The sequence below is a fragment of the Phocoena sinus genome, chromosome 21, assembly GCF_008692025.1.
Source record: "Phocoena sinus isolate mPhoSin1 chromosome 21, mPhoSin1.pri, whole genome shotgun sequence".
In the NCBI taxonomy this organism is placed as follows: Eukaryota; Metazoa; Chordata; class Mammalia; order Artiodactyla; family Phocoenidae; genus Phocoena; species Phocoena sinus.
In genome coordinates, this window is record NC_045783.1 from 22,514,253 (window position 1) to 22,586,341 (window position 72,089).

Consider the following 72,089-nt stretch of genomic DNA (forward strand, 5'->3'; position numbering starts at 1 on the left):
AACTTGGCATCGGTGGGATGTGAGTCAGCGGGTAGCAGGGAATGTGGCTATGGAGGTAGGCAGAAGCTAGATGCTGGAGAACCTACATCAAGAAGCAAAGTGCTTTTTAAGTTTGGAAATGAAATGGTACCTCAGATAGAGCTCCATTCCTAGGGCTCTCACTGCTCCGGCAGCCACCACTTTTGCAGCAACATGATCTGGTTTTCAGGGTTTCTGATGATCCCTGAAAACCCTCTCTACCCGCTCCGGGGCGCTGTTCACATACGTGCTGCTCATATTTTCAGACTCAACAGTGCTGATGAGATTGTTTCTGGAGATCCAGGACAAGCAGTGCTAACCAGGAGGGAATAACCAGCCTGGGGCAGACAGCCCCATGTTTGATGTCACCTCCAAGTGCTACAGTGGAACTGGAGCAGGAAGGACCATTGATTCACTGGGTCAAGGCAATGGTGTTTGTGTTCTTCCTGAATGTGCCACAGTCGCAGACAGTGCTGGGCTGGCACTGAGGATCCTGCTGGTTCTTCCATGGTTCCTCCAGTTGGTGGACTTGGATGGCCCCAAAGGCCACATGACCCAGCACGGTGCACCACCCCCAAGCTGCTGGAACCTGGAGTCCCTCCCACTCTGAACTGCAGTGTACCAGTCAGGTGATCATATTTACCCTGGCAACACACCTTCTCAGCAGCAGAAGTGAGCAGTATGGTTTGGTGCATAAACACAGGAAGTTTAAAAAAAAAAAAAAAAGCTCACACCAGTTTGGACTGAGCCGGTAGAATCCACCAAAAAGGCGAAATGTAAAACTAGCAGGAAGAACTGTCTCCAATCATGTGAGAGAGACGCGCCAACAGAAATTTTGTTCAAATAATAGAATTATTAACAGCTAGACGACCAAGAACTTCTAAAATTGAACGCAGATGCTTGTTTTCCAGTTCGCTAGACACAAACACTAAGCATGCTATTTGTAAGAAACCTCCCTTTTAGGTACAGGGGAGGTTTTCCTTAAAGTTTTATGAAACTTTTTCCCTTCGTTATTTCACTTAGACATGTTTCCTTAATTAGTATTTTTTCTTCTCCATTGCAAGAATCTAACCAGTGTTCATTTGGTGAAGAATTAATGATGAACTATGGGAGTATGGAGAGGTGTTCCCTTCCTTTGAGGGCCATATAGATGCCAAGATGGAAACCATCTTGAACAGAGAAAGTCCATGGGGTTGTTGGTACTTGCAGCTTGTGCTGGGTCCCGTGGGTGCTGATCACTTTCATCCAAAATGTTTTGAGGAGTATGTTCTGAGCTGGACACTTGAGAATTATATGCTTATGACTATTTTTAACTGTGACTCACAGGAGAGAACTGCATGGTAACAGCCTGCTTTATGAAGTTTTAATCCATGTTTCACTGTCACTATGACAGTCTCTGGTGACATGAGGGGCTTGGTCCAGAATGTAAATCAATGTACTACTTCCTTCAAGGAGGAAGTCAGGCTTTGAAAAACCCATCAGCTGAACCACAGTGTGCTTCACGAGGTGGTTGATGTGCGTTGTGGCGCAAGCCCCTTCTGATGTGGGAGACTGCACTTTGACACGTGCTGACATACACATTACTGTCACTTAGGTCACCATTTTAAAAAAAATAAATTTATTTATTTATTTTTGGCTACGTTGGGTCTTCATTGCTGCGTGCGGGCTTTCTCTAGTCGCATCGAGCGGGGGCTACTCTTTGTTGCCATGCACAGGCTTATCTTTGTGGTGGCTTCTCTTGTTGCAGAGCAGGGGCTCTAGGTGCGCGGGCTTCAGTAGTTGTGGCGCGTGGGCTCAGTAGTTGTGGCCACGGGCTTAGTTGCTCCACGGCATGTGGGATCTTCCCAGACCAGGGCTCGAACCCGTCTCCTCTGCATTGGCAGGCAGATTCTTAACCACTGTGCCACCAGGGAAGTCCCAGGTCATCTTTCTAATCTATAACTCTTAATCTGTCTTGATAGATTTTTTTGAAGTAGAGTTGATTTACAGTGTTGTGCCACTCTCTGCTGTACAGCAAAGTGACTCAGTTATACACGTATATACATTCTTTTTTTAAATATTCTTTTCCATTATGGTTTATCCCAGAAGACTGGATATAGTTCCCTGTGCTGTACAGTGGGACCTTGTAGTTTATCCATTCTAAATGTAATAGTTTGCATCTGCTAATCCCAAACTCCCAGTCCATTCTTCTCACTCCCTATAACTATTAATCTGTCTTAATTAAAAAAAAAATACATCTTGTAACAATTTCAAACTTCAAAAAAGTTGCAAGAATAGAACAAAGAACTGTGTGTCTTTCACACAGACCCTTCCAAGTTTCACTCATGGTGTGCTTGGTAGCAAACATACCAGTTCTCCACCACATGATCTAGTCTGTTTAGATCTTGAGTTTCATGCCCTTGACCTGTATGAAGATTACATTTCCTAGAATGACCCTCGGCTTAGGTTTATCCCGTGCTTCTTCATGATTAGCCCCAGGTTATGCACTGAGAGCAGGATTGTCATGAAAGTGACATTGTGTTCTTATTGTACCCTGTCAAATGGCCTGTGATGTCACTTTGTCCCGTTAACTTTGTGTCCCAGTGGTATCTCTGATCATTTGATTAAGAGAGTGTCTGTCCCATTTCTCCACTGGAAAGTTACTTTTTTCTTTTGTAATTAATACATATCATGTAAATATCCCATTACTCATTCCACTTTCACATTCCACTTTCACTTTTTTTCACTTTTCACATTCACACATTCACTTTCACTTCCACTTTTATTTTAGCACCCATTGATGTTTCTGTGCCTGGATTTATTACCGTGATGTTTGCCAAATGGTAATTTTCTAATTGTATCCTTCTTACACATTTACTAGTTGGCATTCTATTGCAAGGAAGAATTCTCATCTCCCATTTGTAAATGTATCTGTTTATAAACAAATGAGTTATTGTTCATTATAATCTAGTATTCAATGGGTTATTATCTGTTATTTTCATTAATTACTTTCATGCTCAAATTGACCCAGATTTTGATAGTAGGAGCTCTGCAAAACAGGCTTCTGTGTCATTTTGACATGTGCCCATCACTCTTGAGCACTGCCTTCACAACAAGCTGTTCCTGGCTTCTCTTGTACTTTCCCTGCCCCAGCTCTGGATCAGCCAGTTCTCTAAGGAACCTTGGTTCCTTTTCATGCAGAATGATATTTAGAAGCCAAGATCTGGGTGCTAAGTGTGCACAATGCTACTGGAGTGTTGCTTCTCCCAGGCCCTCCCAGTGGACAGAGCTAGGGAATATATGTATTTTTATACACACACTCAGGCATACACACATATGTATGTATGCATGCATACCTTTCCTTCTTTACTTCTGTCTGTTTCTCTGGGTCCCATTATCCTTAATATGCTTATTTGCTCAATCCACTGTATGTAGCCATCCTCCCTAACTACATGAGGCTGCCTTTCCACGCTGCTCTGATGCTATCCTTGTAAAGGTCATCATTCCTAGCTGTTGCAAGCCACCCTGTCACCTTGCTTTAATACCATCCTTGCCCAGGCCCTGTTAACCTCCTGTTTGTGCCTGCCCAATGATTGTTGGACTGAATTAGGAAGGAAGGGAAGAAAAGAAAATTTTTGTTTGTTTCTTTTTTTTTTTTAATTAAAAAAAATTTATTTATTTATTTGGCTGCACTGGGTTTTAGTTGCAGCACACAGGATCTTCGTTGCCACGTGTGGGATCTTTAGTTGCAGCATGTGGGATCTTCAGTTGCGGCCTGTGGGTTCTTAGTTGTGGCACACAGGATCTAATTCCCTGACCAGAGATCGAACCCGTGCCCCCTGCATTGGGAGCATGGAGTCTGAACCACTGGACCACCAGGGAAGTCCCAAATTTTTGGTTCTTAATTAGAAGAAAAAGTAAGCAAAGGCTAAATGGAAATTATCTGCAATGATTACTTTTTTGTTCACTAGTACACTCCAGGATTTAAGCTATAAGACAGCCCATCTACCTTTATGGTACGACTATTGACATAAAAGGGTCTTAAGTGCCTCTGAGTCTGCTTCAGGACTGTAATTATGAGCAGGCGGTAGGGAAGAGGCAGATGCTTCTGCCTTCTGTGCTCTATTTTGGCCTTGGCTGTAACAGCAGGGATAGGGCTGTCAGCATAGAATGCTTGTCAGCTGGTCTAGGCATGCATCATGCCTAATGAAAGAAGAAAAAAAAAAACGATTGATTTTTCAGTGGTTCTCACCAAGAGGTTATACTTTTCAGCTTCAAGGTGGCCTTGACCTCTGCTGAAATAAGCACCAGAAAAATGAATGTGTTCCCATAGTTGGTAATGACTGTTACCTAATTATGAGTTCACATTTCCTGTCACTTGGGCAATAAGTAATTGCCATTCCTTCCAAGTTGATTGCAAGCTCCTTGAGGGCAAAGTGCAGGATGGTTACTTATGAAATCTCCCACAGAGACTTGCAGTTAGTGGCCGATTAGTAGCTGATGACTCAAGGTTTGATTCTCCCCACCGTTCACCCAGCCAGACCATTAACCGTAATACTGGGCAAAGACTCACACCTATTTTTCTGTAGTGGTTTCGTCACCTCCATTGTTCACATGTTAGAAATTATTCAAATCTGTAAACTTCTGAACTGATGAGGGAGGCAAAAGCGGAAGTCAGCCCTTTTGAATTTCATCTTCTCATCCTCCCTTCGTCCTCGCCTCCCTCCCTGCCCCCCATTCAGAGGCTGGCAGAAGTTGATGCAAGAATGACCTTGATCTAGATAAGAAAAATGGCTCTGCTGCTGAATTGTGCTTCTTCAAGTTCAGAGCCGGCCGAGTGGCAGGACATCCAGGCTTGGGACCGCAGTCGGAGCCCTGGTTGTAGGCTGGCTTCTGCTGGGCACTCTCTTGTTCAGCTTTCATCAGGTCTCCTAACCTCCCTGGGCCTCATTGTCTGCATCTGTAAAACTGGAGGTTGGATCTCATGATCTCTTTACAGCCTCTGGTTCTACAGTTGTCTTACTCGGGCCTTGTGAAATACTGTGATTCATGGCCACATCCTGAATGATAGCACAAAGGTAGCAAAGTGACAAGGAAAACTGAGAGTCAAAGTGTAGTTTATGATAACACTAGAAAGACCATTCTCCGAAAACTCAAACCTAAACCTCTTTTTCTCAGTGTGTGTGTGTGTATATTTGCTTGCAATTACAGGAAGAACTATAGAAAGCCGCTTACAGCTGTTGCTGGAGATTATTTTTAAATTTATATGGAAAACCAATCCCTAGAATAGCTAAAACAATTGTGAAAAAGAAGAATAACGTAGGAAGACTCACTACCTGACTCACTACCTATTAGGTCTGACCATACAGCTAGAGCGATCAAGGCTGTATGGTATTGGTGGACGGATAGACAAATCCATCAGTGGAACAGAATAAAGAACCCAGAAATAAACCACACAAATATGCCCAACTGCTTTTCAATGAAGATGCAAATTAATTCAATGGAGGGAAGAAAGCCTCTTCAGCCACTGGTGCTGAAACAAGTGGATGTCTATAAGCAAAAAGAATGAACTCTGAGCTAAGCCTCTCATCTTATATAACAGTTAACTCAAAATGAATCATGTATTTAAATTTAAAATGTGAAACTATACAAATTTTAAAGGAAAACATAGGGGGAAATCTTTGGGATCTTGGGCTAGTCAGAGAATTCTTAGACTTGACACCAAAAGCGTGATTCCATAAAAGGGAAAACTGATAAACTGATAAAAAGTAAAAAATTTTGCTCTGGGAGAGTCCATGTGAAGAGGGTGAAAAGGCAACCTATAGATTAAGAGGAGATATTTTCAAACTACACATCTGACAAATAGTAACACCACCAAAATCTGATAGGTTGTGGAGAAACTGGATACATCACCAGTGGCATTGTAAAATGGGGCAGCCACTCTGGGAGACACCTTGGCAGCTTCTCATAAAACTAAACACGGGACTGCCATCTGACCCTGTAGTTTCACTGGGCATTTACCCCAGATCAATGAAAATTTATGTTTGCAGAAAAACCTGTACATGAATATTCATGACTGCTTTATTCCTAATAGCCCCAAATTAGAAACAACGGAAGTGCTCTTCAGTGTATTAATGGTTAACCAAACTGTGGGACATCTATACCATGGGATAACACTCAGCAATAAAAAGGAACACATTTGATCCGTGGGACAAGTTGGCTGAATCTCCAGGGAAGTAGGCTGAGTGGAAAAAGACAGTCCCCAAAGATTACATACTATATGATTCCATTTATACAACATTCTCGAAATGACAAAATTATAGAGAGGGAGAACCGAAGAGTGGTTGCCAGGGCCGAGGACCTGGGTGCGGTGAGAGGACGGAGAGGGAAGAGGCGGCATGCCTATAAAAGGACATGAGAGATCCTTGTGGTGGTGGAAAGGTTCTGTTTTGACTGCACCAATGTCAGCATCCTGAGTGGGACATTGTATTATAGTTTTGCCAGATGTTCCTACTGGGGGAAACTCAGTAAGAAGTACATGGGCTCTCTCTATTATTTTTTAAAATTTCATGCGAATCTACAATTATCTCAAAATAACAAAGTTTAATTTAAAATAAAGAAACATTGGCTTCTCTGTCTGGGCTCAGTTTGATACAAGTAAATGGAGTTAAAAAATGTAGAATTTGGGAAAAGAAAAGACTAAAATAACCCTTGGAGGGATTATAAATCGCTTGGTGACAGTGATATGTCTTTTTCTTTCTATATTCCCCAGAGTACTTGGCCCCAATCGTAAGCTTACCCATAGAAGCACTCAGTAATGTTGTTTTATGTATCACTGTTAGTATGGAGTAGAAGTTGCCTTGTCAAGCAGTTTAATTTTTGTATGTAAATGTAAGACACGCACGTACCGTAATAAGCAACTCAGATGTGGTTGTGTGTTAATAAGCCGATGATTTTTTGTGAAAGGTGATAATTAACCTTGATAACATAAACAAAACATAACTAAAGTCCTTTTGCATAATATTAAATCGTTGTGTTTTCCTCCCATAGAGGGTGTTTGCTTGTTAGCTTGCTTTTGTTTTATTTTACAAGATATCCTTGACCTACGTTCACTAGCATAGGAAGCAGGGGTAGTGAACTGTGCTCTAAGGCACAGGTTCTCGCCTCTATTTCTGGAGCCCAGGGCTCTTAGGAAGTGTGTCTCAGGAGTCTGGGGTGGGGGGAGATGGCTGTGGTTCCCTGCTTCCAGCAGTATCCACCTCAGGCAGCTCTCTCTCTTGTCTATTTTGCAAATTGGGTTCTTGTAAGATTTGGTTTAAGAACAGATTCCAGTGCTTCGTAAAACCCCGTCGTTCGCCGTTTTGCAGGGCTGAGGTTGCAGCTGGAACCCAGTGTCTCCAAATCCCCCTTCTGGGGAGATTGTGGAGAGGCTGAGCAGATAAGGGTGAGAGTGCTGTGAAGGGGTGAAAGCACCAGTGGCATCTGGCATTACTCTTTCTCTCCTGCTGCAGTCACTGCCAGCAGTGTTGTGCATTTAGTGTTGCCTTTGCCCTGGCTGGGACAGAACACACCACCTGCAGAAGCTCTGAGGCAGAAGCTCCCCATTTCAAAGCAGAAAAATGAACCAGTGTGAGAGGGAAGTTTGCAGAGAAAATACTTTTTGATTTTTCTTTTCAGTCTGTGTGTTGTGTATGTGTGTGTGTGTGTGTGTGTGTGTGTGTGTGTGTAGTAGAAGAAGTAACACACAAGTAACGTAAGTCATGAAGGACCCAAGGTGTGAGGTCGTCGATCAGTTGATGAGAAAAGCAGCTGGGGACTGGAGAAGTCAAACCAACAAATGCTTCTTGCATGCAGAATGTGCAAAGCAGTGTGCAAAAAAGAATTTATGAAAATATTTGGGGGATATTTCAGCGTTTGTTTTAATAGGTAATTGATTAATGGTGAATAATGAATATTAAAATAAACTTTAATAAAATGGTGTGATAAGAAGATCAGCAAAATGTCACTTGGCTAATTCCACATTCAAATGGGACCAATATGTCCACCAGAGGGCAACCAACTAGGTGGCCCTGGGAGTGAGCCCAGCAGGTGGGGAGTCATTTTCTGTTTTCAGTGCAGGTTGTGATGTGTGGTGTAGCTATGTTCTCTGAAGAGGGATGAACCCGGGGAAGCTTAACCCACATCTGGTGGTGGAGAGCTCCCCTTGGATGTATCGGGGCTTCGTAAAACTTTTTCAAGTCCCTGCGGCACTAACATTGGGGTCCTCTCCACACTGCCGCCCCTCCTCCAGCACTGGGTGATGGTAAATGCCAGCCATAGGAGGTGACAAAACTTAAAACAAAGAGCATGTGTGTCCACATCACAGAGGTGGCCATCGGGGAGGAAGAGGGGATCTTCAGGGCTGAGGCCTGGAGCATTTTGGAGATGAATTTCTACTTCTTTGGTCTCCTGTGGTGCTTAAGGCCTCTTGAACTTGCTGGGCCGGAGAGAGAGGAGCTGAGACCCTGTAGTTTGCAGAATTCCTGGGAGCACTTAAGTGGTACTTTCTGGGGACTGGGGCTTGGAATACTGCGAGATTCAGCCTGTGTCTCAGTCCACAATGAACAACTTTCTCCGGGAGCTTGGTGATGCCCTATTTTTGGGCACAAGGGTTGGGGTGGAGAGGTAGTAGGACATAAGCCCAAACCATTAATAACCCCTTTCCTTTTAAATTCTCTACTCTTAAGAGTGAATTGGCTGGAGTTTCCACAGGGCTTTTGGCCATCAGTACTACAATTAGGAAACAAAACCTAACCAACAAAAACACATCTAAACCACAGACAAAATCACCACTCTGTTATAACCCATCCACCCAAAAGCACTATCCAGCCAGAACTGATTCTGGCCCATGACTGGCCAGGGCTTTCTGAGCTCCCTGAGGGTCTGAGAAGATCCCAAAGGCCCAGGATAGGTAAGCCCGACAGGCCTGGTACAGTAGGGTTGGCCCAGCTGCTGGTTTACACGAGTGCTCCCGGGTCATTCAGAGCGCCCCTATTCATTCTCAGAAGCATCCCAGTTTGGACGATAAAATTATATGGTCTTTAAACAAACAAACTAAAAAGCTGACTCCAGGCCTCAGCTGAGGGTCTACAAGTCACCTCTGAAGTCTCACTCTTTCTATGTGACCCTTCAATCGGGGTCAGCAACCTACGGCCAGCAGGTCAAGTCCAGCCCTTGGCCTGTTTGTGTATGACCCACAGCAGAGAACGGTTTTTACGTTAAACATTTTTTTTAAAAAGAAGAATATGTGACACAGATCAAATATGATCTTCAAAGCCTAAAATATTTACTATCTGGCCCTTTATAGAAAAAGGTTGCCGAGCCCTGATCTAGCCGCCTGATCTTGCGTTTGGCGTAGAGGGCCAGGGGCCTGGATTATCATTGTCTTTGGCTCCAAAGAAAAGAGTATTGTGTATCCCCATCCTACCTTGGCCAAACTCAAGTCTGGCAGAGGGCCTGGTGCAGGGGAAGTGCATCAGTGTCTGTGGAATGAGTGTCAGCTACCAGAGAACCCCACGTGGACAAGACCTCTGTTGAGATTCCCTGTCTCCTCTGCAAGGGTGGGTGATGGCAAAAGGGGAGGAACAAGGGTTGGGGCGTCCTGTGCTACGGGTGAAAGGCAGTGCTGGCCCCGAATCTAGCCCGTCTCCTTGAACACATGGGGAGCTACGGGGCCCTTTGGTGGTTTCCTTCCGTCAATCACATCCTGCTGTCCAGCTGGGCCCTAGGATGCCCAAATCATTTAATGTTGACCTTTATGCTTTCGTGTGGTCAGTGGTCCTTGCCATGTGCCTTTTGTGTATAAAGATGCGTGTGTTCACCCCTCCCCTGGGGATCCCATCTTTCTAGCCTGAGGAACTTCTTTTCAGAATCACCATTTTAGTCTCAGTTCTGTGAGAGAGACTCCAGTTTGGGGTGACACTTCTTGGAAAAAGAAAAAGAGACCCGCGTGCGCAGTCCTCTCAGCTGTCACCGACTGGCTCTGTGACTTTCGGGAAAACACTGAGGGCCTTCAACTCTTCACCCGTAAAAAGAGCTCCCTGACAGCGCTTACAGTGCGAACACTGATGGCTTTGTGAAGTCCAAGCTGTTGTTTGGAATGCTCTTCATTCCTGTGATCCTTACAAAGAATGCAAATAGTGTATGTGGCACGTCTTCCAAGTTTATATTTAGAACTGTTTTAAAAACAAACACCTTGGCCAACTCTGAGAAGTACTCAGGGCACCGCCAGAGCCCCTGGTTACCTTATTCCTGCCGAAAACACTCAGAGCCCCATCAGAGCAGTTGACAGGGGGCGGCAGGGTCAAGGCCAGAACCCAGGCTTTCTGACTGCTGATACCTCTGGTAGCACCACCCACCACTTTACACGGCTCCCAGAGGACTCACCTGAAACATGTCTCTTACAGGGTTGGGTAGAAACAGCACCTAGAAACAGCCTTGCACACAAGCAATAAATGTTCCACTGAATTATTTGGATATTTGCTATTCTGGGGACATTGCTCTAGAAAAGTGGTTTGGTGTTTTTTTTGTTTTGTTTCCTTTTTACTCCAGACATCTCTGGGATGTCTGTCTCACAAGTTAGAATTATGTAATGATTATGAAAACCACATTGAATCACAAGTAGACATTCATAAAACCAGTGTTATTTTTTTCCCCTTCCCATTTCAGTGGAGGCAAAAACGTGGGCAGTGTTTGCCAGGCTTGAGAAAGGCAGTCATGCATGTAGTTCACTTTGGGCGCTTACTGACTGGGTGCTAAGATTTTAAAAGCTCTGACGTTCCACGACAGAACCACCACTGCCTTTCCCGGCGTGGCCGAGACTGATTGGCAGGAAACACATGGCAGCAGTTCACCTCCCCTGCATCCCATCTTCTGAACTTGGATATAAAACATCTCTGAAATCTTACTTAGGGTGAATGTCCTGTACCCAGTGGAGACAGGGCCCCACCAGGAACTGCGTGGTTTTGCCGCTTGCCGAGTTTGTCTGATCAAGCAGTGCAAAGCTATGAGAGCTGCTTACAGTTTTCCCACTGCTGCGTATACACCAAGTCAAAAATATGCTTCAAGAGCAAGTGACAGGGTAGGAAGAGGCCTGCCCTTGGAGCATTAAAAATGATTCAGAACAACACGGGCCCCTGTACCACTTCCCTAGCAATCACTCTCTTAGGTGTACCCAGCCTTGGCTGCTGTACAACTTAGAAAGCAATTACCCCCCTCCCTCTGAACCTTACAGCTTTTCTACTTAGCCATTGATTGTGTCCTGTCCCTTTTGGAAACCGGCATTCCAGATGTGGAAATACACAGACTGAAAATGTTCCTCCCCAGCCTCTGACTCTAAGAAGAGAGTCAGTTTTAAAACAGGACACTTTCAGTTTTGTTTTCAACCTTTATTACATTTTTGCATTTGAGATTCAGACAAACCACTCTCTTACACCACACAAAAGGCATCCATTCTTGTGATTTTAAAGTGCATTTCCCCTTTAACTTTGTGTACAAAAATATGTATTTTTTTAAAACCTGTGGAACTTTCTCAACAAGGCACTTTTAGGCATGAAAATGAAGATGAGTCTCCGTTTCTACATTCACATACATAGAAGGAAGAGTGAACCACCACCATCACAGCTGCATTCTTGGAGTCTTCATGGGTCCAGCCGACTCGAGGAACTGATAAACAAGACTGTAAAAACATTCACAACCTTACAACCTAGGCTGCAACGCTTTACAACCATAACAAGGAAAAGCTGCCCGTCAGCACAGCTGTCCTTCCCCGTCCAGAGGTGTCCCGCTTCAGGAAGCGAAGATACGCTGGCAAGTCGTCTTTGATGACCCTGGGAGATCCCACTGTGTGTGTAACTTAGCCCCAATGTCAGTGATCATTTCGGGAGAGACAGGCCATCAGGACCTCCCAGAGCCGACAGCCATGTGCTTTCTCCAGCACACCACATCCATTCGAGGGATTTAACATGTGGAAAACAGGAAAGACACCAAGGTTTTCACTCACTGTCCATTGAGAGGGAAGACCTAGCCAACGGCACTTCTGAAAAGTAAGCAAACACTTTTTTGGTTTATAAACATATATATACAAGCCATTTAATGTCCCAGTGACTACAAGTAACGCTTCTTTTAAAAAAAGCAAATTATATGCAAAGATCAAAACCACAAAACATTCTTTTAGCAGTTCAAGATTTACATCTTTAAGAAACATTGAGAGAGTAATGTTTTGCCACCATTAAAATTAAATCTTAGAGAGAAATAAACTCTACCTTGACTCTGAAATTATTTTAATTTCTGGAGAACTACATAACTCCATTGTTTCTCACCAGCTCTCCTATAACAAGAATACTTTAAAAAAGCAAACAAACTCGCCCAAATGCTTCACATCTTCCAAGAAACACTGAAAGCTTATTGTTTAAAATCTGTCTTTAGATAGTCTAGCTTATTTATTGCACCTAATTTGCAAATGCTCCCCAGGACATAGCGGGGAATAAATATGAAACAGAAATGGAGCTGCCTCCCCATCCATGGACAGCTGCACCAGCGGCAGAAGGCTGGTCCTTTGGGGGCAAGTTGGGAAGGGGGCCACGTGTCATCATAACCAAGAGCTGTCTGAGGGTCAAACCTACAGGTCAGGCTGCATTCATATCTCCAACTAAGAAACCTGTCACTTTCCAAGGGGAGGGGGAAGGGTAAGCTGGGATGAAGTGAGAGAGTGGCATGGACATAGATACACTACCAAACGTAAGGTAGATAGCTAGTGGGAAGCAGCTGCATAGCACAGGGAGATCAGCTCGGTGCTTTGTGTCTACCTAGAGGGGTGGGATAGGGAGGGTGGGAGGGAGACACAAGAGGGAGGACATACGGGGATGTATGTACATGTATAGCTGATTCACTTTGTTATACAGCAAAAACTAACACATCATTGTAAAGCAATTATACTCCAATAAAGATGTTAAAAAAAAAAGGACAGCTGCAAAACTCATTGGTGAGCCTATTTTTGGCTAGGTAAATGAATCATGGACACAAACAATATTAAAGTAATTCAGTTGAAAGAAAGCATACAACACATAAACTTGGGGGTAGAAAATGATTGTGGCCTTGAATTATCCACGTGCACAATCTCCTTTGCATGGAAAATTCCCTTTCTCCCTGCTCTTTGTCTGCTGTTGACCTGCTGTTATCAGTTCTGATTGGGTTTTTTTCCCCACCTTTGTTTAGTACCGGTTGTAAGAATTATCAATTGAGTTTCAAGCTGTTTCCACTGGAAGAAAAAAAAAGCTGTTTTCCTTAATTAAAATGGTGACATTATGACCTTGCAAGTGAGAAAAAAAAAAGAAACCGGTCACTTTCTGCAGTGTGTCACCTGTCTACTGCCGGTGAGCTATGAACAAGGAGAAGGCCCAAAGAAGGAGCAGGTCCTGAGGCCATCTGTTGATTTCCTGGGACAGAACCGCCCCAAAAGGAGACAGACTGATTGGTAAAGAGGAGACTATTTTTCAGATGCTACAACCTCACTGCATGACCATGCTGACAGGGACCTCGGGCGGGCACTTGCTTTAGTCAGAGAAGCGTCTTTGCCAGCAGGTGAGGACTTGCCTGGTGGGGTGAGCAACCCAGGTGCACCAGCAGGGGGCTGGCAACCAGTGCCCCTGGCAGGAAAGCAGGGGTCAGCTGGGAGGAAAGCGGGGTGGGGGAGCGTTTGTGGTGTTTTAAAAGACATACTTATCACTGAATTACCATATTTCAAATCCTGACACGGGAATGCCTTAAGATCCTTATTACTGAAAACCATACAGAAGTCACTTGAGGCATTTTTCTTACGAACAGGGAACGATCTTGATACCTTCGGTCTGTTAATAGGGAAAGGACAGTACACCTTGTACCCTTCATAAACTGGAGGAGGAGGGTGGGACTTCCTAAAGCAAAATAAATTCATGACCTATATAAGATCAGTTTTGCTTCCCATGGTGTAGATTTACACTATTACATAATAGTTCTGATCACCTGATTTGTAACACAGGGAGTACTGTCTGTGTACCTGATGTAAGACATGCTTAGATAAATCCCAGTTCTGCCCAATGTCAGCATAAAATAAAAAATGTGACTGTCCCATAAATTATCATGTAACCCCCAGTGCTGCCCACCTAGGAGAGACATAAAAAATAAAGCAGTAGATTGCAGACTAGTCATAGCCAGTTTTAGGAACAAGAACTCCGTGGAACACCACTTAAGAGCATTTAAAAAGTCAAAACTTTTTAAAGTTCAAGAAAGAAAAAACCCAACCACAAAACTTTAGGAGCCAAGACACTCCAGACCTGCTTGATGCTAATTTACAAAGCCACAGAAGCTGGGAGGTCTCTTCCAACTGATCTGGATAATGCAAGTGAAAGAAGACTCTTTGCTTGCAGAGTCCAGGAGCTGTGCCCCCAAATCCAGGTAGTGGGGCATCCCTCTTCCTTCCTCCCTGAGGAAGACCTCACTTTAGTAAGGTCAGGCAAAAGAAAAATGAGGCAGTCATTTAGCTAAGCTCCAAAAACAAAAACAGAACAGAAAAAGACCCCAACCTTCTACAAATACACATGTAAAAATATTTTTAAACACCCCCAAGGACCAACCAATTTTGCCCAAGAAAAATCACAGGGTTTGGGGGTCCATCTGACAAGGAAAGTCCCAGGAGTCTCACAACAGTATGAACCAACAGACTTTTAATGCTTTAGTCCAATGTGGTTAAGAACAAATAATATCTGATATTTCAGAGTTGGCAAACAGCGAAAACGACATCTGAGAACTCGGTGAGGTTCTTCTCCCCTATCCCTTTACGTACCCACATACCATAGGTAAGAACAACCAAGTCAAAGTCCGTGGGGGCTTGTAAGGTGCTGTTTACAACGTGGAGGTTGTAAATCACAGTCAAGATACAACCAAGCACTTCCTGAAGGTGCCGAGGATACACTTAATCTGCAAATCCAAACGTCCTGAGCACAGCATAAAAGATGACTCTTCCAGGAAAAAGAGATCCTAAAATCCTTTCATGAAGAAAGAGACACGGGCAAACCAGCTTGGCAAGTTACAGCAAGTCTTGTAATTGAGCCCTCGGGTGACTCAGGGTAAGAGTGCTTAGAAAGTTCCCCCCAGCGCCAAGAGGTGGAGCTAAAAGTGTCCACCTCCTGACTGTCCTGCCTGGCACCAGCCTGCCATGGCTGGTGACAGCGCACAGCAGCCGGTTGACTTTTCATAGCTGGTGTGTCGTCCTCTGCTGGGATATCTAAGTGGGGTCAGCAAAAGGAAATGCCTGTCTGTGTCATGAGCTGATCTGCCTTTATTATCTTTTCCTGAACTGCAGATGAACTGTGGAAGAAAATCAAACACACAGAGATAAAGTGTGAAGCCCACGTAGACACGGGGCAGCTGCAACAGGCGGGGAGGCCCTGGGTGGGCGGGAAAGACCACAGGAGAGGGGGCCGGGGGGACTGACTTCCCACACCCGAGGGGAGAGGTCTCCTCGTCACTGAGGCCACCATCCTCCGGCCTGGCCAGCGCTCCCTGCAGGCCTGGGTCCTGTCCAGACTGTTTCCAGCACCATCCTGCTCGGACCCTCATTGCCACCACGCGGGTGCCAAACAGACCGCACACCCATCTCCTCTGAGTGTGAACCCAGTTCTGTGATCTAAGCCTGGCTGGCTTGCCTGCTTGAAGAAAAAATGTGACTAGGATCCTTTCTTTTCGAAAACTGTGTCTGATGGCAGTTCAGCTTTTCTCTGGGCTTCCATCTCCATCCTGGGGTGATGCAGCTCGGCTCCTCTGCACCCACTCAGCCCGGCTCCATCCCAGGCCATCACTAATAGTAGGGCCCAAGCTTCTCGTATCCTAAATAACTAGGCCACTCCGGAAACAGACCATAGGAACACCGAGGGCTTCCAAACTGGTCAAAAGCTATTCCAAAATCTGGTCCATTTGGTGGCTGGGCTGTTCCCTGGGTGGATTTCAACTCTGCCCGGATGATCCTATAGTTTTTTGCCTTTATTGCTGTCCCAGTATGTCTGTCCATTGCACTCATAGCACACGGCAAACTCCATCCTCTCATAAGACTGAATTTTTTCAGGCAAGCTGATTCAAAGGAGAACGTGTCCTTGTCTGAACCTGCGTACGTGTCCTTCACGTACCAACAGGAAAGTCTGTGAAGCTTTTCCAGGTGTCGAATGTCATTCTGACTTTCACCATCTTCTCAAATGCGAGGTTCTGCACCTTCACCGTGCCTGCAATGGCTCTGTCCTTCAAGACGCAGTTCTCCAGGCAGACGTGTTCAGTCCGAAGCCGGTTTCTGAAGTCCAGGTAGTCTGCAGAGGGCTGCGAGAAATCCAGCACAAAGCTCTCGCTCTCTGCTGTTGTCAGACTCACAATGCTGTCCAGGAGCTCGGTGATGTTCAGTGGAATATCTAACGGGTCATCAAACTCGGAGAACACTTTGACCATTGTCAGGGCCAGCCCTTGGTTGTCTGCAAAGGACACCCGCTTCTTCACCTTCTTCTCCTGGACGGTCGGGGCCACCGTCCCACTGGCTTCATTCTTGCCGCTCAGCTGAATACAAGGCCTCAGGGGTTTGCTTGACTTCTGGGAGATCTGGAAGGCAAACCGCTCTCTGCGCAAGGAGGGGGCCATGCAGCTGTACCTGCACTCAATGTCCACAGCCATCACGGGGCTAGAGCAGGCTAGAACCCTGGCCAAGGGGAAGAAAAGAAACAGCAAGGAGGTCAGACAGATGTTCAGGCTCATCCCCCCGACAGGGACCAGCGAACTACGTTTGCCTTCATCTTTGCCCACGTGGCTACAGCTCAATATTACCTCAGGTGTGGTCCAGTGTGACCTTGGTTTCAGGGGAGATTAAGAGTGTAAAGTGGGGGGCGGGGGGAAGAGGCCCAAGGTTAAAACAAACACAGAAGTATGGAACCACTGGTTTTAAAACTAGTTCATGGGTTTCCCTGTCAGGGCTTGTTGGGGCCGTCAGTATACTGATGGGCCATGGAGAATAATGAAAACAGCGTGCTGTTTGCCGAATTTCCTAAACTTATCCCAAACAACGAAAGTCTTTTTTTTTTTTTGGTGGAGCACCTTGCTGAATGCAGTTTGGTAAATACTGCTTTCCTCCGATAAAAAGAAATTAATTCCTCCCACAAATATTGATTGGTGTTTGCTATGTGCCAGGCATGGTGCCAGAGACTGGGAATCAGGAGTGAAGACAGACCCACACTTGCTTTCATTCAATGTACAGTAGATTTTTATATTCTAGTATATCTTACTTTTAAAAAGTGCCAGCAGTTTAGTATTTTTAAATCTTTCGTATCAGTGAAGAATTGTGTTTTTCTACAGTGAAAGTAGCCTCTGTAAGAATAAAAAGCAAAGAGAATCAGGCTAACGATTAATTAAATCTGACTTCATAAAAACAATGTTTTTCTATAGTGAAAAATATAAGTAAAACCAAAACACCGAAGACTGGGAAAACATTTTCCAAAAAGCACGGCAGCGAAGTTTTAATACTTTCATAAAGAGTTCTTATAAAACAATAACAAAGTCAAATATTCCATGTAGAAAAATGAGCAAGGAGCATGAATAGACAATTCATGAAAGAAATTTAAAAGTGGCTCATAAATATGCAAAGTGTCCAGCATTACAAGTAACTTAAGAAACTTAGATTAGAAGACAATGCCTGTTTTTACCTAGTGAGTTAGGAAAGAATTTTAAAAGATGATACAAATACCTGTATTAGTCTTAATGGTCACAACCTTTCTAAATCATCATTTTCGGTTCTAATATCACATACAGGTATTAATCTTGGAAATAATTAAAAATGCGCGAAGGTTAATGTACTAAAATGTTCAGTGCAACATTATGGAGGGAAAAGGGGTGAGAAGTAAACTAAATGACCAATAACAGGTATCCAATTAAAATCAAGTGCACCATATCCATGTGATACAATTTAATATCATTAAACCATTATATGGAAAAAGATTTAAATGGCATAAAAATTTATAATATATGATTAATGTAGAAAATGGAGAAGATAAATTGTACATAGAGACTAGACTTGTAGGGAAAAATATTACGTATATGCACAGAAAAAAGACTAGTGATATAATTAAAACTGTCAGAATTTTCCAGGTGATGGGATTTCAGGAAATTTCTGTTTTCCTGCTTTGTACTTTCTAATATTTTCTAAAATAATAGACCTTCTCTAATCAAGAAAACAAAATGAATCTAATAAAACACCTCAAATATCTTAAGATTCTTGTAAGGCCCAAAACCCACCCAACGCTATTGCCTCACTAAAGCCAAGCCATTTTTATTCTAATTACCATGGCAAATTGATATTCTGATTTGACAGTTCCAATGGGCTAACTGAAGAAGTCGGCGATGAAATCAGGATTAAAGTCTCTAGCCTGAGAATCACACAGATCTCGATTAGTTGCGAAACACATCTCCCCTCACTACGGCAGAGGTGTCAGTGTGTGGTGGTGTGCTGGGGTACCAGCTCTCAGGCCTCCCGATCCCTACCCCCGCACCCCCGCCCCGGGAGGTGCTGTGGGGTGATGGCGGTAGTTCAGGAGAAGGACAGGCAAAATGCCGCTCATCATCTGACAAGAGTGGGGACCACTGGTCCAACAAATAGTATCAGTCCAATAAATAATATCTCATTTTCAACTTCTGATTTCGTTTAATCAAATATATTTTAAAAATGAGAAAGGATGAAGACATATTGGGCTTGATCCCATTTTCAAAAACAACCACCAAAAAACCCAGCACTTCCCCAGGATGCAGGAATCACTTAGTGGTGACCAAGTGGGGAAACACAGACATTCAGAGACAAAACAATAATAATACAAATATCTGTATTAGTCTGAAAAGGCCCAACCTTTCTAAATGTTCTTATCTTAACTTATAGCCATAATGTAGTTATCTAAACATGCATTTTAAAGGATATCTTATCCTTTAAATAAGGATATTTAAATATCCTTTAAACATCTTATCCTTTAAATATCCTTAAATAGCCTTGTAGTTTCTCCTCTAACAAAGTTAAACAAGTAAAAATTTTAGGAGCAAATTGGCTATTATCTTTTCTTTCGTTTTTTAAATTTATCTATTCTTTTATTTATTTATTTTTGGCTGCGTTGGGTCTTCGTTGCTGCGCGCGGGCTTTCTCTAGTTGCCCCGAGCGGGGGCTACTCTTTGTTGTGGTGCGTGGGCTTCTCATTTCTCTTGTTGCAGAGCATGGGCTATAGGCGCGTGTGCTTCAGTAGTTGTGGCACATGGGCTCAGTAGTTGTGGTTCGCGGGCTCTAGAGCGCAGGCTCAGTAGTTGTGGTGCACGGGCCCAGTTGCTCCGCGGCATGTGGGATCTTCCCGGACCAGCGCTCAAACCCGTGTCCCCTGCGTTGGCAGGTGGATTCTTAACCACTGCGCCACGAAGGAAGTCCCTATTATCTTTTCTTATACCCATTCAATTGTTCTGGAAAGGAAAGTTCTGACTGAACTGGGCAAGACAACTTTTTTTAAAAAAGTCAGAGGGTCCAACATAAAAAAAAAAAACAAAAACCCTATACTTACAAAGTACTTGAATTTTTCTTTTCCCCTGTTCATTGCAAAACTTTGTTAGAATGCACTGGAATCACATGTTCAGTTCTACTTTTAATACAGGTAGTTTTTGCTTTTTAAATTAAATGTTAATTAAAAATAACCAAACAGCAGGCAAAGTCTTGCATCCCAGCCCCCCACCCCCACTCTGCCCACCCCTGACAACTTGGGTGTGAACTGAGGAAGGAGGGGTTCCTCCTCTGTTGTAGCCGCTTCCTCCCTGCCTGAGTCAGCACAAGGTCAACTGCAAGCTCTCTATAGAGTGTCCCGCAGGCCTGCAAACCATCCTCAGGCATGCTTTCCAGAACCACCTTAAAACAGCTCATTAGAAAATGACTGGGAAACTCTCAAGCTATTGTGGAAACAATTCTAAAACAAGGAGATCAGGCAAAGAATCTGCACACTTGCAGTGGACTGCAGTCACTCTCAAGGTCTAATCCTGCAGGTTAGAAAGGCTTAGTTGAAGGCCTTGGTAAAGTTTCAGTGTTTGGACCCAGCAGTATAAACATGCCCCTGAGATCCCTTTTATCACCAAGCTTTAAGAACTGGGGGTGAGGAGGTGAAGCTGGAGTCGGAGCCAGAGGTAATTAAACAATTCCACTGGCACTTTCTGGAGCCGAATTGGTTTTGCAGCATTCTCCATGGAGGGCAAAAGGAAGGTGAACCACCTGGCGGCCCAGGCATTCTCCCAGGCTCCTGCTCCAGGCCATTGCACAAGCACCCCTACCCAGAATCCCTTCACTTTTTTGGTGTCACCAGCACTGGAGGGGAGGTCACTAACCCCGGTGGCTTCAGTAGAGGGTGCAATCTGACTCTTGGCTCCCTTGCCTATCCTCACAGGTACATTACAGCTTTTATTAACCAGATTGATCTCCAAGAACTGGTGCACTGAAGTGCTGGTTTGGTGTAAGCCTTCCTGATCATCTGCTCAGAAATTCCCGCATGGACCGTGACAGGGATGACCAACACCCAGACGTACTCCTAGCCACGGAGACATGCAAGGTAATAGTTTCCTAAATCCCTGAAAGGAAGGCACCTGGACAAGTGTTTTGTCCTCAAATGGCATGAAAATTATCAGTTCCAACACAGGACGCATCAGGCTGTACCTCAGGGCCCCTCTTATGACAGACTCTTAGGCCGCTCTGCCTTTCTCATGCCCAAGCCAGGGAATGTGAGTCACCAAGGTTGGTCTGGAGAAAAACCAGAATGAGATGTGGACACACAGTTTAACCAGCACAGCATGACATGGGACCTGGATACCAGTTTGTTGCAGGACCGTGTCATGAGAATGTGAGTAGCTGTTACTCAGACCAGAACGGATTCTCAAAACCTTTGCTTCCAAATAGATGCCTAGGAGATCAATTTTGCCCCATGAGAGACTGGACATGCACCAAGGGTAGATTTCAGTGTTTCTGGTCAAAAGAGGGCAAACCCTAACACGCCATGCAAAGACAGAACATGGATAGTTTTGCATAAATGCTTTCCGTGTTCCTCTAGTGACAAACAACAGACCCTCTCAGCCAGGGTTAGATATTGTGGTGATTCTTCTCTAAAAACTATCGACTTGTACAGAAAAGAACCCCAGGACCTTCACAGTTTCAGGCGGCTGAGCTACTGACTCTCTGGCTGTGCCTTTTTTTTTTTTTTTTTTTTTTATTTATTTATTTATTTGGTTGCACCGGGTCTTAGTTGAGGCACTCATGTGGGATCTAGTTCCCCGGCCAGGGATCAAACCCAGGCCCCCTGCGTTGGGAGCATGGAGTCTTAACCACTGTGCCACCAGGGAAGTCCCTGGCTGTGCCTTTTATAGGAAGCAAATCTTTCTTTTGTATTGAGGCCAACACATTGCCCCCTCCATTCTCTTGTACTCTGATAAGAAAAGACAGAAAAATCAGACGCACCAAGAACCCAACAGGAACACTGAAACAGCATTAAGTAAGCATTCGCAACCAGGTTACCAGGTACAATTTTTTAAAAGACGCGGCCACTTACTCCTTCAGCATTTCTTTATTCCCTCCCAAAAGGCTTGGCTGCCACAGTATGAGTAAAATTGGCATCTTTCCCTTGGTACTCAGACCATGGGGCCCTTATTCACAGCCCTAGAAGCCACTTGGACTCCTCTATTCTGTCACCATCATCCAAAGCATCTTTGAGATAAATATCTGTGGATGAGGCGGCATATTATAGGAAAGAGATAAGTTAAAATGGCAGTGTCTGCCATCTAAAAATGTTCAATGTGAAACACAGTGCACTGGCCTAGGAATACCTGCACATGGCTGTGCCACTTGGGGCAAGTCACTCAACCTCTCTGGGCTTGAGCTTTCTCCTCTGAGATCCCTTCCAGCTCTGACATTCCTGGTTGCTAATACTGCCTGATGGTTCTCTTCTCCCTAACTTTTCCCTAAATACCTCAACTTCACTTTTGTAGTCAGTCCTCCAGCTGTCTTCACTTTAGTCTTGGCTCCTGGATAACCCTGCCAAGTGAACTATTTCCTCTTCTCTGCACCCCAGCCCCCAAAGCCCTAACACTCTCTTCTCCTGGACCCTGGGTCTCCCAAGGAGGCCTGACCACGCAGACCACAGGCTCCAACATCTTCTAGCAACCCTCCAAGTCCTCAAATCTGTCCTCAACTTTCTCCTCCTCTGCGGAAAACAATACCAGGACAGAGCCCAAATCTTCTAGTATGTTCTGGGCCCCCTACCCCTTCTTTTGCACTGAGTCCCTTCCACACCCCTTTCTCTGGATTCAAAAGGGTGGCACGAACAGGACACAGGCCAGAGCGTCCTGCCCTCCGTGTCCTGGTCCCGCCAGGTCCGGGCTGCACCCCGCCCCCAACCCTTCCCCGAGGTCCTTCGCCTGTCCGGAACCCACCTGTTGGGCCGCGGGGAAGCCCCCTTTCCAGCTGGCTCGCTGCATCGGAATGCCCGGAGGGAGGTGGCAGGGGAGGCTGCCGCCACCAGACTACGTGAGCCTCGGTGTGTCCGGGAGGCAGGCCTTGGGCTGGGTTCCCGGAGTTGTGACCGGCAGGGGGAGGAAGACGACGAGGAGGAGGAGCCCTAGTTATCACACCGGGGCGGGGCAGCAGGGCCACCCGAGGCGGAGCGGCGCCACGAGAGCGTCCCCGCGCGGCCACCTCGCCCCCGCTGGCCCGGGACAGCCCGTCTGGGGACCGGGAACCGGAGGTGGCTCTGCTCCGGGAGGCCCCGGCCGCCGCAACGTCCTGTGTCCCGTCGCCCTCGGCGGCCTGAGAGATCACCAAGTGTGTTTCCCTACGTTGTACCGGGAAATCGAGGCCGGGGGAGAGACGAAGCGACTTTCCCTTGTGCTGAGACCCCATCGCTCAACTCCGGGGACACTCTCTAGAAGTGTCGGGTCCCAGGTGGAAAAGCCTTGTGTCAGGTTCGAACTCGTCACAATAGGGATTAAGAGTATCTGAAGTCCCAGCCCCCAGCCCCCGGGCCGCCCGTCGCGGCCGGGACCCCCACCTCGGTGCATCACGTGGGTCCGGCCAGGCTCCATCCCACCTCTGGTCCCTGGATTGCCCTCCCCACGTGGAAGCAACAGCCTCCTTGAGCCCTTCTAAAGTGTCCCACTCCCAGAGTGTAATTGCAAGTTGGACGGAGAAAGTGTAGGTGGCACGACCAAAGAGGGCCCCCGCTACGCGCCCTCGCCGCCGTCTCCGCGGCCGGGCAGCCGGCCTTGCGGGCTTGGGAGGGACGTACCTGGTACAGCTCATAAGCCCCGAGGTGCGGAGGCGCCAGCCCGCGGCAGCATCCGCGCCGGGGTGGCAGGGGCAGCGGCGGCGACGGCAGGAGCGGGGGCCGGGGCTCAGGTCGGCACCCTTCGCGGGCAGCCGCATCCGTCCGTGCGCGAGAGCTGCCCGCCCGCCTCCTCCCTGCGGCCCCACACACGGGACTCGGTCTCCCAGCCGCCGCACGGCTCCCTTTAACTTTGCGACCACTTCTCTCCACTCGGGATGTTATCCTAGACCCCCTTTCACGTGAACGCCCCCCACAGCCAATGGGCGCGCCCGGGACGCGCGCCGTCGACCAATGGCCGTGGAGCCGCGGTCCTCTAGAGCACCGCCGCGCCACGTGATCGGCTGCGCGCCCGGAGTGATAGGGCTGGCGTCCGGGGCCTGCGAAGAGGGCGGTGGGTCATAATTTCATCAGAAGCCCGAGGACCGGCGCCAGGGGGCAGAGGCACTTTCCTACAGCCTAGCATCCCGTTACAGCAAGAGGGCTGGACGCCGGCGGCTGGCAGAGTTCCCTCTCCCTAGGCAAAGTCCTAGCCGGGCAAAGTCATTCTACACCCGCGGACCTGGTTGCAGTTGCATTCAGCCGTCCCGCCCGCCCCGCCTTTGTCTTACACTTCAGCTACCGGGGGTTCGCAGATGACAGTTACTTCCCCCATCACACGTGGAGCTCAGAGGAGCCCCAAGAGAATGCCAAATGCGTTCCCCTCCGTTTTAGGCGGAGCCTTTTCGGGATCAGCATCCCCAGCTCCAGCGATAGTGTCGAAAGTAAGTAATTACTGAACGCTTGCTTTGTGCCCATCACGGTCCAGGTGTTACTGTGAAAGGAATACAGTAAAATCCTTTTTATGAAGTTGTTATTGGGGCAAAGGACCAATACCCATCTCACAGAATACCGCATGTATAGTTGAGGGTTTCTCAGGTAGGTATATTTTCGAGGAAACTACCTGAATTGAATCTGTATGAACAGATTCAGCCTGTACCACAGGGCCTCAGTGATCTCTGTGCTATGCCTTGAGATCTGTAGAGAATGAGGAGCTTAGAAGAGAGCTTAGAAGCCCTTCCTCCCATATGACATCAATTTAAATATGCATGTATATAGTCATATATATCATCTCCTTGGTGATCAGCTCTGCGCTAGCCACTTTAGGGATGAGAATCCCAGTTTTCCAGTTTTAATGAATTTTGGAAATTAATATAGGATTGCCAGCTTTCTAAGGTGCCAAGTAAAGACACTAAAACAAACAAATCCTAACATCTTCTGTTACCATCTTTTATTTTTAAAAGAAGTACTCTTTAACAGCAATAACAATAAAATGCAGGAAGGGCATAATCTCAGAGCAGAGGCTAGTCCTTCACATTGCATATGTTTAGCTTTATGAAAATTCATTACATTGACTATGGCATATGGGAATTTCTGCTGTAAGAGATTTTAAAGCAGCTTCTAATTTTACTAGGAATGTAAGACAAAAACGCTAGTCCACTACAATAATCCAGTTGAAGCCTTCAGCTCCATAGAGAGCTTCCCCAGACTCAGTCTTCCTGTCTGAAGGGTGATCATTAGTCCTCTTCCTTCTCTTTCAATGGACAAATCTGATAAAGGACCACCTGTGAAATTAGCTATTGGTAGGCGATTGGCAAATAAAGTTTGTGCAATATTCCCTTTGCCGACTCTAAACCCCCTTTTATTAGCTGATAAGTAGGTTGAAGATTTATGATGCCAAGTGCTGGCTACGTTTCTCAAGTGGAGGGAGCATGCTGGAGGAGTGGGCAGAGATAAAAAGCCAACAGGTATTGCAAAATGTATGCAGGCAAAGGGCGATCTGAACCAAACTGGGAAGGAGTTGGGACAAGTAAATACAATTTTAGTGTTAGGTTTTGGAAGCATCTTCCTTACATAGATCTAGGAAATCATCCCTGTGGTTTAGGTGACTATTTCAGTCCAGGAGAGTGGGGCTAAACTTAGTTGTGGCACACCCCAGTCTTGGTAGGTAGGAGTGTAGCGTCTATGAGTTTACAAAGAGCGCAGTCTTTGCGATCAGGATAGAGCTGGGATGCAAGCTCTGGAGAACTGTTCCAGTAGAATTCACAGCAGTCCCGAGTTCCAGAACCTGAGAGCTGGACTGGCCCTTAGACACAGTCTTGCTTCACCCTTTCATGTTATAGCCACAAAGAGGGAAACTGAAAATGGAAAATTTCAACCTGTTAGTCAAGGCATACCAAGTTCCTTTTCTAATATCTGGCTTTGAATTGTAGCCTTAATTTCATTTAATAAGACAACCCTCCTCCCCGCAAAAACCAGGAAGCCTAACAGTGGCTAAGCGTAGCTAATGATCATTTTACCATAAGCTGTTGTTTTTCATGGCTGTTAGTAGCACTGTCTTCTTCTTGCACTTGGGCTCATCTGTGACTTTTTCAGTTCTCTCTTACACATTTGTTCATTCATTCAACAGCACACTATTAACTACCGTAAACCTGGGTGCTGGAAATGGAAAAATGAGTGAAATATTATCTTACTCTCGAGAAGCTCTTAAGCTAATATATAATGATGTGGGATGAATGTGTGAAAGGCAGATCTCTCTTAGGGGAGCTAAGAGGAAGACTGTGCATGTCTGGCAGTGGGGCAGGGGAGGGGAAAGTCTGAGAAGGCTGACCTTTGAGAAGTGACCGTTGAGCAGGATCCTGAAGGGGGAGTTAGAGTTTAGGGGTAATGGGAAGAGAGCACGGCAGGAATTGGAAATGGCACAGAGTTCTATACGTTCCCCCAAAGAATTTCCACACCATTGATTAAAAATTAGATCCTCTTTCTGGCTTAAACATTGGACGCTGCTTCCTTCTGCATGTGTAAACAGCAGCTTTTTTGCTCATCCAGAAAGTTTGAAAATATATTGTTAATGCCTTATCTCCTCCTCAACTGAAAACATTTCAAAAACAGCTCAAATCATGCAAGATTCTGGAAGAGAAATCTTTTTCTTTCTTTTTTTCTTCTTCAAATTCTAACATTGCTTCTCTTTGAATGAAAGTGATTGCAAAGTGAATCTAAATAAAAATAACCAGCATCAAGTCAGAACTAAAGAAGAGAACATTCTTTTGCTAGATCAGAATAGAAAGTGGGGAAGACTGTTTCCAAACTGCTTAAATCCATTTATATTTAGACGAGTGGAGTTGTTTGCACCTGTCAGAGCTGCAGACTGTGCTCTGGGTGCATCATGTTACCTGGGGCCCTCTGCTCCTCTTTCAGACTTGACTGAAAGGGACTTGCTAGGTCATGTTTTATGGGACAGGCAGAGGAATACGAGCCAAGGGATTCTGTAAGCCTCTGTCTATGGAGAATGTGTCCTTAGCATGGGGAGAAGAGCTTGAGTAATTTACATGTCAAAGCTCCTAGAGCCCATCAGTGATTTACACGGTTGAGGGCTTCTGAGTTTCTATATGATGCTGATGTAGGGACCACTCCTTTAAAAGTTACATATACAGAGCAGCTTTTATTCCCTAGCTTTATATCTTGTGCAGTGCTCTGTATGATCCAGATATATCTTTAATTTGTATTGTGTATTATTCTTATGAATATAAAACGGATACAAAATCACTGTAGACACTGTATTTTGTGGAAAATACAGAAAAATATAGAGGTGAAAACAGAATCAGTACCACCCAGCCATAACTACCAGCGTAACTCACTGTCTTTTCTTTCAGTATTTATTCTGTGCATAGTAGTATAGTATAGGATCATAGTATTGATATATATAAAATTTAATATCTTAACTTTTTAATCATGACTGCTCATTTTGAGTGTATTAGTATTATTATAATTTTTCTGACATGCTTTTTAATGACTGCATAATAGTCCTTCATATAAAGAGACTATAATTTATTTTCTTATTGTGGGATACTTAGATTTTTTCCCAAATTTTCTCTATTGTAAATAAACTTTGATAAGATCTTCATATTTAAATCTTTGTCCACAGCCCCGATTATTTCTTATAAGTCTGTTTCCGACAGGGTACAGACGTTCTTCAGACTCTTGATTTGTATCGTCAGACCATTTTTAGGAAGATCAGTATTGACTTTTTATTCACTACTGGAGCAGTTTAAGAGTTAAGTAATCCTAATTAGGTCTTGGTTTGTGGACTTTGGACAAATTATACCTCATCTTACAAAAAAGCCATATGAGAATTTTCACTAATGAATCATATACTCTGTGCCTGGCTGAAAATAGCTACACACTTGTAGCTTGAGTCTCAAAATACACAGCCAATTTGTGTTATGAATGGGGACTTCATAACCCATATTATTAACTTAAATGATATTAAGTGGTGGCTGGTCAGAGAGAAAGGCAGAGGCTGAGAACATGGGGTACCACTTTGCCACAGGCTTAAAAGGAATTAGGCAGGACCCAGTATGTATTTATATTCTTTGCTGATTCATCCCCCGTTTGTGACTGGTGTGATCATAAATTATATTTGAACATATAACTATATACATGTGATGCAACCTGTGCCATCCGGAATATCATGACAAGTGGCATGCGCTTTTGTGAGAATGACATGTCAAGCTGCTTCGAGGGTTACGACAGGCCGCTTGGCCTTGTGTGCCTTGGATCTTCGGCCTGTTCGGCTGCACACCTCCGCCTCAGATACTGCAAGCACTTGGGGCTTTTGTGTAGATAATTGTATTTTGGCTGGTTCCATCCTGATCTTTACAAAACTGCCTGCATTGTCCTCTTAGAAACAGGCAATGATATAATTTGTATAAAGAAAACAGTGACTCACTAGAGGGATGAGGAAAAAAGACTATTTAGGTACAATAATTTCTAAATGTACACACTATGTTTTCCCACAACTTTACATTCCTATCACTCCTCTTTTTGTTTGAAATTTAGAGTCAGAAGCTGAACTGACTTCATGGTTTTTCCTCTGATCATTTGATATCCTCTAGAGAATTACAACTTAAAGACTGCATTCTTCCTTCTCGAAACTCATGGTAACGATCTCTCCACACAGAGCCACAGGCTGCCGGGGCAGTTAAAGCTAGGAAGTCACCACATGTTGAGAATATTCTGTCTCTGCCCTCTGCCTTGCGTGCGTTCCCAAGGAGACACAAATCTCAGGGAGCAGTGGGAGAGCCATCGTCTAACGTTGTTAGTTCACCTACTGCATAATAAAATGCAGGGGACAATAGTGCGTTTGTTGTAAAGGCTACTCAAGCTTGTTATAAAATTACACTTCACCAAAAACAACAACCTGATAACTATTTGTATGTCTTACTTGGCAAGCAGCCAGGACCATAAAATATACAAAGCCAAACTTTGACATCTAAGCCTTGGAAATTGATATGACCATATAGTAAACCTTAGCAAAGATATCTGGCATGATTCCTATTTTCTTCTGTTAATACTTTGGTCGTCTTCAAATGCAGAGCCCCTAATAAGTAGGGTCTCTTGTCTCCTATTTTTCTTATTAATCCAAAAGGTGTAATAACTTAAGCTTTCTTCCCTGATTTTGACCCTGGGTCTTTTTCCTTCCTTCTTTCTTTCTTTTTTGGTATCACTTTTTAGTTTGTAAAAATCTAGAAATTTATCTCTCCTAAGATTAGTCAAGAAGCATTTCTCTTTCTTATAAAGCAGCATTATCCATCAACTTTCAGGAACAATCCAAAGTCATAGGTGATGAGAAGAAGGAACATATTACAAAATATAAGAGAAGGTTTCTGGTTTAACTTCCTGTAAAGATTCCTAGGAAGACGCATAAAAATATAAAAACTCATATAACTCTCATGCCCTAGACACAGTAAAATGTAGTTGGTTAAGAGCTCGGTCATCTGGCGGTCCTGGATTTGCATACTGACTCTGCCACAATGAGCCGTGGACCTTGGAAAAATTACTACCCAACTTCGTGCTTCTGTTTTCCCATCTGTAAAATGGGAATACTAATGCCTGCCTGGCAGGGTTACTCGGAAGATTTCCCAGAACACTTTATGTGTAACCAGGATGACTCATTGCGCAAAACCCAAGTGCAATGAAAGTCACATTTCTGGATTATTCTAAATACAGTAAAATCTGGATCTGAACCCTCTACTTACCAAGTCCAGTAAGAAGCTTAAATATCGGTTGTTGTGTGCAGCTCCTCAAAACTGGGAACAGGCCCTTTGTTCTTAGGCTCTGTGGTCACTGCCTGCTCCGTTTGCAGCCCACCTGCTGTGGAGGTCACATCCTCACCACCCACCCACTGCAGCTGCTGTTCAGGCAGGCTTCGGTGAGGCCCCCTTGCAGGCCTGGCGTGAAGGTCCTGCACTCCCGGATCTCAGCTTTTTCCCTGTGAGCAGGATGTCAGCTTCCATCACGTGTGGAAACTTCAGATCCCACAGATCCCAGGCTCTGGGATTCACCTCCTCTTCAGGGTGGATCTTTCTGCAAACCCATAGAAGCACCAGGCACTATGCCCTCCCAGTCTTAGACAGTTCTGAACCCTTTCTGTAGGAGCCAGAATTCCCAAACAAAGGTTGTATGGGGGCTATTTCTGCAGATGCTCCTGAAACTCGAAGGAACTGTTAGCACCTTGTTAGGGCTAAGAGTCAATACTTTAGGGAAAAAAAGACCTACCCTTTTCTCTGGTGTAAGGTGTTGCGATATGTGAGAATAAGCCACAAACGTATATGCTGACATATTTGTAAACTACCAAGCCCATGGTAGATATTCCAAGGACATCACTGGTTTGCCAAATACTCCCTCATTTGAGGGTAGGTGAACAGAAACAACTAAGATATAGCTTAGGAAAAGGGGAAAGGGATATCCCTAAAGACTTGGGAAAGGAGCAGACCTCTGAAACAGGCTTACTACAGGAAACAAAAGAAAAATTTAAGGTATCTTTGATTACAAAAAGACATGGTCTTTGTAAATTACATAAAAAACTCAGATGAAAAGTTACAAGCTGATTTTTTTTAAAATGTGCATTTATCCTGTATGGTTCATTGCTTTCTTAGATAGTTCTGCCATATAATAATTTTTGTAGTAAACCTTTAGTAAAGTATAGCATACACTTTGAAAAGTCAACAAATTTTAAGTGTATAGATTAATGAATTCTCATTATATCCATCCACTAGCACCACAGAAACCCCTTTTATTCCCAATTCTTGTCACTCTTCCCCACAGGGGTAAGAATTATACTGACTTCTAACACCATAGCAAGATGGTTTCTTACAAAGCAAAACATACTTTTATCATGCAATCCAGCAATCATGCTTCTTGGTATTTACCAAAAAAATTGAAAGTTGAAAAATTATGTCCACACAAAAACCTGCACACGATTTTTATAGCAGCTTTATTCATAATTGCTCAAACTTGGAAGCAACCAACATGTCCTGTAGTAGGTAAGCAGGTAAATAAACTATGGTACATCCAGGTGATGGAATATTATTCAGCACTTAAAAGAAATGAGCTGTCAAGCCATGAAAAGACATAGTGGAAACTCAAATGCATGTTACTAGTGAAAGAAGCCAATCTGAAAAGGCTACATGCTAGATGATTCCAACTATATGACATTCTAGAAAGGAGAAGACTATGGAGACAGTAGAAAGGTCAGTGGTTGCCGTGGGTGGATCAGGTGAAATGAAGAGACAGAGCACAGAGCATTTTTAGGGCAGTAAAAATACCCCGTATGACATTATAATAATGGTGGTATGTGATAGCACATTTGTCTAAACCCATAGAATGTACAACACTAAGCGTGAACCCTAAGTTAAACACCTATTCATTCTGGTTGATTGTACTATGTCAACATTGACTGTACTGTGTCAAATGTACCAAAAATGGGACATTTTTTCATCCTTGGTAAAAAATGTACCATTCTGATGGAGTGATGTTGATAATGGGGGAAGCTGTGCATGTGTGGGGTGGGGATGTATGGGAGCTCTCTGTACTTTCGTCTCAATTTTGTTGTACACCTAAAAGTTCTTTAAAAAAAATAAGATTTTTTAAAAAGTTAATAACATGAGATATGAAGAGAGATGAGATACGAATGGATGGCGAAAATGCAATCAAACAGTTAAACTCCATTGTGGAAGTGGAAATAAGCAAAACTGACAGTGTATAAGATGGAATCAGTGAGGGACTTCCCTGGCAGTCCAGTGGTTAGGATTCTGCGCTTTCACTGCGGACGGCCTGGGTTTGATCCTTGATTGGGGAACTAAGATCCCACAAGCCATGCGGCTCAGCCAAAGAAAAGAAAGAAAAAGGAAAATCGAATCAGTGATTTGGAGGTTAATCTTGACAAGTCTACCAGAATGTATAGGAAAAGAACATTGAGTTAGAAATGATAACAGAAGAAGGAAGAATTGTTGAAAACAGAAATAGATACTATGAAAGAGAATGGGAATCCAATTGAAGAATTATAGCACTATTAACGAAAACCCCAGAACAGTAGAAAAAGAAGTTATAAAAACTTTTATTGAAGAAAACGTTTCCAAGCTGGAAAGAGACCAGAGTATATATAGATTGAATGGGCTCACATATTTCAGATAAATCAATTTTAAAAGACCCACATCTAGACACATACTTAAAACATTTTTGAATTCCAAGGACAAAAAAAAAAAGGTGCTACAAGTATCCAGGTAGGAAATAACACCCTCTGGAAAACAAATTATTGATGGAAGAAAAAACACCAGACTGACTTCTGACCTCTTTGTAGTAACAATACTAACTGTCAGAAAACCATGAAGAAGCATCTAAAAGAATTTTATACTCATATACATTTTTATATGTGTACATGACCTCTCTTCCTAACACTTGCCAATTTTCTTACCAGATTTTCCCTGACATTACAAAATATACCAATGGGACTGAGTAGTACTCAGAAAGAGTTCTAGCTTATCCACCATGCTGATTTAGTTCCTTGGTGAGGTTCTCACACTACAGGTAAAAGTCTATTTTGTGCCCCTCGCTTCTCCTTGGTTTTAATAATCATCTTATCTGGCAGTGGGAGTGTTATTTGCTGCTGAGAAAAGAGGTCTGTCTCCCAGTGACGTGTTGAACCTTCCCTCTCCCACTCCAAGGGTGGTCTATCGTTTTCCTTACCAGTGGGAATTTACACTTTGTGGGCGTAGTGTTTGCTCAGGTGGAAGAGCTTCACATAAGTCTTGGCTCCTTAATTTCACTCCAAATGCCAAGACTTTCATTTATAAATTATATTGAAAAATCGTAGACTACTGGAGTTAAAAGGACTTTGTGTTTTCTAGTTCAGCACCCTCTGTTTACAGGTGAGAAAGCGAAAAACCAGAAAGGTGCCATCGCTTGTGTAAATTCATACATCCATCTTCTGTTTGACTTGGGCAAACTAGGCTCCTGGTCTCTCTGCATCCCCCTCCAGGCAGACTGATGGGCAAGATCTATTGAAGGGCTCACGTGAGCCAGTCTTTACAATGAGGGAGGGGCTCCTGTAGGCCAGTGGTCAAAGCCCACGGAATGGCCAAGTGTGAAGCTAACGACCACTACTCAAAAGGCCAGTGAGTTTCCAACAATCAGTGGAGACACACCTTCAACATGGCACCTTGAAGTAACCAAAAACCAAAGGTATTCAGTACGGAGGAATCTGAGGACACAGGCGACATGCCTCCAGCCAGTTCTCCGAGTTCTTCCAAGTCTTAACTTTCAAGAGCTGTGGTAACAAGAACGTTTCCTTTCTAAACAAGCAGACTTGGCTCATGGTACCTGACATCCTATCTTCAAACGCTGACCAAAGTCAAGGGTCAGGATCAGAGCCTGCACTTGTGGATCCCATAGCCTTTCGATTTGGTGCTTGGGTGAGTCAGGAACTCATTAGACTGTACAAGTGGGAAGCCCCACTCCAACTAGCTTAATCAAACAAACAAAAAGAAGAAGTAAATTGGTTCATATAACCAAATACCAGGAAGGCAGGGGTGGGCTTGTTTCTAGGATAAACTCGGCATCATGGGGAACATGCCTGCTGGCTTCTGGGGGCTAACGCCAACCCCACTTAGAGTACGGAAAGGAAGGAGGGAATCTCACCTGATGCCAGCATACAACTGTACACTGGAGGACCCACAACTGTAGTCAGAGAGGTGGCCCAGCCCGGCTCCATGCCCACTTCTCTGGGGAGGAGCATTTTCTGTCACTAAATTAAAGAGAACAGGCCAGAAATAGGTACAAGTCTGATGTAAACAATAGCCATTGTTTCTATCATTACCTGTAGCGGGCATTTTCTGTCACTAAATTAAAGAGAACAGGCCAGAAATAGGTACAAGTCTGATGTAAACAATAGCCATTGTTTCTATCATTACCTGTAGCGGGTTTGAGAATGTGGAGAAGATAGCATGCGCTGTCTTTCTGATGTTACTGCCACCTTGGATTTCCAAGAAGGAAAGAAAGAAATGAGTAATTCCCTTCCTTTGTCGTCCCCTTCACCACCATCACCAAGCGCGCGTCGGGAAGGTACGGGATGCTGTCTCCTGGTCAGGAAGCGCTGCTGAAGAGTGCAGGAGCTCAGCACCTGTGCTGGGTAATGAGCGTCTGCAGGGTTTTGGGGAGGATTTCTATCCTCTAGCAAGAGCCACTTCCAGGGGTCTTGGTGACGCTCTCTCCCCTCCCCCAGATAAGATATTCACCAGCAGGGAGAGCAGGAGAACAGGTTTACTTGGTGCCAGGCAAGAAACAGACTCAACGTGGGGTCGTTTCAGACAAGGCAGAGACATCGACGCTGGAGTTTCCGAGATGATGTCCTTCTGCCTTGTGTGGGTGGTGGTGCAGTCCCGGTGACCCAGGTTAACCCTTGGCTCCATCACCGTCCAGCTGGCTGGTGCAACTCTAGCAAAGTGACAGCTGTGACCTCCACGGGGGAAAGCCTTCTCGCCAGCTCCTCGGCTTCATTTCTGTTTCTTATACTCCACAGGCCCAATCTAAACAGTAAGGACTTTCCTTCATTGAGCATTCCCTCAGTACCAGGCACTTACATACTTTGTACCAGTGTCCCAAAAGGTAGGTAGTTCTGTTATCCCCTTTTTATAGGTAAGAGGCTCAGAGAAGTTAAGTAACTTGCCTAAGATCACACAGCAGCCAATAGCCGAGTCTTGATTCAAAGTCAAATCTGTCTAACTTCCAAAGTCCAGGCTCTTTCCAGCACACCAGGCTGCAGCTCACAGCAACCAGATGAAAGAGGCTGAGAGCCCCACCTCAGGGATTTCTTGTCTTGCTCCCCCAGTCTGCTAAATTGAATTTTAGGGTCTTCACCGGGGCCCCAGCGGAATAAATTGTGAATTTTGCAAGCATAGCCCTTAATTTAATTTGGCCGCCAGGACAACTCCCTCATTCACAGGCAGGCAGTGAGGAAAGGATGATTGGATTACTGTGGCTGGAGGAGGAGAGGATTGCAGTCCCCCTGGCCAGCTACAGCACAGGGGCAGGAAGGAAATCTGGGGAGGTGGGGCAGGAAACCATAGGGCTGGAGAAAAGAGAGGAAGAGAGGGGACACATGGGGAGGAAGGTTTCGGAGGCTTATGCGGGGTAAAGGGGAAAGGCCACACAATGGAGGAACAGATGCCAAAAATCCCTGTTTTTGGGAAAAAGCCAGACACAGAAAAAAGTTCTCCTACCCCAAACAATTCTCAAGTCCACCCCACATCCTGAGACAGCATACAAAAATAAGTAAACGAAACAAACTGCTAGAAATGCACTGAAGCTAGAAAATTCCATAGTAACCTCGAAGGGGTTAATCTATCTATTCAACCCGGCTTTGTGACAGTTGTTCAGGCTGGGTGACTACCTTGGGGCAGGGCTGCTAGTAATCTGCCAGCTTTTCTGGCTTTGTCACAACCTGGGGACACAGGGCTGCAGTGGGTGAAAGGGGTGTCACACTTGAGTCTGTGGTGTGTGGTTGGGAGAGGAGGCTCCGGGTGACTGACCCCACCCTCTCATCTCTGGGCCCCCTTCCGTGGCTCCCAGCCAGGACTGGCACTTGTCACACTGCATCTGAAATGAGTGACTCTTGCAAGACGTCAAGAGAGGGGTGGTCACCGGGGAGGGGGACAGTTTGCCAGTGGGTCGTCTTGGACATGAGTTTTATGTTCTCCCGACCTTTGTGCCTTGAGGACTCCTGAGATCTGAAAATAGACCATTTTCTCAAGGGGGTCACATAGCCTTAAAGACACCCTGCCAAAACAAAAATTAACTTTAATTCTAATTCACTCCAATTTAAAACATGAATGTGTGCCATCTGGAATTTTTATGAATAAGAAGAAACGTTGTAGAAGCAAGTAATGGAAATTTCAAGGCGCCAAAAAACACTGGGGAGTTATAAGTTAGGGCTATAAGGATTCTGAAAAAACCTTCACTGGGATAAGTGTTTCTAGTGCTTTTCTGATCACTGCCGGCTGTGGAACAACGTCACAGAGGGACTTCCAGACCCTACACTCATGCTGCCTCCTGGCAGGGAAGCCCACCTCACCCTTTCCTGGGGAAGGTAGAACACCAACTGTGATCACCCTCCTTATAACAGCACTCAGGGGCCTGAGATTTCCCAAGCTGCTTTCTCTATTTGCCAAACACTTAAAGGTATTTAATTTCATTTTAATTGCAAATGTATTCAATACCTGTTTGTTTAAATCAGACTTTTTGATTAAGGGACAGACAAAACTGGATAGAGGAAAAACCAGGAAAAGAAAATCATTTTATATTTAGGGAAACATTGGAGAAAAAATGTGATAATGTAAAGAAACAAGGCTTCCCTGGTGGCGCAGTGGTTGAGAGTCTGCCTGCCGATGCAGGGGGACACGGGTTCGTGCCCCGGTCCGGGAAGATCCCACATGCCGCGGAGCAGCTGGGCCCGTGAGCCATGGCCGCTGAGCCTGCGCGTCCGGAGCCTGTGCTCCGCAATGGGAGAGGCCACAACAGTGAGAGGCCCGCGTACCGCAAAAACAAAAAAACAAAACAAAAAAAAAAAAACACAGGAAAACAAAGAAGATATATGCTATTGTTCTCCAAAGTGCCTTGGGTGAAACACTAGTCCCAAGAGAAATTCATCACTAAAAGTTTTCTGGGATCAAACAAATCCGGAGATTTTGACAAAGTGTCACCCTCTTTGGAGATTCACAGTGCTTGGGACATATTGAAGGCTGACAAATCCCGCAGTGCGGAAATCTGGCTGTTTATTTAACCTGGCACTTCCGGAACTGCCCTGAGAGCTCGTGTTTCCTGCAAAGTTGTATTTGACTGTATGGAAAGGAGTAAAGACAAAAAAAAAATGAACATAAGTGAGCATAACTGAAACTTTAGAAAGAAATTCTAACGGAATGGGAACATGTATTATGCGTGATTTAATTCTATGTAATATTAGCCCTCCATCTGGAGCAAGGACGGGAATAGTTCCAACAGACATGCACTGAACCCCTGTTCCTAGAACAGGACAATCAGGATGCCTTCTTTCACCCAAGCACAGAATCAAGTGACTGCAAGAAACAGAACCAGATGGAAGAGATTAAATCGACCAGTTCAAGGCTTATCGGTAAGGAATGAAGGCTTACAATGCAGACACATAAAGACGGGACGCGGGCTTCCCTGGTGGCGCAGTGGATAAGAATCCGCCTGCCAATGCAGGGAACACAGGTTCAATCTCTGGTCTGGGAAGATCCCACATGCCGCGGAGCAACTAAGCCCGTGCGCCACAACTACTGAGCCTGCGCTCTAGAGCCTGTGCTCCGCAGCAAGAGAAGCCACCGCAGTGAGAAGCCTGCGCACCGCAACTAAGAGTAGCCCCCCTCGCCGCAACTAGAGAAAGCCCGCGTGCAGCAACGAAGAGCAACCCCCCCCCAAAGAAAGACGAGATGCAGTGCTTCACTTGAGATCAGCCCTAGTCCTAGAAATACAGCCACCCACGTTAATGTTTTGTGTGGGTTTGAAAGGAAAAACTCTTACTTCTTTTAAAAATAGAGGAGTGTGGACAGAAACATAGAAGAGAAGGCCATGTAAAGACAGAGGCAGATATTGGAGTGATGCAGCCACAAGTTCGGAAACACCTAGAGCCACCAGAAACTGGAAGAAGCAGGAAAGGGTCCTCCCCTAGAGCCTTCAGAGGGAGCGTATAACAGCCGACACCTTGATTTTGGACTCTAGCCTCCAGAACTGTGAGAAAATATATTTCTATTGCTTGAAGACAAAAAAGAAAAATAGGGTAGTTTTTATCTTTGTAGCATCAAAATTCACTCATTCATCCATTCATTCATTCAGTACAATTGATTGATTGCCTGTACGTGTCAGTCAGGGCTGAGGATGCAGGGTGAGCGAGTCGGGCTCCCTGCTGTGTTGGCTTTCACCATTGGGCAGAGGAGAGATGGAAACGACTACAGGCCAGTGGGATGGGTTCTTTGATAACGTGATGACTAGGGCTGCTGGACTGAACCCAGGATGCAATTTTAATTGAACCCAGCATATCCACTTTGATCCCTAGAGCAGTTAAAATGGTGCTTTCTTTTTTTTTTAATGGTGCTTTCTTAGTGGCTGAAACAACCCAACACATGGTTGGTTGTTTGTAAAACCAAACATTAACTACTGTGCTTGGTAATATATCTCTTCTGCTACAGGCCCTGGAAGCAGATATCAGACAACACTCTGGAAGATGCTAAAAAACATCCAAAGCTAAAATGTGGAAATTAGGATTTCAGTTGTTTTTTTCTTAATTTTTAAAAAATTGAAGTATAGTTGATTTACATTTCAGGTATACAGCAAAGTGATTTGGTTATACGTATATGTATAGTCTTTTCCAGATTCTTTTCCATTATAGGTTATGACAAGGTACTAAATGTAGCTCCTTGTGCTATACAGTAGGTCCTTGTTGTTTATGTATTTTATAAATAGTAGTGAGTATATATTAACCCCACATTCCCAATTTATCCATCCCCCACTTTCCCCTTTGGTAACCATAAGTTTGTTTTCTGTGTCTATTTCTGTTTTGTAAATAAGTTCATTTGTATCATTTTTTTAGATTCCACATATAAGTGATATCATATGATATGTGTCTTTCTCTGACTTACTTCACTTAGTATGATAATCTCTAGGTCCATCTATATTGCCACAGATGGCATTATTTCATTCTTTTTTATGGCTGAGTAATATTCCTGTGTGTGTGTGTGTGTGTGTGTGTGTGTGTGTGTGTGTGTGTGTGTTTTATATACCACATCTTCTTTATCCATTGTCAATGGACATTCAGTTTGCTTCCATTTCTTGCCTATTGTGAATAGTGCTGCTATGAACATTGGGGTGTAGCTTTGGCACTGCCCTGCTTCTTAACTTCTGTCAAATATGTCAGATGCCGCGGTTGTTTGTGTGGATCACAGGAGCACTGGCCAGAATGGCAAATGGCTTTCAATTGCTTATTATATAAATGGGAAAATAGAAAACTACTCACGAAACCCCTTTCTGGTGAAGGAAGATTTCTGTCAAGTTACCTGTGTCAACCAAAGATGTGTTTGGGGAATTCGACCCCTTCAGAAAGGGAACATATATAGTCTCCTTGTTCCTGGCCACATTTTAATGTTGGCTGCATTTTAGCCTGTAAAGGTTCTCTACACAAATACTGTCCGTTTTAATACAGCATTAATTGCAGTAATGGGCAGGGCACTTGAGTCAATCCCACCACCACCACTCAGCCTCATCCTCTAAAACAGACAATAAGCTATTCCGCAACCATAAAGTTCTCTGAGTGTGCGTGCTACCCTGAGGACCTGCAGACAACGAGAAGCAGGCTGAGCGTCACCAAGGCACCTCGCCATCCAGCAGCCACCAGCAATCCCTGGGAACTGCAGCTTCAAAGGTCGCCATTTCCATCCATCCACCTCTTGATGGTACTGCCATTAACACATTGGGAGCTGAACCCCAGCCTGTTTCTGAAGGACCCAGATGAAGTGTCTATTCTAGTTTAGCGTGAATGTACTGACAAAAGCTGTGCACAGAGCCTGGCAGCCTTCCCCACACTTTTCCTTCCTCTGATAGTATCTTCCTTACCCTCCTGCATTCAACTGAAATGTCACAAGCTCAGAGAGGTCTCCGGACCACCCGACACCCTAGATCCTTCTTGCCTGTACCCTTCACAGCAGTTGTCACCATGTGTAATTATTTCTTTTCTATTTATTTTCTTGTTGGCGCTCTGTCCTCTCCAACTAGAAAGCGAGCCTTAGAAGGGAAAACCGTGTCTCCTCACCTCACTCTGCCTTTCCCAGAGCACAGACAGGGCCTGTTGACTGGATAAAAAAGAATAATGAGGCAAAACTATCAGAGACAATATTGTGTGGAAAAGCAAAAGGAAGATTCCCTGCTGGTTTTGTTCACGGACGCTCATGTATTTTTGTTCTCTCTTATCAAACAACTGACAACTTCTGGCTGTAACTGGATCAAAATGTTGGGCAGTCTGCAGCAAAGACAGCCATCTGGGCTCCTGAGTGCCAACCAGAGCCAGGTGGGCACATCTATTTCAGGGAGTGCCTTCTACTTTGCTGTGCTGAACTAGGTGTCAGTAGAGAGTCAGGGATGGAATGTATTTTTTAAAAAATAGTAGCTGACAGTAGTGTCACCAGAATCAAGAGGGGCCCAGAGCTGAGGGTAGTCTGTCTGCAAGGCAGGCAGGCAGGGGTCAGGAAGTCTGTGAGAGTTTAAGGGCAGGTAACAGAAAGCAGAATGCCACACACCGTCTTAAAGATTCTTGGTCCCTAGAGTAGCACTCCCTCCTGCATCTGGGCATCTTCTGGGGCCCAAGTGGCAGGAACTAAGAGAAATGGTTAAGGTCCTCTAGCCGAGAACATCCAGTTGGCCACATTTAGCTAAAGGTAAGGAGGAGATGTGAGCTTAAGAGTGGAGGACAGAGAATCAGCAGCTACAGATGAGCAAATATTTTCATACCCTCAGAAAAGCAGCAGGTCCAGCAACTAGATTAACATCCATCCATCCATCCATCCGTCCAACCATCTGTTATCCAGTTGGTGTATTGTAATGGATCCACAGCATTATGCCAGACCGTGGGGAGAGAGAGGCAACTCAATGTTGCCTTTGAGGAGTTCATGGTCTAGTGGGGGAAACAGGCATTTAAACAGATAAATACAACACGGTGATCTGCGCTGTAATGGAATCTGTACCAGGAACTGGGAACACAGAGGAGGAAACTCCTTTCTCCCCACCTGTGCCAAGGAGATGGAATTTGAGCTGATCCTTGAAAGAGGACGTGGAGTTTTCCAGGAGGAGAACATGGGGTGGATACTTTTAGACAGAGAAAGAAAAGCAGCTAGATGTGGGAGAATCTGGAATGTTGAGGGATGCACAGACGTGTCATGTGGATGAGATGTGAGGCATGGAGGAGAGCTGTGTGGGGTCGGGGGAGTGGGGGACTGCACTAGGGGTTGGCCTGGTGGTGGGAGCCCTCGTGTGCCTCGCCAGGAAGCTTGAGTCCCATCTTCTGGTCATTGGGAAGTCTCTGGAAAAGAACAGCATGACTAGATTTTGGGTTGTTTTACACACAAGTAGACAAATCTGGGTGGAAGAAAGTGTCTAGATGAACACAGAAATGGAAAGTTGGCTTGATAACAGGTCATGAGAGATGCTCGGCCAAAGGAATCTAGACCAAGCATCCGGATCTCCAGTACCTTCAGAGACCAGATAGTAACACATGTGTGGAGTCTCTGGGTTTGATTGTTCTGTGTAAAGAATTCAAATTCAAAATGTCAAGAATGTGCTTTGCCAGACCAGTCACATGAGTGGTGATATGACTTTGTGAGCCTGTGATCCCTGCTGTGGAGAATGGGGCGTCGGAGATGGCTTTTCACGAGGGGAACTGTAGCAGATGCTGTGGGCGCTCTCTGCTCAGAACCCATTGGTTCACCCTGGGGGTCGTCTGCTCCCTCCAAGCTGATGGCTTCCTGCCTCTTTCTGCCTGAGAGCATCCCCTGGCCAGGGAACCATACCTGGCCACACACAGGGCCAGCGAGAAGTGTCAGGGCGTTACTGCCCCATGAACAACCTTCAACCAGTGAAGGACAGGAGTAGCTAGATAAGCACCCCCCAATTCCTTACTCCTTGATGGGCCAGTGCTGAAGTCTACAGTTTCTCAAAGGGTCCCCAGCAGGACTTAGTCTCAATTGCCCATAGCAGTACTTCACTCATTAATGCCACTTCATTGGCTGTTTCAGGAGGGGTTACCTGGAAGACAGACCCGGAAGTGGAGATCTGCCTGCAGGAAGTTTATTGGGGAATTCCCTTGAGACCGACACCTACGAGGAAGAGAGGAGGCAGGATTGAGTAGAAGGAGGTGTTGAACTGCAGGGCACCTACAGCCTCAGAAGATCCCATAGTCAGCTCCAGAGCAAAGAGAGCCCTTCAGAGTTGACCCACTTGAGATCAGGATGGGGGATGGGCCAGTATATCCTCACATTGACTAGTCAGTGGATGTAGGCTGCCCCCAGGGGAGGATCGGGGTTGCGGCTGCTCTCCTCTGCCCAGAGCAGTTCCCAGGGAGGGACTCAGCTAAGAGCCATCAGCTACCAATCCCCCTAGTAGCTGGGAGGCTGAGCGTCTCAGGCCTGAGGGGGGATCTGGGCAGGGAGCCACAGCGCCCACTATGTCTGGTGTCCTCCCTTCCCTGCCTTTCGTCTCACTCTCTCACCATCCTGAGGTCGTCTCCCAAATCAACCACCTGCACCCAGATTCATGTCTCAGGGTCTGCTTTGAGGGAAACCCAAACAAAGACAGGAGTCGTAGGAGCTGCACATTTGTTTCCGAAACCCAATCTGGTAGCAGTGTGTAAAATAGGTTGGAGGGCTGAGAGACTGCCTACATGGACCAGAGGAAAGATGACATCAGTCATCCATGTGAGGGGGATTAAATTAAGAGGATGCCTAAGGGAAATACGCTCAGTGAAAGTGAAGCTGGCTCAGTGAAAATAACGTATGCAAAGAACGGAATGGTATGCAGATGAGAGAAGTTAATTTGGTTTTGGAAATTTTGCACTCGAGTGGCTGGTGAGCTGTCTGAGTCATGTTGTCTATCAGGCGAGTAGATATTCAGGTCGAAAGAGATAAACAGAAGAGTTGGGTACATGGCAGTGGTGGTTGAAACAATGGAAGATATTGTTAAGGGAGAGAGTATAGACATAGAGAAACCAACTAACGATCTCTGAGCGTATACAATGTACCAGACGCTATGCTCGGGCAAAGTGCAGATCCGTAGAAAAGACTAACATCTACAAGATTAAAAAGAAGGAGGCAGACAGTTGAGAATAGCACTCAGTGATGGCAAAACAGCAGCTCCACCAACCTCCACTCTTTCTTGCTCCACCTACCACAGACATCACTCATCGATCACCAGGATTTTCTCCAGAGAGCTTGGATTTGCCTCAGCATCCTTCCCAAGACCAGGAAGCAGCACTCATCAATCAGATTTGACCCTTGAAAGAAAAACTCTGCTATCCTTGACATCATGGAAGCCAAGAGAAGAAAGGCTTGCCCAAAGAAGAGGGTGGGTGGGAGCCATGTTCAGTACTAGAGAGGCAGATGAGAACAAAGCCTGAAAAAAGCCAGCTAAGTGAAGTGGAGGTCCTGAGACTGTGGAGAACAGTTTTAGGAGCAGCAGGGCAGCAGCCTGAGTTCAGGACTCAAGCAGACGCTAGCATTTCCATCTGTTCTCTGCTCAAGGGAGCACAGCACTCGGAGCAGGAAATCATCGAGTTCCTAGTAACCCACTGTGATGCTGTATTCTTTATCTCGAGAAATAAAAGCAATTAGATTTCAGGAAGCAGTTAACAATTACATCTTCTGTCTGAATAAAATTTTACTTAATTTTGCAAACCTGTTTTAAGAATACAATACACCCCTTATTTCTCAGAGACATTAGATTGGCCCATAAGCTGTATGCATTTTGTTTGCATGTTCCATGATTGCATTGGGTGGATGTTGGAAAGGGTTTTAAAAAAGCCCCTAGTGGCTGCTGATGTGGGAAGAGCATTTGTCAGCGATATCTTCTGCTTTCTATATTTATGACATTTGACATAAAACACAGAAGATAAAACCAGAGACGGCGTGGAGATGGCTCGCAGGAGAAAATGAATAAGGGGCTCAGCCCCAGGAATCATCCCAGCTCTGGCTCTAATCTAGGTTTGACCTTGGGCCAGTTGCTTCACCTCTGTAGTCCTTTGTTTCTTCATCTAGAAAATGAGAGTCCCGGCCCCGGGCACTCTAGTTCAGAGAAAGACTATGATTCATCTCTGGCCAACGCACCTTTACCCGCAAATTCATCTGGTGGAGTCCTCATCAATAATTTATACACACCTGCAGGACAGCTCTGCATTATCAAGTTTCTCTGGCTTGTTCTGCTTTCAGCTGAAATAAAACCCCCTGTCCTCTGCCATCTGAAGACACCACCCAAAGTCTGCAATTTTACAGGTCAGAGTTGATGGCATCTAAGGTGCTTTCAAAGTCTGACATTTCTAGGAAGGGACCATCCATATTAATTAAGTGCTGGATTCTCAGGATTCCTTAGTATTCTAAAATATGGGCAAGCTCGCTCATCTGTGTACGCACGAGGAATTTGGATATAAGTGCAGATCTGGTTACTGTATCAATTGGGCCACATCCAAAGGCCACAGTGCTCTGCTGCCTGAAATTCAAGTGTTCTTACACAAAATGTTGATGAATAAACTCCTGGCCAAAACCATTAAAGTCACTGGGTAAACTTAAATGAAAGAACAGGGTATTATGTTGTTGTTAATGATAAATCAGATGTCAGGGTTTCCTGCTGGCCCACGCATTTCTTTGAATCCTGTGCTATGAATCGCTGTGAAAGGATCCAGAGCAAGGAAAGAAGGGAAGCATCTAGGCTTCCTCCAGAGATGCGCTTCCTTCAGAGCTGTGCCTTAGCCCAGGGAGAGGTGAGCTCTCGGCTCCTGGTCCTTGGACTTGTCTTCTGCTTCTCTGCCCTCTCTTTGCATTCTTGTTCCTAGGGTCTGCTTCCTCTGGCCGTCCCTCAAAGGTTGGTTCCTTAGGATTCTGTCATCGCCCTCTTCCTTCATTACGGTGTTACTCTTCCAAGACTCACTCATTTTCTGGACTTAAAATGCCCGTGTTGCTGATGAGACCTGTACATCCTCCTGGTCCCCAAGCATCCCCACTGGGAACACAAGTGGAAAAGCATGAGTTCACCTGCCCTCCACACAACTTGAAATCTAAGCTCTGTGAACGGCACCACCCAGCCTTCCTGTTTTCTGACCTAGAAACCTGAATCCACCTCAGCCTTCTCTCTTAACCTCTAACCGGTGACCGGGTCCTTTCTGAGCCACTTCCCTTCTTTCCGCTGTTTTCCCTCCATGTCAGCTGCTCCTGCCTTGCTTTGTGCTCTCATCATCCCTCAGCTGAGCTCTTTCCCCAGTACTGATTGACCTTGACCTTGCCACACACACACACACACACACACCTGTCCTCTCCATTGGTCAGAGTGAGCTTTGTCAAAAGAAAATCAGATCATGGTCTCCTCTCGCTGTGTCCTTCCTTGGCCCCACAGACAGGATCCTTCATTTCCAACCCCAGGAATGTCTTGCATCTTCCTGTGGCCGTTTCACACCTCTTTGCCTCATCTGCTGCTGCCTCTGCCTGGAGAGCCTGCTCCTTTTTCTGCCTGGTGGGCTGTTATTCATCCCTCAAGATGCAGCTCAAGTTGTACGTCTTCACCCAGCTTCACCGCAGCCCACCCTCTTCTCCACAAGCCACACTGTGTCTCATTCTTGTCTCCAGCACGTACTGGGGGTCCTCATGTGATGGGACTCAGACAGTGGCTGCAACTGGAATCATCTGAAGACTTGCTCACCCCCACGTCTGGCACGTGGGCTGGGAGGTCTCTAACAGCTGGGGCTCCTCAGGAGGCCTCTCTCTCTTTCTCTGTGTTTCTCTGTGGGAAAGTAGTGTGACTTCTTACACGACAGCTCAGAACTCAGAAGGTGTATGGAGAGAGACAGACAGAAAGAGAGAGAGAACCAGGCAGAAGCCAGTGAGACTTTGATGACCCACCCTCAGAAGCCTCACAGCATCACTTCTGCAACATTCCCTTGGTCAAGCCGTCACGAAGACCTGCCCAGGGAAAGGGGAGATGACAGAGACTCCATCTCTTGATGGGAGCATGGCAAGATTCTGGAAGAGCACATGGGTCTAGAAATATTGTTGTCAGCATTTTTGGAAAGTACCATCTACCACACTCTGTTAACAAGACTTCATCCTACTGCGAGTTCTTCGTGGTCGGAATTCCTTTGAACAAACACTCTAGTCACTAACCCTTCTGCGTATCTATGACTGATGGACTTTGATGCTGGAAAATGCCATCCAGAGTCACTGTGAGATACCTGAATAACTGCTGAACCACCAGAGTTCAGAGTCACCCATGGATGCTATTCAGTTGCTCACCACTTGGAACTGAGAGAATTAGGGAGGCATTTGGGTTCCCAGTGGATTTTGCCACAAAGCAACTCTATGGCCTTGGGCAGCCCGTGGGTTGTGGATTCCTCATGTAAAAACCGGAGCCTGACCTACATCCTGCCTGGAACCAATCTGTGGTTTGATTGGTATAAACGTGATTCTACCAAGTCCCAACAGTTACCACAGAGACATTTTCCACTCTGTGGTTCTTGACCTGGATTGTATATGCCCTTCTTTCCTTGTGGGAACCGAAGGAACCAGAGGCCTGCTAACCATGGATGCCTGGCCTAGGCAGAGACAGGGAGAAACCAACCCAAGGAGAGGAGCCACTGGAGGGAGAGGAAAGATAGGGAATAGGCAGGCTGATGACAAGGTTTTTGAAATTGGCCTTGGCTTAGCATCACCAGGGCAGGTGACCTCAGCTGGTCTCGGTAGCAAGATAAGGAAACTTTAATAAACATGGCTTCAGCTTGTCTCTCTTTCTTTTTTCCCCCCAAGACAGGTGTTTCCCCCTCTTCTAGGGTATAGTATTTCACATAAATACACAAGGTTTGCCAAGCCAACTTCTCCCATGGAGGGGAACCTCGGGTGGTTGGAATTAAATCAGAATTTTTGTTGCTGACTTGGCTTCAGTTGATATTTGCCACATCTGGTTGAAATGAGAGGCAAATGTTTTCTGTTGTGCAAATGAATAATGATAACAAAAAAGTTGAAGAATCAAAAATCAACTTTGCATACAAACTTAGGTGGTTCAAAATTCCTGAAGGATTTTAGGAAAAAAGTCATTTCTATGTTGTCACTTTAAGTAGCATCATTGCGTGTTCTTCAGGTTTTACCTTTTTACTGGACAAATGGCCGGGAAAAGAATTATATAGAGAAAGAATCTAATGAAAATAGTTTTAGAAAAGGAGGAGCAGTCTTCTACTAAGTTGGGTTGATTCGTCGAAGTGCTATTATTGACAAGCCTGGTATCCTTATCTCTTCCTATGGATTATTCATTTCAATCAGCATATTTTTAAAAAAATTTTGTTGGAGTATAGTTAATTTACAATGTTCTGTTAGTTTTAGGTGTACAGCAAAGTGATTCAGTTATACATATACATATATTCATTCTTTTTCAGATTCTTTTCTCATATAGGTCATTATAGAGTATCGAGTAGAGTTCCCTGTGCTATACAGTAGGTCCTTGTTGGTTGTCTGTCTTATATATAGTAGTGTGTGTATGTTGATCCCAAGCTCCTGATTTATCCTCAAACAGTATATTTGAATGCTTTCCAGCAGGCCAAGTACTGGGGATGGAACCACTAATAAAATGTTCTCGCCTCCCAAGTTTATTATGTCCCTTTTATATTATAAAATAACACATGTATATTAAAGAAAATTTGGGGAAAAAATCCCCATTCTAATATAATTGCTGTTAGAACGTTGATGTATTTTCTTCCTGGGTACATAAAATATGTATGTGGTTGTAATAATACTGAATATAAAAAATGTCGTCCTCCTTTTTCTGAAAAAGACCATTTTATTAACGCTAGCAACTAGGATGCTAAAAGGCAGAGGGAGGAGTTTCTAGGAACATTCCAGAGTCAGGAGCAGGTAGATAAACGAATGCAAATGAGGGCCTTGGGTGTTCTGCGAAATCCCCTTCAGGGTTTTTTTGTTTGTTTGCTATTCTAAGATGTTCACCACCCCTCTCCCCCATTCTCTGCTACCTACACCCAAAGCAGTATTGTCCAGGGTGTCAGAACTGAGGAGATGCTAATAGTTTAGAGGCTTACACCACCCCTTAGAGACGGTTTCTAAGGACTCAGCCGCCCGGCTAAGCACCCGCCCCCTCCTCAGGGCACAGGGGGTCTTGCTGGGTTACAGGCAAAGAGCACCCATCTGTTGCAAGCACTGCCTTCCTCTTCTTTTTCCTTCTTAAGGCTTCTTTAGTGCTGCTCAGGGAGAGCTTGTTCTCGGAGGCACCAGCCCTGCTCCATCATATCTTTCAGGATGATCAGGAGGCAAGCTGCCTCTGCTGCTAAAGAAGCGTTTACCACCTTGTTCGGGTATCAATCGTCAACAAGTAAAACAACAAAAGGCTAAAAATAACTTCTTGCTGTTGGGGTGGATGGGACCAAGTCCAACCCTTAAAATAACACCAGACCCTTTGCGGGAGCGTCCAGAGCCTTCCACGAGACGCACCCCGATGCCTCCGCCCAGAGTTTGTCTTCCCGTGTATTCTCACCTGATTTACCCGGTCACCCGCAGTGGATCCAGGTTTGTGCGGCCTGGGAGCACAAATATAGAAAAGCAAATAGTGAATACTGTAGAATTTGGTGCACGGTTTTGGAAAGATCCCAGGCAAGTGAGAGCCTCTCACTTAATTTCATTAATTTCACAGTGAACGCATCCCTGGCTGTCACCTCCGCGGGTCTGCCCTGGGGGAGGTGACCTCCTCTTCCCTAATTTGCCCCAAGTGACAGGGGGTCAGGGTGGGGTGGGAGAACATGCCTGGTCCTGGCCCTTAGCCCTGAACACTTCCCGGCAGATAGGCTGGTATTTTCAAAATGAACATAAGCAAAAATGCCAGGAAGAGTTAGAGGAAACTAAGATGACGTGAAAATTGTTAGGATTCTAAGTTAAAAGTCTAAATGTACATATAGGAGTTGAAGCATGGAAGCAGTTTAAATATTAGCCCTGAAACCTCTTAAACTACAAAAGCTACATTATGGCCCCAAAGAGCTTATCTAACTTTTAATGTCTTGTCCCCTGGGCTGCCTGAACCCATGTGATGAGTAGCCCCTAACTCCATGGTCTGAGGGAGGAGTTGGCCTGCTGTCTTGTCCTTTCCTGGCATCACTGCAAATTCCTTTTCCTGTTAGAAGTCAGAACATCTATGGATTTAAACTTTACAGAGGTTCTGTCCCTTCAGGTGAGTTTCTGCTGAGATCCGCAGGTATTAAATGGTCTGGTATAAGTGAGGTGCTTGTAACAGTGCCCGGCACCTAGGAAGTACATGTGTTTGTCATTATTCTTACTAATAGTCCAAGGGTGGCGGGGCTTGGTGATTCATAAAAAGGGCTTTCAATGGATTCCACATTCATCCATCGGCTCTGAGTTTTCTTTCCTACGAAGTGAGAACTATGCTTTTAAATGTCCATCCACGAAGGGTGCAGAGCCCCAGAGGCTGACACCATATATTAACACACAGAACAAACAGTCCAAACAAATGGTCAGGAGTGGAGGTGGTGGTCTTTCAGAGAATCTCTGTTCTTGGCAACACAACCTAAGGTCTGTTCTATCAAGGCAATTCCTATAGGTCTCACTCAGCCATATAACATTTGAGATTTCCTCTCCGAGACGATCAGGCTTCTTTTAAACCTAGTGCAACACATTGATTGTAGCATTTACTGAGCTCCTACTATGTGCAGGGCTGTGGGCTAGGGGACAGGTGAGGTATGTGAGATCATTGTAACAAGACCTAAATTACATGTATCTATTAAGTACCAGCTCACTATACCATCAGCTAATTTTATGCTCAGAGCAGTCTTCAAGGTAGAAATGATTAACCCCATCATATAAAAGGAGAAACAAAATCAAAGAGGTTAAATAATTTTTCCAAGGTCATATAGTAATGGCTACTGAAGGTAGGATTCAAACCTTTATCCCCTGGTTTAAACTGCACTTTTCTTCTTTTTTAAGCCACTATAGATTTCTTCTCTATCCTTAAGGGGGATCATAGCCTTGGAGAAACAATCAACTGCTGTCTTGTTACTTCAGCATCCCTATGTGTCCTTAATTTGAAAGGTTTTGAATCAAAATAAGTAACTAGATGGTATTATTTCCTGGATTGAAAAGCAGGTGGGATTATAGATATTTCTTTGTTATTTCCGATTGATTTCTACTGAAGAAGCAATTCATGATCATTGAAGAAAATCTTTCAAATGCAGAAATTTATTAATACAAAAATAATTAGGTAGCCATAGTTGGAGGTAATAATTATTAACATTTTGGTGTATACCTCATCTTATTTACATCTGATAATTTGTTCATTAAGTTGATATCCTATTGCATTTTTTTCTAACTTAACATTGTATCATAAATATTACCCGGATATATCAATAGTTAAAGAATAGTTTGAATATTTAAATATTAAAACACCATTTTGATGACTTCCTAATATTCCATCATATGGATAGACCATAATTGATTGATCTGTTCCTTAATTTCTTTACTTCTAGGGCCAAGGCCTTGATAGAGGAGTATACATTTTGGTTTTGCACCAGGGTTTCTGTCTGAGGTGGGGGGAGGCTGGAATCCAGCTGGCGTTCGGCTCCCGAGGGCGTGTACATGCACAGACTGCAGGGTCGGGTGGAGGAGGGGGAGTGAGGCCAGAGAACATCTTTTTTTTTTTTTAATTAATTAATTAATTTTTAAAACATCTTTATTGGAGTATAATTGCTTTACAATGGTGTGTTAGTTTCTGCTTTATAACAAAGGGCATCAGTTATACATATACATATATCCCCATATCTCCTCCCTCTTGCGTCTCCCTCCCTCCCACCCTATCCCAACCCTCTAGGTGGTCACAAAGCACCGAGCTGATCTCCCTGTGCTATGCGGCTGCTTCCCGCTAGCTAGCTATTTTACATTTGGTAGTGTATATATGTCCATGCCACTCTCTCGCTTTGTCACAGCTTACCCTTCCCCCTCCCCATATCCTCAAGTCCATTCTCTAGTAGGTCTGTTACTTTATTCCCATCTTGCCCCTAGGTTCTTCATGACCTTTTTTTCCCCTTAGATTCCATATATATGTGTTAGCATACGGTATTTGTCTTTCTCTTTCTGACTTACTTCACTCTGTATGACAGACTCTAGGTCCATCCACCTCACTACAAATAACTCAATTTCGTTTCTTTTTATGGCTGAGTGGTATTCCATTGTATATATGTGCCACATCTTCTTTATCCATTCATCCGATGATGGACACTTAGGTTGCTTCCATCTCCTGGCTATTGTAAATAGAGCTGCAATGAACATTTTGGTACATAGAAAATATGAACAGACCAATCACAAGCACTGAAATTGAAATTGTGATTAAAAATCTTCCAACAAACAGAGAACATCTTTTTCTAATTAGCACAAAGGCTGCAAGAGGCCAGCGGCAGCCTTGATGGTAGATAATACTCTGCTGAATTGAATACAGAAAGTTCTCAAGTGTTATCTGCTATTGGCAATTGCTCCCAGCAGAACTTTCTATCACCTGCATGAACATCTGTACCTCTTTTTTCAAATGAAAAAAGTTAAAAGTTCCTATTACTGCAATTGATTTTTTACTGCTAATTCGATTACACCATTTTTTTCCTTAGAGCTAGTTACTCAGAATCATGGTTCTGCAGGGAATGAGAGATTTTTCCATTCCCTTTTATTTCCAAAATGCAATGTCATGGGTAGTTTAAACGTGATAAAAAATATACCCCCATTAAATATCGTTTTTAGCAATGGCAATTATTATTGACTGAAAGTGTACTAATACAGTATACACAGTAATGCCAAATATTCAGGTTTCTGTAATTCCAGGGAATTGATGGGACTTTTGTACCTTTGAGAGATGTGATTGTAATGCCGAACAGTGCAGAACTTTCCCTAAAACTGGTATTGGCAAGGGCAGAGGTCGTTCCAGTTTTAGAGTGTCCTGCTCCATTAGAGATGCTAATGCAGAATTGTAAAGGGGAAAACTAGTGGTGGTTATGATGATTCTTTTTAGATTAAGAATTGAAATGACATTTATTTTGGAAGTGTTTCTCTAGCTGCCTTCGCCACAAGAAACTTGTTGGACGATAAATCACCTAATATGTTTTACGTGTCCCTGAGTTTTGGCTAATGTACCAATCTCTTTATTGAAACATCCATTTACATGATATAAATCAGCTCTGAGCACAGCTTGGAGACCAGAGGCCCTGGTTGGGGTTACTGCCGCTGTCCCAGCTGGCATCTGGGAGCGGACCTTGAATCCTCTGCTTGGAGCAGAAAGGCTACAAGCGTGCAGACAAGGGCTTGGTGCTTACCTGGGGTCAGACACATTTTCAACCAAGAAATGCCAGGGAAATAGAGATGAGTCATGACTTAATGGGAACGTTAAATTATGGACACTTGCCAGTAGACTGTAATGATAGCAACTTCATCTTCCTTTTCCACTACGGAGTGTGAGTTTCAGACTTTCCTAAAAGTTAAAGAAACCCATGGCAGTAACAATAGTCTGTGAATCAGAATGGCGTCATGTAGTCCTTTGAAGAACTTCAATTTTAATTCAATTTGCACTGCAAGAATAAATGTTGGCCTTCACATAGAAAATTGATGTAAGATAAGCATTCTGAGTGCTGTTCAATTGTTTTAATAGTGAAGTGTGGTGTGTGTGTGTACCTGTGTGCTTTTCCAATCACAGAAAGTAGAGACTAAGTAACTCACCTTGACTTCCTCCTAAAGTAAAGGTCATTTACTCATGATCAGGAGCAGAAAATCCTTTGTCTATTTCCCTCCTCTGTCCATGGACCATGTTGCCATCTGATAGGACATTTCAGTTGCAATGGAATGTAAATAACTTTTGCTCTGCCCCTGTCCCATCCACGTGGGGATGCAGGAGAGCCAACTCCTATCCCAGAAGAGCCTCCTGGCCCAATGCCCTGCTTTCAGCTTGCCTTTGACCTTGGGAGCCAAGGGCAGTCTGCTTTCTTCCACGCCTCCAGGATCCAAGATGCTGCAGTGTTTTCCCATCACCTGCTGCAATGTCGAATGGGAACGTGTTTTTGAAGTGACGGTTTGGAAGAAAATGTTATTTTCTCCAACCCTGAAAAGACCATCTGAGCCTTCCTAAGCACTTAGAGATAATTGTGTGGATGAATATCAATGTAAATACCGCGTCTCCGATCAAGTAAAAAATAAGGGCAGGGGAGTAAAAGATGAGAACATCTTTCCACATAATAAATATTTTAAAAAACCAAAAACTGTTTGAAAAAAAATGTAAGAAAGCGAGAGTCACCTGCCTAGCTTCAAATCCAGGATTTGAGCTGGAAAATCAATGGTAAGTTTTCCTAGCAACCGTAAGTCAGCCTCCTTCATAAAACCCCTTAATCCAAAATGCCCCTTCTGCTCCTGACTGTACCGTTTACAGTAAGACCTTTTATTACAATTATGAGCATAGGACACGGGAATGTGTCTTATGTTTGGCAAGCAAAAGTGTAATACTGTACGCAAGAATTCTCTTATTGAAACGCACATGCACGCAGACCTGAGATTTATTGGTCTTTTTTCTGGTTGCGTTAAGTCCTGAAGCTGACTTTTGATATTACTCCTGTGGCATTTTAAAGCTTTGTACTTAAACTGCACATTTTCATCCAAGCACAGATATTTCAAGATGAAGTAGGCAGTGTTTCATGGAATTTCAAAGAGATAGGGTGGCTAGATGATGTATGAACGTATTTACCATGTAACAGAGGAATGAAATGGGCCAAGGTTTTTCTCCTGAAACCAGGCTTTTTTACCCTCCAATAATCTATTTTAATATTTCCTCTTCTTTGGGACAATGTATATATGGCAGACTGTGCTTTACTCTTTTATTTTTCTTGACTTAGGGTCAGAGGGACAACTCATATGAACAGGGTCACCAACCTCGGCTACTTGGCTTTCTGTGCCCTTTCCTGTCTGCTGGCATCTGTGTTACATTACTCCTGGGGACGTTTCAATGGCTTCGTTGAAGTTCTTTCTCTCCTTTTTGTTCAGTTTCCTTCCTTTAGCAGATCACTTGGTAATGGCTTTGAAATCTCTATGTTATTTGTTCTCATCCCTTGACCAGCCTGCAGTGTTTCCGGAGGTTATCTGATGAATTGGCTTGAATAGCTCAATTTGGAGAATAGCTAACAGGCAAGGGAAGTGGTGGGTATCAATAACAGAGATGGCAGAGGCCCCTCCTTAAATCAATATATACAGTGAAGAAGGGGCCAGGTGTCAGGAAACACGGGGCCGCTAGGACTAATGTTGCTGGGTATTAAGTGTTGCCATTCTGAGAACTGAGGCAAGAAGAGGGAATGAGAATCCATGTTGCCGTCCCAGGCCATCTTGTGGGTGGAGAGCTCTCCATTTATTGTTTCACTGTTATTACCCTTGGAAAGAGGAAGTGTTGTCTGTGTTTTGCCTGGTGCTGCAAAATCAAATTAACATTGACCTGAGCCCTGTTACAGGCTACAAGTGAAGTGGAGGTGCATCTAGCGGGGCAGACGAGAGCTAGCTCTGGGTAGAAGAGGTTTAGAAGCAATTGGTAACCACAGTGGAATTTCTAACGCAAAGTAGCCTGTGATCAGTTATCTGAAAAATGTGACCTTGAACAGGCCTTCCGAGGTCAGTGTCAGCAAGGAGGGGACAGAGCTGGGGCCCCAAGGATGGGAGGACTGAGATGGTGAAGGGGGAACTGAGACATTCTGGGTAAGAGGGTGGCAGCAGCAAAGTAGAAGGAGCCCCAGCCAGGGGTTAGGAGACCTGGCTTTTCACCTGTAATCCATGTCTGTGCTCCAGCGTCCTGTGTGGCATGGGGCAAGCTACAGACCCTTCTGAATTTTTGTCTCCTCAACAGTAAATGGAGTAGTTAGGTGATTCATTCATTCAAGGGATATCTTTTGAGCACCTGCTGTGTATCAGACACCGTGCTAAGCACCAGGGGTACAAGAGTGAGCACCATTGTTTCATGCCTGGGGTATGAATGACAAGTCATACCTGCTGGGGTAAAATGACAAGTCATCAGGCACTCAGATTACTGGGAGTTAAGTCCCGTGACTGAGAACAGTTAAGATACAATGGGAATACTAGGGAGAGAAGCCTCCCAGAGGAGGAGGCATTAGAGCTGAGATTGAAACGTAGGTAGAGGTTGGGTGGCAAAGGTGAAATGGGGAAGGGTCTTCTGAACCCGGGAGCGACACTCCTGTTTGACAGGAACATGAAGTTCAAAATGGTAGAAGCACAGAGCTCTGGCGCTCTGGAGTGTGTACAGGATATTGGGTATAGCTCCCTGTGCTATATAGTACGTCCTTGTGGGTAATCTAGTGTGTACAAGATAGTGGACGCTGTGTAATGTTAAGAAGACCCAGAAAGTTCTACCATGAATGGAAGTGCTACTGACTAGCTGTGTGAACTTGAACAACTCTCTCTACCTCATAAAACCTGGTTTCTTAGTCTGTAAAATGGGATACTAATGGCATGTACCTCACTGGAATATTGTGGATTAAATTAGATGATGTAGGTTAAACTTTTAGCATAGTGCCTGGAATGTAGCAAAGTTTTATAAATATTCATTGCTGAATTCTCATTGTCTTTATCCCTTCGGAGCTCCAGGGACCCTGTGAGTCACCAGGCTCCTTGCCCCTAGGGCCAGCTCACAACTTTCCCAATCACTGCAGCCCTCTCTGGGGAGTCGAAGTTCCCATAATATCAGCTTAGGAAATTTCCGTGGGATTAATTCGGGAGCAGATACTTGCACTGGCTTAGCTTTCCCCCCTGTTTCTAGGAGTTACTGATTTAGGTTCATTTTTCCCCAGTATTTTCTCTCGTATTATTGTACCTAGGCATTTCCTATGTGGAATCCAGATAAAATATTGGTATATGTAGCTCTATCCTTATGAATAATATGGGTTTCTATCTCTATTGTTTTGACACAATGACCAATGAATAATTAGAACAACTGGGAAGGCTTGGAAAAATAATGTACTTTCTGCTGTTTAAGATTATTTTTGTCATCACTTTTCTCCTTGGCACTAAGGATAGAGTTATACCTGTATCTGCCTTCCCTCCCCCAAGTACAAATCTTACTTTTAGGTTGTTTGAAAGGTTAATTTGGCCTTTAAATGTGTTCCTTTAATTTTTTACTTCTACCACAAGTGATTTCTAAGATCGTCCTATCAGAGAAATGCAGCACTCTTAAAACTCTACTTTATTCTGGATAGACCACTTCCTATGTATTTGTGGAAAATGTGGCACAATTTTTAATCGAGTATGTACATTTTAAGGAACTGCAAACATGCTGTAAGTGTGAGCAGTTTTGAGAATCGAATCGTATTCAGAACTTAAGGACCCTCAAAGACATATTCAACGCTTTCTGGATTTCCTGGCCCTCCATACTCTGACCTTGAATAGTTCTTCCTTTACAGTTGACCCACGATCCAGCAGCAGCAGCTGTATGAAATGTTGCAATAGCAAAAGGGATTTACAATGGCTTGTGCTTTTTTTTTTATCAGACACGTGCAGCAACACAGTGAGCTTTACTCTTTAAGGATGTCAGTGTCTTTTTTTCTTTTTTAAGGAATTCCTTTGTTTATTTATTTATTTATGGCTGTATTGGGTCCTGGTTTCTGTGCGAGGGCTTTCTCTAGTTGCGGCAAGCGGGGGCCACTCTTCATCGCAGTGCACGGGCCTCTCACGGTTGCGGCCTCTCTTGCTGCGGAGCACAGGCTCCAGACGCGCAGGCTCAGTAGTTGTGGCTCACGGGCCTAGCTGCTCCGCGGCATGTGGGATCTTCCCAGACCAGGGCTCGAACCCGTGTCCCCTGCATTGGCAGGCAGAGTCTCAACCACTGCGCCACCAGGGAAACCCTGGTTTGTGCTCTTTATCAGTGACTTGAACAGCATTCATTCATAAGAATACACCAAAATTCAGTAATGCAGATCTGGAGGAAGCAGGAACTGAAACGGGCAGTTTTATCTGAGGCCAGGTGGCTCTGTCTAGAATTTAGACACACACGGGATTTCTTTAAATGTGGCGCATGTGGTTTGATACAATCCTCACTTTCTCCTCCATCCACACCATGGCCTTCTAAATGACTTCGGTTAAGCACAGTCTACTGTTCCTTCAACAAGAAGAAAGGAAAGCAATGGAAAATCTGGCAAGATGAATTGAATGTGAGTCAATGCTTGGACTACTGGAAGTGAAAGACATGTCCAGAAATTTAAAAAAACCCTTTCAGCAAATTGAGAGCATTGATTGAACTTTGCAAGGAAGTGTTTCTTTTGTATTCTTCTTTTTTGATAAATGTCAGAGGTATTGAAATCAAGAGAATAAATTAAAAACATTGAGCAAGGATGATGGTTATGGATGGTGGCATTAAGAGTCTTACTTGGCGCTTCCCTGGTGGCGCAGTGGTTGAGAGTCCGCCTGCTGATGCAGGGCACACGGGTTCGTGCCTCGGTCCGGGAAGATCCCACATGCCGCCGAGTGGCTGGGCCCGTGAGCCATGGCCGCTGAGCCTGCGCGTCCGGAGCCTGTGCTCTGCAACGGGAGAGGCCACGACAGTGAGAGGCCCGCGTACTGCAAAAAAAAAAAAAAAAAGTCTTACTTGTAACTGAGTGTGGAATAATCAGGGTAGAAGCCTATGGGGGGTGGTTCTCTTAGAATCCATCCTAATGGGAGCTAGGCTGGGGGCACAGGGCTGGGGGCTTTATAGGCACAAAACCACAGAGCTACGCCCCAGCTCGGAATCAGAGTTAACTTCTTCTTGTGGTTTGGTTTTACATTTCAGTGCCCATGCCCAGTTCCCGCTGGTGCCCACAGGATCGTCCCTTCTTATTGGCTTGGTTGCTTGCAGCGGGTCCGGCGCCCGGGACCAGCTGCCCCAGGTGGGAGTGGCAGGTCTTTCTAGGAGGTGGTGCTTAGCTTTTCTTTGTTTTCAGTCGCCATCTTGATGAAAAGCTAGTAATGTTTTCACTATCAAAGAACACCTAGAGCCATGTGTTATAGACTGGTTCCATGTTCTAACATGTTTTGAAAAGTTACACTTTTTTCTTCTGGAAGTTTGAAGGGTCACTGGGACATGGGTGTGCATGGGGGGTGTTCCCCTCCCCCATGTTATATTTAGAACCTGTGGTGTTAGTTCATTTCTACCCGAATCCTACAGGCACTGTGTCCCTGATTCTGTTCCAAGCGCCCCTAACAGTGTTCCCTAACAATTAGCTGCATTTGTGGCTAATTGCAGCTCAGTGCTTGGAATAAACATTTCAGTTCACTTCTCAGGGGCTGACAGATTGGAGCTGCTGTACTCAGTTTCTTGTTTTATATTGTCATCAGCATTACCAGGCAGCTTTTTTGGAAGATGGACATGTGCTTAGATACAGATCGCTTACCCTCTAGAAGATCATTGTTTTAGAACTTCATACTTGGAATCCAACCTGGAGATTCTGATTCAGTGAATCTGGGATGGGGCCCAGGAATCTGTAGTTTTAACAAGTATCTTGGGTGATTCTTATCATCAGAGAAGCCCGGAAAACACTGCTTTATTGTATACTCGACCTTCCTGTTCTCTCTCCCACTGCAATCACATAGACCTGCGAAATATTTGCATGCTGTCTTTGTAAAGAAGCTGCACACTTCTTTTTGGCAGCGTGGATATGACATGGCGATTTTGAGCCCTTGTGATTTTTTTAAAATGGGGTTTTACCAGATCAGTCCTCTTGACACGTTTAATTCACTGCTCGCTCCTTTATGAACTTCGAGTTGTTAAACAACTCTGATGTCTTCGCTTCTGTTTTTGTGTTTTTAATCGGAAATTTAGTTCATCAGAAAAACCTGCTAAGGCAGCTGTTCAAAGTAGTGATTGATGTTCTTTTCAATTAAAAATTGGGGGGAAGGGAGAAAATGGGAAGTTGTTTCATTGCTATAGGGGTTCAGTTTTCCAAGATGAAAATAGTTCTGGAGATTGATTGTACAACAATGCGAATATACTTACTACTGAAATGTACGCTTAAAAATGGTTAAGATGGTACATTTTATGTTATGTGGGGTTTTTTTTTACCACAATCAAAAAAAAGTTTTGGGGAAGTGAACACAGGTTTATTGTCCAGATAAAGGACAGAAAACGAACATGTGTACCTCTGATTTGGCCAGGCACTGTGTTAAGACCTTATCTACTTTTTCAGTTTATTATTTTAGTCTTTAAATGACCCTGTCCCAATTACACAGGTAAGGAAATAGAAGGTCACTGAACACAAAGGCCGGGGTCACTCAGATGTAGAGCCCAGGGTTCTGCCCAGCTCTGCCCACCTGCACGCTCATGCTCTTTCTGGTTGTAAAGCTCTGCCCTTCCCTAGGTTCCCTGACTCTTTCTGGAGCTTCAAAGAAGCATGAGCCCTGTGCAGCACACCTAGGCTGGAGGGGACCTTCTCCAGACACATCTCTGTGCAGTGAGCTTCTCCAGTGGATGTCCACTCTGGGTTCCCCAATCTTGTGAGCTGGTAAGATTTAATGTTGGCAAACTAGGAAAGTTTAAGGCTTACCTTTAACAATTCTTTAGCTATGAGGGACTCTCTAAAGGGATGAGTTGAGAATGACAGAAGCCCCAGTTTGGAATGATGTACGTACAGTTCACCAATCCCCTTGACCAGTCCTGGGTGGATAACCGATGGCCCACCAAAGCTCCCTGGGATTCGCTGTAGTCCGGTGATAGCTTCAGGCTCTGGTACCACTGGGAAACCCTTAGCCCACAGTGGCTGAAGGCAATGTCTCTGTCATGTCCCATCGGGACCTTCACTCCCTTGTCATGGTTTTCTGTCACTGCCACCCCTCCTCTCTGTCCCCTGCAAGTCAGAATCAGAATGCTGTCATTGACAGATCAGAGCTTTCCTACTATTTGCAAAAGCTTCCGTTCCTCTGAGTGCAGTGGCATCAAGTTTAGAATTTAATGTCCTGGTTTCATTAACTATATTTCAATGACTCTAGGGACTGCCTTCCCTAATTATGCCTACTCAGCCCTGTGCCATTGCTGGAACTTCTCCTGTGTATTTGCTGCAATATGCGTCTCTTTTTGTCTCCTTTCTCTTTGACAACCCCCCGCCCACTCCCGCCAATAAAAGAGAACAACTTTTAGGATGAGAGCTTCCTGGAGAATCTATTCCATTGGACAGAAGGATTTGACAAGTCTATGCTCACCATCAAACTTGACCTTCTGTTTCTATCCACTTAGGACCTGTATCCTGCCTGCCATCTGTTTTTCTACCATGATTTCATCTTTTATAAGTCACTTTACCTCTCTGGGTCCCACTTACTCATTTATTAAATGAAGGTCCCTTCTAGCCTGAGCATTCCAGGATTGCACTAATTTTTCTCTCTATTCCCAAGTTTATCACCCCTGGAAGGCCTCTCTTTACTTGGAGCTCTGGTAACAGAGAACAGGCAGTGTTGACACAGCCCACCCTTGGCTTCTCCTACCAGGACTCCAAAGACACTCTGGCACCTCCCGGCCTCTGGGGCCAAGATGACTTGATTCTTCTTGATGCAGGTGGAGGCTGGAGCTTTGTTTTAGGAAATGGCTCAGAATGACTGAATCAGAGCTCAGCATAGTCCGGTACTGACCTCACAGTGACTGGTATCAGAGGAGCCCTAAAGATACACGCTGCCCCAATGTCCTTATTCACATTCCTTTGCAAGTCCCTACTTGTAAAATGAGGTTACGATAATACTATGAAAACTTAAACTTATCCTCAATAACTTCTGTCTTTTGCTGACAATCAATACTTTTCTTAAACAACTTTTCTTCAGTTCCAGCTGGTTTTGAGGAGTAGGGCTTTTTCCCCCTCACAGAGTTTTAAGAAATGCTTCCTCAGCAAATTGAGAATAAGAAGGTATATAAAATGTTGTCACTCACTATCTCCATGACTCATTCCAAAGTGTTAGTTTAGAAACTTTTGTAATTCAGATGAAAGTTTCAGAAAAATGACAACATATAAAAAAGTCTGCAGGATCATTCCATAGTAGTCAAAACTGAAAACAGTCAGAACCAACATCTTTAAAGATGCCAATAAAGTTGGTGATGGGTGTAGCTATGTCATGGGTACCATGATCCATGGGAGAGACTCAGGAGTGTGTTCCTTCTCAGTCATGGAATATTAGAGACCACTCAGCCTTTACATGAGGGGAGTGCTTGCAATGACAGAGCATACATTTTTAAAGCAATCTTTTTTTCCATTAATGTATTGGGTTAGCCAAGAGTTTCGTACAGTTTCTTCCCGTAAGATGGCTCTAGTAACACTTAGTTGTCTTTAAATTCATTGGAAACAATTTTGTTAGGTTGTGACAGCTGTCATATCAGCGTGCATTTAAAGAGGCTTATCAAAATCGGTGAATTTTTGTGTAGCCATTTTAATATTGAAGATGGAAGAGAAAAAGCAACATTTTTGGCCTGTTATGCTTTATTATTTCAAGAAAGGTAAAAATGCAAAAAAAAGATTTGTGCAGTGTATGGAGAAGGTGCTGTGATGGATCAAATGTCTCAAAAGTGGTTTGTGAAGTTTTGTGCTGGAGATTTCTCGCTGGAGGATGCTCCACGGTCGGGTAGACCAGCTGAAGTTGATAGCGATCGAATCAAGACATTAACTGAGAACAACCAATGTTATACCAGGCGGGAGATGGCCGACATACTCAAAATATCCAAATCAAGCACTGAAAATCATTAGCACCAGCTTGGTTATGTTCATCGCTTTGATGTTTGGGTTCCACATAAGTTAAGCGAAAAAAACCTTCTTGACCGTATTTCCACATGCGATTCTCTACTTAAACGTAATGAAAGCGTCCCATTTTAAAAACACTGTGACAGCCAGTGAAAAGTGGATACTGTGCAACAATGTGGAATGGAAGAAATCGTGGGGCAAGTGAAATGAACCACCACCAACCACACCAAAGGCCGGTCTTCATCCAAAGAAGGTGATGTTGTGTATATGGTGGGATTGCAAGGGAGTCCTCTGTTATGAGCTCCTTCCAGAAAACCAAACGATTAATTCCAAGAAGTACTGCTCCCAGTTAGACCAACCGAAAGCAGCACTCGACGAAAAGCGTCCAGAATCAGTCAACAAAAAACACATAATCTTCCATCAGGATAACTCAAGACCCCATGTTTCTTTGATGACCGGACAAAAACTGTTACAGCTTGGCTGGGAAGTTCTGATTCATCCCCTGTATCCACCAGACATTGCACCTTCGCATTTCCATTTACTTCTGTCTTTACAAAATTCTCTTAACAGAAAAAATTTCAATTCCCTGGAAGACTGTAAAAGGCACCTGGAACAGTTCTTTGCTCAAAAAGATGAAAAGTTTTGGGAAGACGGAATTATGAAGTTGCCTGAAAAATGACAGAAGTTAGTGGAACAAAAGGGTGAATACATTGTTCAATAAAGTTCTTGGTGAAAACGAAAAATGTATTTTTAATTTTTACTTAAAAAACGAACGCTATAACTGATTCACTTTGTTATAAAGCAGGAACTAACACACCACCGTAAAGCAATTAGACTCCAATAAAAATGTTTAAAAAACTCACCAAAAAAACGAAGGCACTTTTTGGCCAGCCCACTATTTGTTAATGATTCCTTGTTGATTCTGTGTTGATTTATTGATTATGAATTTCATTCATTCCTGTACTTATTCATTCAAAAATCATCCCTGAATTCTACCTGCCATGTGTCAGACTGTGGATGAAGCTCTGGCATTAATTAGCGCACTGAACAAGGCAAGGAAGCTCTCTGACTTCACAGGGCTTGCATTTGAGAGGAGGGTTATAAACCGACTAGTAAATGAATTGAATAATAACAGATTTTGATAAATGCCACAAAGCAATTAACATGGTATAACATTAATAGTCAAGCTAGAAATCACTGAAATCCTAATTTGCTTACCCCTTTGGTTTTCTGATTCTCTACTTTCTTTCCCATTGTTCCTCCAGACCAAGAGTTCCCTAACTCAAGTTCAAGTAACTAATGATCAGAAAACAAGCAAGTAGATGCCTAAGGGAGCGGTTTTTGTGGTTTTGCAGATAAACGGGCCTCCTCCCTAACCACTTCTACTTAGTACCTTTCTTGCATTTTGGGAATCTTCAAAGTAGGCCATTTTTTAAAAGTCACAGAATCATCATTTAAAAACAATTTTTTGATATATGTATAAAATTACAGTTCAAGACAGTTTAAAAAAAAGGTTTATATTTGACATAGCTCCATTCAAATTCATGATGTTAATTTTCTGAAATAACATTGGCAAGAAGAGATGAGAAATAAAATCAACCAACATCTAAACTGTGGGCTTACAAAGAGTTTTGTGATTTCACCATGGAAAGAACAACTTGTTCCACTGTTCCCCACCCTGTGTCCTTTGTTCTGGCCTGGTTTTCTGGAACTCCCACTTCTGGTCTGGGTTTTCCTACTGATCGGTGAACACCAGCAAAGCATTTACCTTCCGCGTCTGCTTATCTCGAATTTGTCTCATTTGTATACATGTTGCCTGATTTAGATGAGTCCAACCTGTAAAAATGCTCTCTCTATGGGTTTCTGGTATTGTTCTATATGCTAGAATATAAGTTAGAATTGCCTGTGTATTTTAGCGCTACCTTCAATTTTTGTTTTCGCTGCAAAATAATTGAAAAGTAATGAGATTTGTATGAATGGAATTTAACAATCACGCCCCTCACCATAAAGCCCGTGCCAAGGCAATAGATTATAACAGGTGTTTAAAACAGCCCGTCTGGCATTGAGGAAACCAAGTGGCTCTTTTCAAGTGGAAGAAAGACAGGAGATGTTTTCTGTATTAATTAGATTAATTCTGTTGGGAGGGCTGCCGATGGCATACAAGGCTGTGTTTTATTGGGTTGAACATCTGTCACTGGCTTACAGAGCTGTTAATCATTCATTTCATATTCAGACTTATCAGTATTCATTAAAAACTCCCCATTTGAGCAAGTTTTTCCCAGAAGGAAAAAGTACCCTATTTTGGGGTCTTAGGTTTTTCTCTTTTCTTAAAAAATTAAGTTCAGTTTTAAACACATTTTTCAGCCAGCAGCAAGCAGCAACTGGCAGCAGGAGGTGGGAACTTGTCATACATGCAGATGACCAAGCAGCTTGTCCCTAGGGAAGCTTTAGTGTTGGTAGGGGCAGGATTCAGAATTAAAATGTACAGTCACCAATTTCCATCTTGATTCTCACCTCCAAGATAATTTCAAAGTCGGTGCAAATGGCATTCCATTAGCATCTCTCAAGAGTCTTGCATATTTTTCTTGGGAGGTTGTAGAAAGCCTGAGCCGAAGTGCCAGGATGGTTAGGGCAGCCCTCTCATGGCCTCACTTACTTGGGAATCCAGGCACACACACAGTGTCTGAAGGTCTAAACAGAAAATAGGATGTCTTGCGCCAGCAAAAATCAAATGATTTTCCATATCTGCAGCAGAAAACTAATCCAGCAGTGATTTCTTCCGCCAGACCCACTTTGCAGCTCTGGCGTGTATTAAAAATGCAAGAAATATGCACTGTGATCCATGGTTGCTTATTTCCCATTTATGAGACACGACTATTCCTAATGTTACCTGTATGGTAATTACCATACATCATCATACCCACAGTCTCTCAATGATTCAGAGAGGAATTAATGTACACTGCATTTTTTTCATGTAGGCAAGGATATTAGAATAAATCTATTAGGTTTAGTACAAAAGGAGCCCACAACCAAACAACCCATATCAAGAAAAACCAGCTATTGGGTTTAAGGGAAACTATTTTCATTTAAATGGAATGAAAGACCAGGCCTTCTGTCTCTGAGGAATGAGAATATAAAGTATAAACTTCTGAAACCTCTAAATCCCAGCAGAAATGCAGTCTTGCAGGAGAATGTGGACGGTAACCAGACGCCCTCGGAGGGAGAAGGCACCCTTTCCTGTCTTTGAAGCCTCCATGGAGGTGAGCACCTGCCCAGGAACGAGAATTAGTTTTATCCTGTACTGAAAGCAGATGCTTGGTCTCCTGTCACAGAACACCTGAGCGTTTATCTGTCCGAATACAGACTTTAGGCCAGCAGAATTTTTTCCAAGTGGGGGATGAGCGGCTGGGAGCCACATCCTGTCCCCCAGCCCAGCCCAGCATCTACAGGAGTCTCAGCTCGTGGCCTGAACTTACTACCATAAGTGTCTTGTCAGGCTGTAGTTTAAAAAAAATTTTTTTTTTAAATTTTGGCCGCACCATGTGGCATGTCGGATCTTAGTTCCCTGACCAGGGATCGAACCCAGGCCCCCTGCGTTTGAGGTGCAGAGTCTTAACCAGCTGGACCACCAGGGAAGTCCCCCAAGCTGTATTTTGAGGAGATTGGACCTCATCTAGTTTTAGTTGCAGCCTAAAGCTGATGTGGCCAGAAAGCAAGAAGAAAATACAGTGAGGAAAAAAAGACAAGAATTTTGCTTGTCCCAGACTGCATCTGTGCTGTGTATTACTTCGTCTGGACTCAGTCTCTGGGAGCCTAAACACATGGTTATAACTGCTGTAAGGTGTGGGGATCTCACAGCCCAGCAAATTCCCAAGTTCAAAACCACATGGAAAGGGCAAGAGGCAAGGATGTATTGCTTATCCACAGAGAAGTATTGCTGGGAGCATGTTTTTCCCGTTTTTAAACTCTTATTTTGAAATAATTTCAGGGTTTAAAAAAAAGTACTGTATATCCTTCACCCAGAGTCCCCAAATTTAACATCTGACATAGTCACAGCTATGGGAGTATTTTAGTACAACCATCAAAATCAGGAGATTAAGCTTGATACAGTACTAAGATCTAATATTTAGACATTCAAACTTTGCCACGTGGCCCATTAATGTTCTTTTTCTGGTCCAGGATCCAATCAAGGATCTCACCTGGAACTTAATTTTCCTGTCCCCTCAGTTTCCTTTCATCTGCAATGTTTCCTCCATCTTTCTTTGTCTTTCATGACCTTGACGCTTCTGGAGAGTACAGGCCAATTATTTTGTGGAATATCCCTCAGTTTGGGTTTGCCTGATGGCTCCTTGTGATGAGATTCAGGTTGTGTATCTTTGGCACATGCATCAGAAATGTCCCATGATTTGTGAGGTGCACTTTGGTTAAGGTGGTGTCTCCTGGGCTCCTCCTTTATACAGTTTTCTTTTTTTATTGAGGCATAGCTGATGTACAATATTATATCAGTTTCAGGCATACAACATAGTGCTTCACAATTTTAAAGGTTATGTTCCATTTATAGTTATTATAAAATATTGGCTATATTCCCTGTTGTATAAGGTATCCTTGTAGCTTATTTACTTTATACTTAGTAGTTTGTAACTCTTGATCTCCTACCCCTATCCTGCCCCTCCCTGCTTCCCTCTCCCCACTGGGTAGCGACTAGTTTGTTCTCTGCATCTGTGAGTCTGTTTCTTTCTTGTTATACTCACTAGTTTGCTTTATTTGTTAGATTCCACATATAAGTGATATCATACAGTATTTGCCTTTGTCTGACTTATTTCACTTAGACCCTCTAGGTCCATCCATGTGGTTGCAGATGGCAAAATTTCATTCTTTTTATCTAGTTATTTTTTTCCCTTTGTAAACACTAAGTCTCTTATGAAGAGATACTTTGAGACTAAATATCCTGTTTCTCATCATACATTCACTTATTCCTTTTAGCATCCTTTGATGCTTCTTACCCGAAGCAATTATTACTGTGGTGTTTTTCCAAATGGTGGCTTTCTATCATTCCTTCTATATTTTTTAGTTGAAATTGTACAGTAAGAAAGAGCTTCCTTTTCTCTCATTTATTTATTTTAAAATTGTTCATATCAGTAAGGGCTCATGGATTCTTATTTATTGTCTATGAGTTATCAATCCATTACTACCATCATTTATTTTCTTGTTCAAATTATCCCTGGGTTTGGCCATTAGGAGCCCCTTCAAAGAGGTTCCTATGTCCTTTTTGACATGCCCCTATCATCCCTCGGGCACTTTCTTTCTTACTTTCTGATGTATCAAGATGTTCCAAGCTCATCTGATTCTTTCCCTGCTCCAGCCCTGGAATCAGCTATTTCTTCCAGGAAGACTGTTCCTTTTCTTGGAGAATGGTGTTTAGAGTCTAAGATCTTGGAGATGGTTGTTCTCATTGCTGTTGAAGTGTCATTACCTCTAGGCCTCTCAGTGGGCAGAGCTAAGACTTATATATTATAGACACATTTATTTCTATTAATATCTGTACACCTATTAAAAGCCATAAGTGCCTGCTATCTCCAGCTGCAATCCGAACCCATAGGGCTCCTTCTTACCTTCCTCCTTTCTCGTTTGTAACTCCTTTTTCTGACAATGAGAACTCTAGTCCTCATATATTTACCTAGCTGTTCAATCCTAGAATATACATAAACTAGTTTAACATCTTACCTTAAGTGCCTGGACTTAGTTACACAAGTGAGAAATTACATGTGAATTTAAAAATGTCATTTAAAAAATCCTCACTTTTCCTTCTCATAACATCACCCTTAGTAACTTTCCATAGTAATGCAAATTTTACCTTTTATTCTTCCAGAGACATCACAAGCCTGTCTTATTTCTTATTTAGGATTCCACATTTACTAGAGGCTTTTTTTTCAAGTAACTTTTACAGGTGGAGCGTTGGGAATGGAATAAAAATATATTATCTTTTCTTTCTCTGATTTTACTTAGAGTATTTCAAACAGAACAAAAGAGGATTGTTAGCCAATCCATCTATTTTCTTTCAATACAGTCACCTTGTATTTTCATCTAGTTTAATTTTCATATTAATAGAATAGGGAACCATCAGAGCTCTCAACATACAAAGAATTGACTTCTGCCCAATTTCTGAAGAAGTTAGGATGATGAAGAACACGAAGGGTTTCTGGAGACCTGGAGATTTATTGAGATTATCCTGAGCAAGGATGCCGTCCCCTTGTTAAAGAAAGACAGAATTGACAAATGCAGCATTCTCAGTATTTCTCTGTACTCTAATACCCTAAAATCGTTGGCCTGGCCCTTTAAGACAAGCTATAGAACAGCATTGCTACCACATCAGTCATCACTGCAGAGGAGCTGAGATGCATGGAAATATTGTAAACATAGTTTTTGCCATGAGAACATGGCCCACAGACCTCTACTCTGTGCCTCTACTTCATTTACGCCTAGGATGCCAACAATAGATCAAAGTCGAGGCAGTTAACCCTTCATTTGCTTGCCACCCAAATTCACCAAAATCCTACATTTGTTCAGTGCAAAGTTGATCATTTTCTTCAAGACCAGCTCTGGCTAAAATAGGAGAGAGCAAGAAAAATTTTTATAGAATATATGAGCCCAAGCCCTCATCTGTCCAAGATATTTGTACTGTATTTCTAACAGTTAGCTTAAGTAGGTGAAAGTAATCAACCTTAATGGGTTAAAATCCCTACCAAAACAAAGATTGTTTCAAAAACAATTTAGCTGCATAACTGTTACAAGGTTGTACCTTAAAAAATTCACAATAAGTTTTAAAATAAAGGGGTAGGAAAAGATATATTAGGAAAGCATAATAAAAATACAGCAGGGTGGGGACTTCCCTGGTGGTGCAGTGGATAAGACTGTGCTCCCAGTGCAGGGGGCCCGGGTTCAATCCCTGGTCAGGGAACTAGATCCCACGTGCATGCCGAAACTAAGAGTGCATATGCCACAACTAAGGAGCCGGCCTGCCACAGCTAACACCCAGCACAACCAAATAAATAAATAAATACTGAAAAACAACAACAACAACAAAAAATAGCAGGGTGGCAAGAATATCACACAAAGTAAAATTAAGAACAAAAGGATCTAAATGGGGCAAGATGATATTAAAAATAATAAAAAATACAATAAACAAAACCTATAGTTATAAAACCTCATGTACTGATTAGCATAGCAAAAATGTACATAAGGCAATAAACCTATTGGGAGGCTGATGATAATTTAATAGATCACAATATTAGTGGTAGATTTTAATATTACTTTTAATATTTTAAATTACTTTTTAAAAAGTAATATTTAAATTACTTTTAAAACTAATAATACTTTTAGTATTAAAACAGATTGAGTAGTTTAAAGATAAATAAGACCATAAATGTTTTGAATATACAGTAGACTTAATTGTAGACATAAAAAATTTTGTTCTTTACAGTTGTTTCAAATCCCCAGTGAACATTTGCAAAAGTTGATCATGTACTAAGCCACAAAGAGAATCTCAATAAAATGCAAAAATTAGTATTATTATAAGACATATTATTTGATTGTACTATAATAAACTGGAAATTAACTATTAGAAGATGACAAAATGGTCTAACAACTTAAAAATTATAGCAAAACTCCTTTTTTTAATCATACCTCTTGAATAAATGAGGAAATCAAATCTAAAATCCAGACTACTTAGGGGTAATAAAAATGGAAATAGCACACATCAGACCCTATAGGTATTGATACAGCCAAAACCATACTCAGAGAAAAATTCTGAGCCTTAAATTACCTTGTGATCAAATGAGAAACATGGAAAACTAACTAAAATTTAACTCAAGAAGTTATTTAAAAAATGAACAAGGTAAAGTTGGAAAAATAAATTAATAAAGAATTAGAAAAGAGTAAGTTTAAAACTGTACAGCTTTTTTTTTAAATAAAACATCAAGAGAGACTATTGCTGGTAAATTTAGGCAAGAAAACACTTCAGAAGATATATGCATACGATATTAAGAGTGAGAAAGGGAAATATAATTGCAGATATAGAGGAGTTTAAAATTATGTGGAAATGATTAGTTATGCCAAAATTATTGACAATCTACATAAAATGCATTCTTTTAAGGAAAATTTAAAGGACCAAAGTTGACAAGGTAATGTACAAAACTTAAATATACCAACAATCAGAGACTTTCAATTTTGTTAAAAACTTACGTCCAAATGGTATTACAGGAGGGTCCTCTCCAAACTTCAAAGGATCTGGTAATTCCTATGTTATTAAATTTTGTCAGAGTGTGAAAAAAGATGGACACTTACCAATTCAACTTTTTAGGCTATCATAATCCAGATTCCAAACCCACTAAAAATTGTATACCAAATATATTATAAATATATTCATATATCAATATCCTAAATAAAATATTAGTAATTTAATGTAACAGTTAATTAAAAGAATAACATGTCATGATTCAAGCAACTTTTCTTTTAGGAATTTAAGAATAGCTCGCAATTTTTAAATGTATTAGTTATGTCTTATTTATGGATGCCTGTGGTCAGCAACCTCTAAGATGGCCCCCACTGGTTGCCTGCCTTCTGGTGTTCACACCTATGCAGTCTCCTCTTGAGTACAACTTGCTTCTAACCAACAGAATTCAACAACATTGAGGGAACGTCATGTCCTTGATTAAATTACAAAAGTTTCTAACTTTCCTCTTGTTAACAGACTCTCCCTCTTAAGAGCTGGCTTTGAGGAAGTAAGTTGCCATGTTGGGGAGGCCCACATGGCAAGGAACTGAGGGTGGCCTCTGGCCAAGAGCCAGCTGGATTCTTCCAACCACCATGTAACTGAGATTGGAAGCCAATCCTTCCCCAGTTGAGCCTTCACATGAGACCCCAGTTCTGGCCAACAGCTCGATTGCAGCCTCATAAGAGACCCCAAGCAGAGGACCCAGCTAAGACATGCCCAGATTCCTGACTCACAGAAACTGTGAGACCATAAATGCATGTCGTTTTAAGTGTCTAAGTTGGTGGCAACTAGTTATGTAGCAATAGGTAACTAATATTGATGCCTAACAATCTTTGGACAAAATTGGGCAGCCATTTTTGTGAGGGGAAGCTCCATGCAGTGGGCCTCATCTTTCCATAGAGGAGTTTCTTTTTTTTAATAAATTTATTTATTTATTTTTGGCTGCGTTGGATATTCATTGCTGCGCACGGGCTTTCTCTAGTTGCCGTGAGCGGGGGCTAGTCTTCGTTGCAGTGCACGGGCTTCTCATTGTGATGGATTCTCTTGTTGTGGAGCATGGGCTCTAGTAGTGTGGGCTTCAGTAGTTGTGGCTCACGCGCTCTAGAGTGCAGGCTCAGTAGTTGTGGCGCATGGGCTTAGTTGCTCCACAGCATGTGGGATCTTCCCGGACCAGGGCTCGAACCCGTGTCCCCTGCATTTTCAGGCGATTCTTAACCACTGCACTACCAGGGAAGTCCCCATAGAGGAATTTCTAAGAATAACGTGTCTGTCCTCTCTCTGTATCTTTCTCCCCACGGAATGTCTGGTGAGTTTTCGAGAAAAGTCTGAGATTTCTTGGCTCTGCCCCTTCTGGTTTACATGTGCTTACTTGCGAGAGAGGCTCCTTTCTGGAATGCTTTCCTTCCATGTGGTTTTGTATTTATCAGGGCAGCTGTGCCTCTGTGGAGGAGGTTTGCTGTTACCTGCCTTGACCCGGATGAGTTTATTTCCCAGGTGAAGAATTAGGAAGCCACCGGAATCCACAACGTCTACGCCACCTTGTCCAATTAGTCTTGCCAATTAAGCTGGTGTTTTGATCTGCTTCAGTCTGATTCTTGTGTTCAGAAAAGGTTCCAGACTCAAGGTGGGGAACAGATAGGGTGTTATTCACTGGTACCCTAAGACCCCCACTAATGCTAATAAAAGTTCTCGGTATACTAGGAACCAAAGGAAGCTTCCTTACATAGCAGAAACCAATAGCAACTATCGTATTAAATGGTGGATTAACAATGGAATTCCTATAAAAGTCAGGAACAAGGCAAGAATGCCCCCCAATTATAGCCAGCATCCAACCTTGTTAGGAAGACTATAGTCAATGGGATGACACAAACATGATTATTTTCTAATGATATATTTTCATACATAGAAAATCCTAGAAAATCAGCTGAAAAAATATTGAAACCAATAAGTATGATCAGTAAAATGTAGAGAAAGTTATGTACAAAAGCCAATTGCTTTTCTTCGTATAGCAGTTATCTGTTAGAAAATGTAATGGAAAAAAGATCCGTTCACACTAGGGATAAAACTATAAAATCCCCAGAACATGCTTAAAAAGAAACGTGAAAAATCTCTTTGAAGAAATCTACAAAACTTCTCTGGTAGAAATAAAAGGAAGAAATGCCCTAAGTCAATGAGGAGAGAACTAGCAGAGGTCAATGATAGCCTTATTCTAGTAGGACAATGTTTACTGTATTTCTCATTAGTTAAACAGAAAGGCAAATAAAAGCCCTATAGGGTTCTTAAGGAAGTGACCAGAAAATATCATTAACATGGCATCAAAGTTCCGTATGAAACAAGTTTCTGAGTTATTCAATACTATTCAATGTTTTTTATAGTTTGGGGGATTTGGATGAGGCACATGTCACACGTAGCCACTTGACAACATTTTCAGTCTCCAATGATCCTTCCTCAACCCTAAATGGCAGAACAGACTCATCATCACTGAGACCCTGGCACAAAGCAG

General features: G+C 43.6%; 1 protein-coding gene across 1 annotated transcript; it reads right to left on the reverse strand.

Annotated features, from left to right (window-relative positions):
• Window positions 1-11,413: 11,413 nt before the first annotated feature.
• Window positions 11,414-22,694, reverse strand: PPP1R3B (protein phosphatase 1 regulatory subunit 3B). The gene is given in 5 exon segments (XM_032618557.1): window positions 11,414-16,048; window positions 16,050-16,147; window positions 16,150-16,203; window positions 16,206-16,750; window positions 22,531-22,694. Coding segments are annotated over 4 exon segments (849 nt in total). The 5' UTR covers window positions 16,726-16,750; window positions 22,531-22,694; the 3' UTR covers window positions 11,414-15,871.
• Between the last annotated feature and the right edge of the window lie 49,395 nt (window positions 22,695-72,089).